The sequence below is a fragment of the Xyrauchen texanus genome, chromosome 36 (genome assembly GCF_025860055.1).
Source record: "Xyrauchen texanus isolate HMW12.3.18 chromosome 36, RBS_HiC_50CHRs, whole genome shotgun sequence".
NCBI lineage: Eukaryota > Metazoa > Chordata > Actinopteri > Cypriniformes > Catostomidae > Xyrauchen > Xyrauchen texanus.
The window spans coordinates 32855085-32927173 of record NC_068311.1 but is presented as its reverse complement, the minus strand read 5'-3'; the positions used below and the strand labels follow the sequence as shown (position 1 = coordinate 32927173).

Genomic DNA, 72089 nt, shown 5'->3' with positions numbered 1-72089 from the left:
TTCTGATATTATTGATTTTTTCAGAGAAGAAAGAAGCATACTCACTGCACTTGCTGTCTGAGAGCAATTCACTGGGAATCTGGCTTGGGGGGTTTGTCAGTCTCTCTACAGTCGCAAAAAGAGTGCGTGTGTTGTTTAAGTTGCTGTTTATAATATTCGAGAAGAAAGTCTGTCTAGCTTTGCCTAGTTCCATATTAAAAGCATGGATGCTGTCTTTCTTCCTGACTTTCACAGGAGCAATATCATCAATTACACTTTTAACTTTTGAGTTAAAAGAATCAAGGAGAAAATCAACAGAGTCAGCAGATATACTTGGTGTTAAAGATATAGCCTTCATAAATAGTACACTGGTGTTCTCATTTAAGCATCTCTTCTTGACAGACACAGATCTAGCTTCAATGGCAGGAGAGATCAATATATCAAAGAAAACACAGAAATGATCAGATAGTGCTACATCCTTAATAACAATCGATGAAATGTTTAGACCCTTACTGATAAGTAAATCTAGAGTGTGTCCATGATTGTGTGTGGGTCCATGTACATGCTGAGTCAGATCAAAAGTTTTTAAAACAGTTTTGATTTCTTTTGTCATATTGTTTTCTGCATTATCTATGTGAATGTTAAAGTCTCCAGCAATGGCAAAACAGTCAAACTCTGAGGTAATTGTTGATAACAGTTCTGTAAAGTCCTCAGCGAAGGCTGGAGAGTATTTTGGAGGCCTGTAAATAATGCTAAGTAAAATGCGTGGAGCACCTTTTAACACACTACCCAGATATTCGAAAGACGGGTAATTCCCAAATGATGTTTGCTTACATTGATAGACATCTTTAAAAAGAGCAGCTAAACCCCCACCTCGTCTACCTTCTCTGCAGACACTCAAATAAGTAAAGTTAGGAGGGATGTTTCATTAAGGACTGTTGCACTACAGCTGTCTTCTAGCCAAGTTTCATTTAGAAACATAAAATCCAGGTTGTATGTGCTTATTAAGTCGTTGACTAGAAGTGATTTATTTTTAAGTGAGCGGATGTTTAAAAGTGCTAACTTAACAGTTTTTGTCCCCACAGCAATCTTAGTTTGGCGTGTAATAGGCACCAGATTAGATGGGTTTGCTGAACGGCTTTTGAAGGCCTTAGACTTTCTATGATGTAATCGAACAGCAATAGAGAAAGATACAGGCACACTGGGTTCCCGCTTGTTTTGTAAACATTTGAGAAAGTTAGTGTTATCATAGCGGGGACCCAACACATATCACTGAGAGCTGGTATCAGTTGTTTTTGGTTCACCTCGAGCAGATGGAGGAGGGTGTGAGCCCTGGCGTTGTGGCAGAGGTCGAAGAGCTCTCACAGGAGGAGGGGGAGGGCGAGCTGGGCCCGCAGGTGGTTGAGGGTCCTGAGGTTATTTGCTTGATATCTGGGGGCTTGCAGCAAAAGAGTGGGATAGTTTGGATCCAGCATACACCAGTTCTTCCATTTTCTCTGAGAAGCACAGATGTGGAGATGCTGGAGAGAGGGATAACGTGTCTGGTGAGAGGGGCTGTTGCTCTGGTGTTATCAGAGGCTGTAATATGCTGTCCTGGTTTCCCTGGATGTTTTCCAGTAAGTCGTCCTTGGGTGCTGAATCTTGGAGCAGTTAAAGGAACAGCATGTACTTACACATTGTAATTATGTTTGTGTAATAGACAATAATATTAAATATGTGTAACAGGCCAGTCTTGTTAGTATTTGTGTAAGAGGAAGATTGTGTCACACACAATACTGGTCAAATCTGTTGATCTGAAGGCGTGTGATTAAATGTTTAAAATGAGTGTGTAGACAAAAATATAATTGTGCCATCATATTAATTTCATTTTAAAACTAAAACTTAAAAAAAGGTTTTGAAATGGATGACTTGGACAGAATAATAAAAGCAGTCAATAAGTGCCCAACACAGATGGACCTCCTTCAATACTGTTTAAAAGCATCTCAGAGTGATTCCTCAAGAAACTGCTGGAGAAAATGTTCATGTCTGTAATTCTAGACAAAGTGTGACTACTGTGAAGATGATCAAATATCTCACAGTTTTGATTTATTTTTGATTTTATTTAGTCACAACACAATTCCCATAATTCCATTTAGGGGCATTTAGGTTTTATTTTCAAAATAAATCTACCCCCTAAAAGGTCAGAAGTTCCTCTTTTATTTTTTTATTATGTGGCTGGACCTGTCTTCCATAGGAATAAATGAATGATTAAAGAAATATAAAATATATGTATGAATAAAATCTTTCATATTAAGCAAAATAAATATCATATAATTTAATGACTGTCAAACATTTCAAAAATTGGTCCAGTTAGCCAGAACCAAAGAATCAAAGCACATAATAATAATAATAATAATAATAATAATAATAATAATAATAATAATAATAATTCAAATATGATTTACCTTGAAGATTTCAGAAGCTTGTCCCACTATTTCCTTTAAGATACAATGTTGAACATTGATTTAGTTCTTGTATCTTTTAAGCCCAGAAATATTTGTGTTCTCGTTCTAATGCATGATGCACAATGTTCTGAAGTTTGTGACTGCTGGAATATTCTGCTGAAGTATTGATCTGCAAATGTTCATACTTTTCTATCTTTATAAAAACTAATCATAATTATAAATGATTTTATCATCTTTACTTTCCTGGTCATTTATTAAAAACAAACAATATTATTAAAAACAAACAATATTATTAAAAAATATCATTGTTTTATTATTATTCAGCTCTATTGATAACATTGCATTAATCTCTCACAGCAGCCCAATAATCTCAGTGAGAGTTCAATTACAGGCTTCATTATAGACACACAGAATCTAGTAAACAGAAATATGACATTGACCTCAATATGTTTCTTCAAATTAGAGGCAGGATTAATGCTGATATCTGGCTTGAGCAAGTTAAACTCACATGACACAATCGAGAAATTGGCCTTTTTCACTGTGAAAATCCCGTCCAGGTGCTGCTGTGATGTTCAGGTGTTGAACTGTGCTTGAGGATTCCTCCACAGCTGATGTCAGATCTGCAGCTGCCGTTCAAGTTTTTACGTGTGATTTGATTTGATGAGTCACGAGACTCTCTCTAGCCAATCATGTTGATAGATCTAAATAAATTATAAACAAATTAGACAAATGTAGAAAAGTCGACGAAAAATCGATTTCACTGTGAGAGTGTGTTGAATAGACAGATACCACATCATCCTGGTGCACTTATCTTGTAGCTCCACTGGATACAGCACTGTAAGTCACTTTGGAACAAAATATCTGCAAAATGCATAAATGAAAATTTTTCATTATATTTCATAACTACAAAAATATAACATTTCAATTAGCATATATTGAATGAAATTGCAGATTTATTGAGGAACTCAGTAATGACAGTATTCAATATGTCTTTTAAGTGTTAATAAGATTCACAGTATTAACAAGGAATTTAAAATAAATTTACAAATAAAATGCACATATAATATTCAATATTTTATTGAAAAATCACTTCAAGTGTGCATTTTACAATTTTATATTTCACAGATATTACACTGATTTTTTATATATGTATTTATATATATTATAATATCCAGTTAAAAAAGGGACAATTATACTATTGTTACGTTCGTAGGTGAGGCAGATGAGGAGTAGGGATCTACATGCAGGTTCTTTATTGTACAAAATGAAAATAAACAAGACAGGAACAAAGGAAACAACCACGAGGGGAAAAATGAAACCAAAACATGAGAACATCAAGGGAACATGAACAGGGAGAACAGGGCAAAGCATCTACATCAGACATTACAAACAACGACCGACAGAGACTGAACAAACAACCAGGGTTTAAATACAGAAAGGAAAAAAACTAAAACAAAAGACAACAGTGGACATAACAGAATCCTCCCTCAAAGGATCGGATTCCAGACGATCCTAAATAAACAAAAATAAATGACAAAAAAACACAAAAAACAAAATGAGGGCACCAGGGGCAAACAGACAGTCCAAGGGGGCACAAGGGGCAAGAAGGCAGTCCAAGGGGCCACAGGGGGCAGACAGAAAGTCCAAGGGGGCACAGAGGGCAAGAAGGCAGTCCAAGGGGGCACACAGGGCAAACAGGAAGTCAACAGGGGCACAGAAGGCAAACAGGAAGTCCAAGGGGCCACAGGAGGCAGACAGAAAGTCCAAGGGGGCACAGAGGGCAAGAAGGCAGTCCAAGGGGGCACACGGGGCAAACAGGAAGTCCAAGGGGGCACAGGGAGCAGACGGGCAGTCCACGGGGAGCCCAAGATGGGGACTGGGTCAGGTGGCCTGGGAGCTGGCCACAGGGCAATGACAGGTTCAAGAGGCCCGGGAGGCGGCAACAGGACAGCCATGGGGAACTGCGAGGGCGGAGCCGAGGCAGGCGGAGCCATGGAAGTCCCTGGTAGCGGAGCCATGGAGGGCGGAGCCATGGAAGACCCAGGTGGCAGAGCCATGGGAGGCTCAGGAGGCAGAGCTGAGGGAGGCTCTGGAGACGGAGCTGAGGAAGGCTCTGGAGGCTCAGGAGGCGGAGCTGAAGGAGGCTCTGGAGACTCAGGAGGTGGAGCTGAGGGAGGCTCTGGAGGCGGAGCCGAGGGAGGCTCAGGAGACGGAGCTGAGGGAGGCTCGGGAGGCTCAGGAGTCGGAGCTGTGGGAGGCTCGGGAGGCGGAGCCGAGGAAGGCTCTGGAGGCGGAGCCGAGGAAGGCTCGGGAGGCTCAGGAGGCGGAGCCGAGGGAGGCAGAACCATGGAAAGCTCTGGAGGTTCAGGGGGCAGAGCCGTGGGAGGCTCAGGAGGTGGAGCTGAGGGAGGCTCAGGAGGAGGAGCCGAGGAAGTCTCGGGAGGCTCAGGAGGCAGAACCATGGAACTCGAGAGATGGAGTCCTGGGAGGCTTGAGAGGCAGAGCCCTGGGAGGCTCGAGAGGCGGAGCCCTGGGAGGCTCGGGAGGCGGAGCCCTGGAAGGCACGGGTGGCTTGAGAGGCGGAGCCCTGGGAGGCTCGGGAGGCTCGAGAGGCGGAGCCCTGGAAGGCTCGGGAGACGGAGTCCTGGGAGGCTCAAGAGGCGGAGCCCTGGGAGGCTCGAGAGGCGGAGCCCTGGGAGGCTCGGGAGGCGGAGCCCTGGAAGGCACGGGTGCCTTGAGAGGCGGAGCCCTGGGAGGCTCGAGAGACGGAGCCCTGGGAGGCTCGAGAGGCGGAGCCCTGGAAGGCTCGGGAGACGGAGCCCCGGGAGGCTCGAGAGGCGGAGCCGCAGGAGGCTCAGGAGGCGGAGCCCTGGGAGACTCGTGTGGTTCGAGAGGCGGAGCCCTGGAATGCTCGAGAGACGGAGCCCTGGGAGGCTCGAGAGGCAGAGCCCTGGGAGGCTCGAGAGGCGGAGCCCTGGAAGGCTCGGGAGACGGAGCCCCGGGAGGCTCGAGAGGCGGAGCCGCAGGAGGCTCGGGAGGCGGAGCCCTGGGAGACTCGGGTGGTTCGAGAGGCGGAGCCCTGGAATGCTCGAGAGACGGAGCCCTGGGAGGCTCGAGAGACGGAGCCCTGGGAGGCTCGAGAGGCGGAGCCCTGGAAGGCTCGAGAGGCGGAGCCCTGGGAGGCTCGAAAGGTGGAGCCCTGGGAGGCTCGAGAGAAGGAGTCCTGGGAGGCTCAAGAGGCGGGGCCCTGGGAGGCTCGGGAGGCGGAGCCCTGGGAGGCTCGGGTGGCTCGAGAGGCGGAACCCTGGGAGGCTTGAGAGACAGAGTCCTGGGAGGCTCGAGAGGCGGAGCCCTGGGAGGCTCTGGAGGCAGAGCCCTGGAAGGCTCGGGAGGCGGAGCCCTGGGAGACTCGAGAGGTGGAGCCCTGGGAGGCTCGGGAGGCGGAGCCCTGGGAGGCTTTTGTGGCTCGAGAAGCGCTGGCTCTGGGACGGTCGAGGCTACAGGCGCTGGCTCTGGGATGGAAAGAAACTACAAAGGACTACAAAAACCAAACAGGAAACAGGAACTAAACTAAACTTCAACATAAAAGCACAAAAACAAAAGACAACAGTGGACGTAACAACTATATATAATAATACTGTTAGATAATTTTGTCATCCAATGTATTTAATTTATTTGTTGATCTGCAATCCCCGTCTCGATACGGCTCAGCCGAGGGAAGAGAGAACTGACAGACACGAATGGTATCAAATCCTTTCTTCAAAGTTTATTGTCTCAGCTTTCTGTTATATGGTCCAGAAAACCACATTCCACTGGACCCTCACCAATGAAATAGTTATTTACCTTATATGGGGGTGACATACATTCGAGGTACGTGGGAAACGTGAGAGAGAAAAAACACATTCCACAAAACACAGAACAGGGAGCAGCTGTAGCTACCCAACAAATAAGTTTGAAAGAGGCCTTCATTATTCCACATTACATCACCAGAGAAGTTTGTTGAGAAGCATTAATTATTCCACAATGCCCACTTTGATCCTGAAAGGATCACGTAGCCTTCTCAACCAACTTCAGTATTAGGTACACACATAATGGAGCATGGCGATATTATGCCTGTTTATCATTACATTCATCTTTTGCATTAGTAGCAAACATGGGCCAAATAATAACATAAGTAGAATGCATATGGCAATCGATATAATGGAAGATATCCAGGGTGCGAACCACCCAAACACATTGAAAAATGTCCCCATATTCCCTGATGTTATCATCAGCTAATTATTTATTCAACTTATCCATTTCCTTTCATACCTTCATGAATTCACCATCATCATCATCAATGTGACCCAGGATGTATGTATAGCATTTGTCACCAAACATTTTACATATTATTCCTCCATCTTTAGCCAAGAGTTAATCCAAACATTTAATACCTCTTGGCTGTCCAACACTGTCTAGATATACTTCAGGGTCACTTGAGGCATCGCATTCTATGTACCTTCGTTTCCGGGTGTTTACCCGTACCTTCATAACAGGAACATCTTCCTGTAACATTACCATAAAACATAAACCATCATACATTATTTCTAGGAATTGGAATTACACTTGTGACTCCTTGCTGTTGTGTTGATACTGAACGGGCATAGGCAAGCACGAACACCTGCCATATGCAGAGTGTCAGAAGGAATGTCTTCATGTTGACTGTTCCGGGTCCCTCCTCAGGTCCTTCTAATTCACAGATTCCCGGTTGGGCACTGGCGCTGCGTGTTCAGCTCCTCCAGTGCTTTCACCGTTCACCTTGAATCAGTAAGGCCCTCCTCTGGAGCAAGCTTCACGCGGCTTGCGTGGATCCACTGTGGTTGAAGGTCAGTTAGCACCCCTGTTCTGGTCACCGGCAGTACAGTAGTTGGGCCCACTTTGGTTCACCTAACTTCATTGGTTTCAGACACTTCACCAGAACCTGCTGATTCAGAACAAATGAGTAGGGCTTTCTGCAGGCAGAGGGAGAGAGATATCATCATTTATGTCATTTAATATTTTAATGAGGGAATCCACATATTCTGCAATCATCACCTCCTTGTCACCTGTGGAGAGAAAGCTTTGACCCCAAGGGGTCGGGAAAGGCTTACCCATTAGTATTTTAAATAGAAAGATTAACAACAGAGGATGGTGACATTCTGAGCTCAGTCAGCCGAATCTCTGTATTATTTATTTTGCCAAATTTTCACCATTTTATAATTTTACCTCACACACAGGAAAGCTTCTGTCCGTTTAGAATGGCAGTTCCGAGTGTGGTAATGAGTCTTGCTTCGTAGGCTTGTGTCTGTTGTTCTGTTAAGACACAAGACACACATTTTACTGCATTTTGTACCCCATTTATGCAATAAGTTTGATTTCACTTAATTTGAGGCCCAATGTTGTCAGATTCAGATGGATTTACCTATAACAATTTAATGTCATTGTCTTTTACCACAGTGTTGATTGTATCATGGAAAAAGTATCTTCAGCTCGATTCAGATCTGGGCTTACCATAACTTCCCTTGCAGCCCACTTTGCTACCTCATCAGCATACTTCGAGTCTGTGTATATATTGATTGATTTAACTTTAGCCAAATGGCATGCTCTGATCAACGCAAACAACTCAGTAGCTTGTGCAGATTTATATGGGTGAATAAACTTCAATAATTCGATTCAGAAGTTCTGTTACAGCATAACCAAAACCAGTATACGGAATCATGTGGCTTGGAACAGAAATCATTTGGCTTGGAACAGGACCCATCAACGTACCAATGGTCCCCCTCCTCCAGGGCGGTGTCACAGTCTCACTCACCTGCACCGTGTTTCATGTCGTCTGCACCGTGTTTCGTGTCGTCTGCCCCGTGTTTTCCGTTTCACCCGTCACTAGTCACGTCCATGTCACGTTCCCTTGTTGTCCGCTCCGTGTTTTCTGTTTTACCGCTCACGCTTCCTGTCATGTCTTCCTTGTTGTCCGCCCGTGTTTCACTGTCTTCGTGAAAACTACACTTCCCTTCTTCCCATCGTTTCCGGCCCTGTCAGTGTGTTATTGTCCGCACCTGTCCGTCATTTTGTCATTACCGTGTCTCTTTATTTAAACCCTGCTGTTCTCCCTTCCCTTTGTCGTGCGTTGACGTTCCATGTTGTTCTCACGTTTGTGTATGCTCTGTTTGCTCCTTGTTCCTGTTCCCAGTCGTTCGTGTTTCCCTGTTGTGTCGCCCGTTCGAGGACTACTCCCCCCTACGTGGATGTTCACTGCCTTCACCCCCCTCCTGTGTTTAACCCAGTACCTTAGCCTATGTTTTCCCATCGTGGACTTGGGACATGGGACTGAGCGAGGATCACTTCCGCTGTGCCTGCCGCCTCATGCACGTACAGATGAAAAGGTTCATCATGATTTGGTAGTAATGTTCATTTCAGCAGTCCATTTGATAGGTTCCTCAGCCCTTGAGAGTGTTGCTTCTCTCAGGATGTTGTCATATAACGAGCAGTTTGGCACCCATGCTCGACAAAATTTCACTAAACCCAATAAGCTTTGCATTTGAGTCTTTGTTTTAGGGTGTTGGAGGGTATTAATCATCTTCACTCTGTCTGTGGAGAGACATACTGTTAGTTTCTGTAGTTCATGACCCAGATTGATAGTTCAGTTTCACCCATTGCATCTTTTCTTCTGATGTCTTGAAGCCAGCTTTCTTTAATACATTGCACACTGTAGTTGAAGCGGCTGTGCATGACTTGATGTCCGTGCCGGAAAGCAGAATGTCGTCAGTATATTGCAATAGACAGGTGGCAGCTTGGTGTCCTTCAAAGTAGCGTGCACTACAGCAGAGAACACAGCAGGCAAGTCTCTAAATTCTGTTACTATTGGCCTCCATATGTGAATGTGAACAGCGGCTGTGTAATTGGCATAACTGACACTGAATTAACACAAATTAATAATAATAAAATGAGTGTGATCTGCTGGAATTTAGTTAATAGTAGTGCACACATCCGGCACCACAGGTTACAATGTCATTAATTTGTTCTCAACTCTTGCATTAATTGCTATGTATTATTAGCTTTCTTCATAGGATTAATTGATGATTTATATGATGAGTGAATAGGTTTCAAAATACCTTGTTTCAGACACTGTATGAATACCTTTTAATACCTTTGTTTTCCTGACAGAGGATACTGGTTAAAGAGAGTTTGGCAACATGGTCTTACGTCAATAAGGCCCGCCTCATCTTTGTGGGCGGCCCATAGCGCTGGGTCGACGTTGAGCATTTCCTGTTTCGCAGCAGAAGTGTTGTCAGACGTTGAGCTGCAAACTTCTCCATAATGTCCTGTATACACAGACTGAAAATATACTGAGGGAAACAGTAATTGTACTGAGTTAGAATCAAAAGTTTTTTCCTTCCAATTTTATGCATCGGATTACAGACGAGTCAGGCAAAATCATGCATTTTAAACATGTTTGTGTTATCTGGAGATGTTACGGTTCATTTTGGTGTCATATTACACTTCACAGGAATGCCATTAATTCTCACAGAGTTCAGAGTGCATCCCGTAATAGACTCCTCATAGCAATGCGCTGTTAATGAACTTTTAAATGCGCCAGTTTCGATGATAAAGGTATGCGGTTTATATATGGTAATTTTTTGCATTTTAGTCAGCGTCTCTGACAATGTTATTGAAGCGATTTTATATCTGTTTGGGCACTTGATTAAAGTAAATGCAGATGCTGTATCTTTGCTCGTATTTTTCTTTGAATCTGAATCGAATACATCTGCGGCTGCAGCGAATGAGTTACCCTTTAAATTGTGTTAAATCGGGATACAACAGTGCGCATGGTGTCTTTGGTAAGCTAGGGGTTAAAGCTTTGTTCATGACAATATCATATTTAGGCGGCTTGTTTTGAAACAGAGACCACTGCATGCATTTGATTAGTCTCTTTTTGTTCAGGACCTATGTCCCAGAATAGTTTTATTTTCTTCCACACATCGTATGACACTTTTATGTATTTATAATCTCACTGAGGGTCAGTTCACCCTTTTTAACCATAGATTTAAATTTACTCATGAATTGATCTAACTACGTTTTTTCCTTTGTTTTTCTTCCTTTTTTCTTTCTCCTTTCTCTGACCACGTATCCACATTGTTGAAATATGGCTCAGTATTATAATCTTATTTATTGCAAAACATCGTTAGTTACACATGTAACTGTGGTTCTGTGAATTCCGGATGACCGCCAGAGGCAGTATTAAACACTACTGGATTATCGCAGCGCCAGTCAGATAGGTCGAGAGAATATACCAACAAAGTCACATAGTGACGTATGCTGAGCCCTGGGGGTTTTAAACCGCAGCCGCTCAGCACTCTGCCTCGGTACGCCTTTCTCGCGCATTCCGAGTGACCAAGAACTCTGGCGGTCATCCGGAATTCACAGAACCACAGTTACATGTGTAACTAACGTTCCGTTTCATTCCTACTGACCGCCAGAGGCAGTATTAAACACTACTGGATGACCCATACCAACATAGTCATGAGGAATGCCACTGACCTGTTGAAAAATTAAGGCCACTCCTGAAGAACTGCAGAACTCACAGCATGATGAGCAGCAACGTTGACCTTATAAAACCTGGCAAACGTGCATGGGGAAGCCCAGGTAGCGGCAGTGCAGATGTCCGCTAACGAAACTCCTCTAAAAACAGCCCATGAAGATGAGATGGCCCTAGTGGAATGGCAAGTTAGCCCCCGGGGCAATGGTTGCCTTGCTGCCTAGTAAGCCAGTATAATAGTGTCCACTATCCAGTTTGACAACCTCTGCTTCGACACTGGAGCACCTTTCTTCACACCACCATAGCAGACAAATAACTGGTCTGACTGTCTAAATTGAGCAGTAGTGTCTACATAACGCTTCAAGGTGCGAACAGGACACAAAAGTTGAGCACTTGAATCAGACCCTGAAGAAGTCTGAAAAGAGGCCAGTTCAATGTGCTGGTTAATGAACTGAGGAAGAAGGACTTTTGGAAGAAAAGAAGGATTGGGTCGTAGGACCACCCCGGAGTCATCCGGCAACCAACGCAAGCACAATTCGCAAACAGACAGTGTGTGCAACTCACTGACTCGTTTCGCAGAAGCAATAGCCAACAAAAAGGCAGTCTTCAAGGTTAAACATTTCACGTCAATGCTTTGCAAGGGCTCAAACTGGGATGAGCAAAGGAATGCAAGCACAAGTGGCAAATCCCACACGGGAAAGTGAGGATTCCGAGCAGGCTTAAGACGGCGTGCACCCTTCAGAAAACTGCAGACAAGACTGTGAGATCCAAGAGAAGATCCACCAATTGGAACATGATATGCAGAAATAGCAGCGACATACACTTTCAACGTGGAAGCCGCTTTGCCCTCCTCCAGTAAATGTTGAAGAAAACTTAAGATGCTCGGAATGTCACACGTTGCAGGATCGAGCCCTTGCTTCTCACACCATGCAGAAAAAAGCCTCCAACGGCCAGCATAGAACTGTCGTGTGGAAAAAGACCTAGCATTGGAGATTGTGTGAATAACCGCAGGATTACAATCTTCCAGAGAAGGATTTAACCCAATGGCCAGACCCAAAGCTGCAGGCGAGCTGGATCTGGGTGCCAGACGCTGGCCTCCAGTTGGGAGAGGAGGTCCTTCCTGGGGGGAAGCTTCCATGGATTGCCTGACAGAAGTCTTAGCAACAAAGGAAACCATGGTCTGGCTGGCCATCGTGGTGCCACGAATAGTACTCAGTGCTTGCACAGGGAGATCCTGTGTAACGCCTCCCATAACAGAGGGATAGGTGGGAACGCATATAGTAGGCAGTTAGGCCATTCGTGAGCCAGTGCATCCTGGCCCAAGGGGCTGGACACTTCTGTCCTTGCGAACCATAGACGACAGTGAGTGGTCATCTCCGAAGCAAAAAGATCTACCTCTGCTCTTCCAAATCGAAGCCAGATCTCCTGCACAACATCTGGATGAAGTCTCCATTCTCCTGGATGTACCAGATCCCTGGAAAGAGCATCCGCTGTCTGGTTGCATGCTCCTGAAATATGAGCTGCCCTCAGTGAAGCGAGTCACGGCTGGCACATGTCAGGATCTCGTGCGTAAGCTGTAGAGACCTGCGGGATTTTGTGACGCCCTGGTGGTTTAGATGGAACACTGTTGAGGTATTGTCGGACCGAACGAGAACATGGCGGCCTGCCAGGACTGGCATGAAATACTTTAATGCCATGAACACTGCACGTAGTTCCAGAAGGTTGATATGTTCTGTTGTCTGGGTCGGTGTCAGCGCCCGCAAATACCCCTCTGGTTCCATGTTGCCCCCCACCCTGTGAGGGAAGCATCGGTCGTGACCAACTCCCGTCGAGAGGGAACCACACCCAGGGGCACTCCTGTCTTCAACAACTCCACCTGCCTCCACCACCTCAATGCCCGTAAGCAACGGTGAGAAATTACAATCAGTCGATGGCGATGTTTGGTGGGATCTAGTTGCAAACTGTTGTTCCACAACTGAAGTGGTCTGAGGTGGAGTAAACCTAGGGGAATCACCACTGTAGCAGCAGTTAACATCCCTATTAGTCGTAGGACTACCTGGTACTGTAAAGAGACACCCGGGCGAAAGCGAGCCAAGAGTTGTAGAATGTTCTCACACGTTCTTGAGACAGGGAGGCAGACATTAGGCGGGAATTCAGGGTTATTCCTATGAACGTAGTGGTCTGTGTTGGATTCAGACAGCTCTTTTTCTCGTTCACAGAAAACCCCAACTTCTGCACATGTCTCAAAAGCAGTCTGGAGTCTTGCACAGTCTGCTGTTTTGTGGGGGCACAAAGAAGCCAGTCGTCCAGATAAGGCATAATACGCATACCTCTCATCCAAAGAGGAGACAGAGCTGCGCTCACACACCTTGTGAAGACACGAGGAGCAAGGGAAAGACCGAAAGGTAGAATCTTGAACTGGTAGGCTTGATTCAGGAAACTGAAACGCAGAAACTTTCTGTGATGAACAGCAATTGGGATGTGAAAGTATGCATCTTTCAGGTCGACACTTACAAACCAATCGTCTGCTGCCACAGACCGAAGAACGTCGGCTGTGCGCAGCATTCGAAAAGGAAGGACCTTCAGGAACAAATTCAGATGCCTCAAATCGAGAATTGGGCGGAAACCACCGTCCTTCTTCGGAACAAGAAAATATGTTGAATAAAACCCCTCTTCCTGAACTAGGGGATGAACTTTTTCTATGGCTCCCTTCTGTAACAGTGAACGAATTTCCAGAGAGAGGGTCATTGAACAAACTGCATTTTTGACAACCGTAGGAACGATTCTTGAAAATCTGGGAGGCCGGCGTCGGAACTGTAGAGTATATCCCCTGCTCAGAGTCGTCAAAACCCAAGGGTCTGCAGTGTTGGTCCTCCAGTACTCTATCTGTTCTACTGAAAAACGATCGACCGCCGGCCTGTGTGTCTCAGGCTTTATGTGTGCGACTTTTAGTGGTCGCGGGGGGGGGCGCTGACGGGGTCCTCCTGGCAAATGCCGATGAGGTGGCCGAAAAACTCTAGCATTCTCAGTAGCCTGAGGTCTTTGAGGGGGCTGTGACTGAGGCATAGCGTGCTGGCGGAAATATGGCTCCGGTGTGGCATAGCGATGTCGGGTCTGACCTGCTGGCATCCTAAAGGTAGGGTTGCGCTGTACCTGCATCAGTTGACGAGTGGCCTCAGACAGCTTTACCCTCTTTTCCAAAAGTTCCGGAACATTAGGACCAAAAAGATGCCCGGGAACGAATGGAAGATCTCTCAAGGTTTTCTTGCAGTCCTCAGGTAGCCGTGCTTGGGCAAGCCACACTTGGCGGCGGGCTGCCAGAAGCGTGGCTGCAAGACTACCCAGCTCGCGGGTTACGTGGCCCGTTGCCAAAAGAGCCGTTTGCAGAAACTGTGAAATTGAGGGATCAAAATTTGCTGGTTCTAGCGTACTGGTAGCAGCAAGTAGTAACTGACAGATTGTGTTTTCTGCACGAGTTATGTAAGCAACAGACTCGTATGCCTTTTTCAGTAATGAATCTGTGCAACCACATTGCGCACTGGGACATCGCACATTCCCTCGTAGAGCCTCGTCAGGAGACACCACCAAAGCTGCAACAGGCTGCTCTATTTCTGGAGCACGACTCACTCCGATGGAATCTGCTTCAGCCATAGATGCTAACGTCCGAGCAATCTTTGAGCGCCGTTTAGGCAGACCAGAACCAGTGAGGGCATTTGAAAACTCGGCCACAAAATCTTTACATGGTGGCATGGCAAAAGAAGTCGCAGCTGTGACCTGCCTGAAAAAGACATTGGTTTGGGCAGATTGGACAGGTGACTCATCAAGTCCTAGACGAGCAAGAGCCATTCGAAGCACAGCCAAAGTATCATCAGAAGAGGGCTGGGCCTGTCCAGATGACTGGACTGACCCCCCACTGGACCCCTCCGTTGCTGGAAAACCAGCGAAAACATCCTGAGGTGATGGTTGCGCCGCAACATTCACAGCATTCCCATGATCATGAAAAAAAGAGTCAGAAGCAATCGTAGAAAGCATATCCAAGTCAGAATGATGTGAAAAACGAGGGGAATCAAGCGACTCTTCCCCGGTTCCACGATTCAGAACATTCTCATCCTCCTGTGTCATCTTCACAGGTGTAGCAGATGTTACAGGCTGAAGCGAGTGAAGCAGGCGTTTCAGCTCCGCCATCTCTGAAGAAAGTACAGAAACCGTCTTAGAGAGTGAATTTTCCTCGACATGCGAATGTTCATCACTTCGCGATGTGGCCCTCCTCTTAGATGGGAGGGGAGCGCCGGCTGCCGCAGACGCCCTGCGCTTCTGAGTGCGAGAAGGGGCTACATCCAACTGCCCGAGTTTCACCGTTGAATTGGGGTCTAACTCAGCAAGACGGAGCCGCCGTTCCGACATAGGTAAAAGACTGCAGTGCAGAAACGGGTCCGTGAGAGCCTCTCTCAGATGTTGAACACCCAAACACGACGGGCAGATGTCATGACCGTCGTCCGGGAGGAGATTATTAGGGCACAGCTTACAAGTCAGTGGGAAACCAGTGGCAATCGAGCTGTGAGCCACAGTTACTCGCTAATAACACCTTCGGATAGAACCGTAAGGTTTAATTCAAGCAGAATGATCGTAATGCAGAATACAGGAAAAAAATAATTATATAATTCCAGCGGGTGAACAAACAGGTAATGTCCAGAATATCTCACGAAAAAATAAATAAATGTCTAAAATGGCCGATGGATTGAACCAAGGGGCGCAGAGTATCACATAGGTTCGAGGAAAAAAGTTCAGAACAACTGTGAATAATGAAAATGTCAACGGGAGACCTTTAACTTATAGCGCGGAAAACACCAGCCACCAGGTAGCACCGAGAGGCACAGAGGGTTACCGACGAAAAAGAATGAAAACTCACCAAAATGCGGCTAAAAACACTTCAAATCCGTTGAAGTGGCGTAGATGCGCGCTGACACAGCTTGTGAGGACGATATCTCGCTGCTCTTGTAAGCTGCACTTGACAGCGCAATCTATCACTTATGTAAAAACAACCTATCTCAACCAGGCGAGAAAGCGAAAGAGGCAGAGTGCTGAGCGGCTGCGGTTTATAACCCCCAGGGCTCAGCATACGTCACTATGTGACTTTGTTGGTATATTCTCTCAACCTATCTGGCTGGCGCTGCGATAATCCAGTAGTGTTTAATACTGCCTCTGGCGGTCAGTAGGAATGAAACAGAACCATTATTTTGGATTTGCCTTCGATAGAGGACGGCTTATTTCCTGTCCCATAATGTCACCCTTTTAATAATAATAATAATAATACAAACAATTTCCCGATCGACACAGTTCCTGCAGATCAATAATGCAGATCAAATTTGTTCCGTCTTTTCCTTAGGACAATTCCAGTCCTCTTCTTATTCATACCAGAATAAGGATATCCTTAAACTGCTGCTGTGGTTGTGGGGTTTTCCCTATATTATAATAGAGCAAAACCCTCCTTCCTATTTCATAATAGGGCAATATCGTCTCTTAGAAGAGGCCCCCGAGCAGAGTTATTAACGGAGTTAATATCAAGCCAAATTAAACTAAGTTTTGTTCAATCTCTTATCAGACAGGAATACCTGATACTTAAATCAGTCTTACCTGTCTGGAGAAATCCCGACGAGCCCCCAAACTGTTAGATAATTTTGTCATCCAATGTATTTAATTTATTTGTTGATCTGCAATCCCCGTCTCGATACGGCTCAGCTGAGGGAAGAACTGACAGACACAAATGGTATCAAATCCTTTCTTCGACGTTTATTGTCTCAGCATTCTGCTATATGGTCCAGAAAACCACATTCCACTGGACCCTCACCAATGAAATAGTTATTTACCTTATATGGGGGTGACATACATTCGAGGTACATGGGAAACATGAGAGAGAAAAAACACATTCCACAAAACACAGAACAGGGAGCAGCTGTAGCTACCCAACAAAGAAGTTTGAAAGAGGCCTTCATTATTCCACATTACATCACCAGAAAAGTTGTTGAGAAGCATTAATTATTCCACAAATACTACTAATTTAAACATTAACATCAAAATTATTGAAAACATAAAACTATATATACACATACACACATATACAGTCAGGAGTACACTGGCCATAAAACAGGACTGAACGCGCCACGTTAAGCTGAATCGGGCCACCGCATTATGCAGAATGGTTTGCAATATGTAGAAATGGACAGCGAAATCCATCCAGAAAGATGTTTTGGCAGTGGCTATTGTACATTTTTGTAGGAAAGTAAAATATATTTAGTTATACACTGAAAAGGTATAGTCAAAAATAAGTAATGATTTGATATTTACAATATATTACATATGTAAATGTCTTTGCGACAGGGCGGAGGGCGGGGCCGGGTCGTGATTATACACACCCAGTCCCTTATCAGGCTAATTAAGCATCCAAGAGGGATAAAGGCCGACTGCGGAAGGTGGTGCGACGAGAGAGAGATTTTTTACAGTCAGCTGACCGTCATGTGTGTGTTTGTTTAAGTTACTCATTAAAGTATTATTTGTATTGCCAAGCCGGTTCTCACCTCCTCCTTGCCTGTTTATATCCCATTACAGTCTTTTTATTTGTTCATTATATTTCATTAATATTAACATGTCTTTAAAAAAAAAGAAAATATATTGGACCACTGCTACTCTAAGGAAATCAGAGTGGCTAAAAGAAGCTACTCTGAAAAGCTGAAAAAACTGTTTTCAGTCAACGATCCTGCATCTGTGTGGAAAGGTCTACAATGCAACCACAAGTACAAGACACCTCCCCCTCGCTCTGTAGAGAGTCAGCTAATGGCTGATGAACTAAATGTGTTTTACTGCAGGTTTGAAAAGCCCAGTCTCACACCCTTCCACCGCTCTGATCTTCACTTCACACACACACACCAACACCTCCTGGAACCCCCCTCACGTTACTCAATCTGCACTTATGATCTGTGAGAAGGATGTGTGCCTGGTCTTTCAGAGACTAAAGACTAGGAAAGCTTCAGGCCAGATGGTCTTTCACCTGCCTGTCTGAAAGTCTGTGCTGACAAACAGGCCCCCCATCTTCACACACATCTTCAATAAATCACTGGAGCAGTGTGAAGACCCCTGCTGCTTCAAACGCTCCACCATCATTCCGGTCCCTAAAAAAACTAAATCACAGGACATAATGACTACAAACCTGTCACTCTCACGTCTGTTGTCATGAAGTTGTTTGAGAGACTGGTTTTGCTTACCTGAAGGACATCACTGGACCACTGCCGGACCCCTTTCAGTTTGCTTACTGAGCAAACAGGTCTGTGGAGGAGCTGGTGCTGGTACTCTGTTTCGATCTAAACTGCCAGTGTGAAAGCACCCTTGGTCACATCACCTACTCTTACCGGTTCTCATTGCAGAAAGCTCTGATGATTGAGGCGATGGTTGATCTTCTGAGGTTTGGATTCATCATTGTAGCTGCATCAGTTCATGCCATGATTTACGACATGGTCTACAAATATTGCTTGGATTTTATTGGACACTCTTTGTTGTTGATGCCGCTGTATTGGTCCGTGGCCTTGTCCTCTACCACGTTCCCTCACACCTCTCAAAGAGGCCCATGGCCACCACTATAGCAATTACAAGGGCATGCATACATTCAGTAATGTCAAATCTGAAAACATGGTTTGGAAAAGTGGTACATGGGACCATAGAAACAGTGTCTGATAAAGAATGATGATGAAATATTACATCCATAGTGTGGGGATGTGGCGTGGTCATGTGTCTGTTTGCGGTAGAGAGTGAGTGGTGTTGCTCGTCAAGCTGGTTGGCGTAATGTCTAACAGCTGTTTCTTGTTACAGTGATAGTGGAGAGAGACCTTAAAAAGCAGCCAAACACGCCAGTGAAGAGGTAGAGAATGACAAAGCAGTGCAGCGTTGGTGTGTTTTCTGAGTGTTTTGTGTTTCTGATTGTTGAAATTTTAAGTTATCCAGAAGTTTACATTTATCGAGAGTTTTGTGGACTGAACTGAGAGAACTAAGAAAAGTACAGAGAAGAGTGCGTACAGTGTGCTGAAGACAGAAAAAATAAAAGCCTTACAAGCTGGAGGCGCCAGTTCAAGGAGAGAGAGCCATATGCGGCTGCTGTGTGTGTGTGTGTTTGTGTTTAAGTTGATTTATGTTCATTTATGTCATTAAAGTTACGTTGACTGCTCAACTGCTTCCCACCTCCTCCTTGTCCACCTTTCCCCATTACACATACAGTAGGTAATGCATTAGTCTAACTGGTTCATGCTCCACTGTAATTGGTATCAATAGATCTCGTTATCCTGAAACTTTCATGATCTAAACATGGAATAGTGTTTGTCAGTTTCCATAAAACTATGCATTAAGAGTAATGCCACAGTTTCTTATCATTTTGAGCAGTTGTATCAATTAATAGTTAGATCGTTGTAATGAAATTAATAGACATCTCAGAGGTAATGTGTGAATTGCATTTTGAAATGGTAAAACTTTGATGTTGTGTCATTTTGAATAGGTGATTTTAGTTCAATTAACAATGATCTTAGGTTTATGTGTATTGTATCCAAGCAACAGAGTTTTGGAAAATGTGCATTTTGATCAACGGTTGTGAGTGTGAACAATGACATCAAGGTTCTGATATTAGTGCCAAAGTGATTGTAATTTTGTTTTTAAATAATAGTGATGTTTATGTTGAAATTATCAGTATAATTGTATTTTTTACCTGGATATTATAATTATTTTAAGAAATAAATTTGAGTAATATTTCAGTATAAAAATGCACATTTACTATCTCTCGAGGTGATTTATCAATAATTATACGTATGTACATTTTAATTGTGAATTGATTTGAAATTCCTTGTTAAAACAGTTGATCTTATTACATTACACAAGTCACATTGTCAAAACTCTTCACACAGTCAGCGAAACAGAAGTGTATGTGGACCAAACTGTGAATCATTTTTCATTACTTTCACACAAAATGCATTTAATGCCACATTCTCCAAAATCCATGAACTCTTTTCTCATTCATATTCCACCACCTGCAAAACTATATATTTTCAGCACATATTTTCAAATGCTAACACACTGTTTCCACAATTGTTACTGTAAAAACACATTGATGGCAAATGTTGAGCATTTCTGCAGTAACCAGATTTAAAGATTTTCTGACTTGTAAAACAGTAAACCCCGTTCTCTGAAGCAAACGCTCCGTGGCCTAAACTCATTTGTCGAATCTTTCTAAGACTCTGAACACATTCTCACTCACTAGAACACATTACACACTGTGATGCATAAACTTGTGCAACTACAACACAGTTGTCATCATTTACACACAGAGATATATTCAATATTAATAACTGTAAGATGTGATTAATTGACTTTTTATGACAGTAATTGCAGAATGTGCTTACTATAAACAATCAACATTGTTTTCTGTAAGTACAGTCCTGGACGCTGTGTTCTCCATTATCTGATGAATGATCTGTAGTGTTTATATGTGTGTATCATCTGAAAGTATTCTTTGGTTTGGAGCACACACTGTAACAAATGTCTGTAGTTTTCACAGCATTATTACTGTATAATGAACAAATGCTTACAGTAGAACCTGTATACAGCATGTTGCTGTAGATCTGCAAATTATCATGGTAAATTTCTTTGGTGGGTAAATTCTACACTAAATATTTTTTTCCTGTGAATCACAATACAGTAATTTTGAGCTAGATTTATTTTGAAGGAGTTAATTAACAGAGGTTCGGGAGGAGGATGTTAATTTTAATCTGACAAATCACAGCCCACGAGCAGGAGTATATAAGATGCTGCTTACCTGCTTCCTGTGACTCTCCTGACATTCCATCTCCGGCCAGTGCAGCGCTGACCACACCAACAGAGAGACACACCATCTCCGGCCAGTGCAGCGCTGACCACACCAACAGAGAGACACACACCATCTCCGGCCAGTGCAGCGCTGACCACACCAACAGAGAGACACACACCATCTCCGGCCAGTGCAGCGCTGACCACACCAACAGAGAGACACACACCATCTCCGGCCAGTGCAGCGCTGACCACACCAACAGAGAGACACACACCATCTCCGGCCAGTGCAGCGCTGACCACACCAGCAGCGAGAGACACACCATCTCCGGCCAGTGCAGCGCTGACCACACCAACAGAGAGAGACACACCATCTCCGGCCAGTGCAGCGCTGACCACACCAGCAGCGAGAGACACACCATCTCCGGCCAGTGCAGCGCTGACCACACCAGAAGAGAGAGACACACCATCTCCGGCCAGTGCAGCGCTGACCACACCAACAGAGAGAGACACACCATCTCCGGCCAGTGCAGCGCTGACCACACCAACAGAGAGAGACACACCATCTCCGGCCAGTGCAGCGCTGACCACACCAACAGAGAGAGACACACCATCTCCGGCCAGTGCAGTGCTGAAAACACCAACAGAGAGAGACACACCATCTCCGGCCAGTGCAGCGCTGACCACACCAGCAGCGAGAGACACACCATCTCCGGCCAGTGCAGCGCTGACCACACCAGCAGCGAGAGACACACCATCTCCGGCCAGTGAAGTGCTGAAAACACCAGAAATCTCCTCAGAAAGGGTTTGTGTGCTGCCTGTGATCAAAAAAAGATGCCCAGTTTGTAATATCCTCATAAATAAAATTTAAAATAAAAAAAAAAACTAATTGACCGCAAACACACAGAACAGCCAATAAAGGACATCAATGCCACATTCCATCTTACATCGACAGGACAAATGGCTTATTTATTGTCCTTAAAGTTACCAAGGGTCACAGTGTTCCTCTTCATATTCAGCTCAAGACATGGGGAGAACACCATAAGGTCATCTGTGAAACACATTAAGGTCAGGTCAACATGGAAGATGCACAGAGGAGTGGCTTGATAGCTCCTCCTTCTCATTTGCATTTAAAGGGGACGTAACAAATTTGCCAAAAGGAGCCAATTTCAGCCTCAAATGTAGGCTTGCCATTTTCTTCTGGAACATTTAAAGAAATAATTGCATTTCCAAACTATTTTCTCAAAGAAATTAAAATATTGCCAATTACTAGAGTTGTTTATTCTGCATGCTAAGCAAATCCATTTATTGATTATCATTCAAATCTCAGCACATTTTTTGTTTTACTGAGGAAATGAAAAGCAATTGTTTGAATATATTAATTCCAAACATTGTTCCTGGAATACAATATAAATAATATTTTCTCTAATAAACAAGCCTATTAAACAAAATGCTTGTACTATTGAGCTGTTCAGCTGTGACCTCAATTTGTAGGCGAACACGGAAGTCTAATTCTCCCCGGGTTCCCTTTGGATTTCCCTATTGGGTTTTTATAATTTTGATCTTATGAGTAAAATAAGGTCTGTGGTAAACATTACGATACGTGGACGTTTTGTTCTAGAACATAAATTACACACAGTCATACCACAAATGTGAATTTTGAAGCTGTATTGAATTAAAACGTTTTTTAAAAAAACACAAACCAACTTCAAAATTAACGTTTGTGGTCTGACTTTGTGTAATTTATGTTCAAAGAGGAGAATTTTCATTTCGACTCATCGTTCGACCAATCAACCCGCGTTTGAAATATCGCTCGTGCCTTTTGTCCTTCTCTTGCCAAAGTGGATATTTGGGAAAGCAGACTGGGATCAATTCAAGAGGATGAGTGAAGAAATAATGACTAGGATTGAAACAGCAGGAAGTATAGAGGAGATAAGTAACCAAGTTACGTCAGCAATCATAATGGCAGCGGTAGAAGCTATTCCTAAGGGGAAAAACAGAGGTAATCGGAAATTGGTGCCTTGGTAGAATGAAGAGTGTCAAAAGGCAGTGAGGAAAAGAAATAAAGCGTTTAAACTAGTAAAGAGGGATCACAATATGCAGTCATTAATTCAGTATAAAAAGCGCAGGCAGAAGTGAGAAGAACTATTCGGCAGGCAAAGAGGGTAAGTTGGAGTAAATTTTGTGATGAAATTGGAAGGGCAACACCGATTGGGTAAGGTATGGTCTATGATAAAGAGGATGGGTGGAGATAGGAGACAGTGGGAGTACCCAGTATTGACATTAGAGGAGGAGATAGGTGTCACCAATCTGGAAAAGGCAGAAATAATGGCAAAGTCGTTTACAAAGATACACAGTTCAGAAAATTTATAAGAAGAAGAGAGAAGGAGAAGGTCAGTAACTTTAAATCAAAATATGCATGCGTTAAATAGGAAGGAAGAGACTGGTAGTGTCATTGATGAGCCTTTTTCTCTGGTGGAATTGGTTAGAGCGATTAAAAGAGCAAAGCCTACTTCTCCAGGAAAGGATCAGGTGTGTTATGTAATGTTAAAACATCTTGGTGAAAGATCACTATTTAAGTTACTGGAACTTTTTAACAAGATATGGAAGGAGGAAAACTGCCAGTTGCATGGAAAGAAGCAGTAGTGATTCCAATTAGGAAACCTGGCAAAGATCCAAGTAAACCCATAAGTTATAGACCAATTGCCTTAACATCTAACTTGTGTAAGATAATGGAGAGGATGATAACAGAGAGATTGTCGTATGAAATGGAGAAAAGAGGATTACTGGTAAGTTATCAGAGTGGTTTTAGGAAGGGAAGGAACACAATGGATTCAGTAGTGAGATTAGAGACTGAAATAAGAAGGGCACAAGCAATTAAAGAGACTGTAGTTGCAGTATTCTTTGATATTGAAAAGGCTTATGATATGTTGTGGAAGGAGGGGCTATTAATCAAGTTAGATAAAATAGGTATAGGTGGGAATTTGTTTAACTGGATAAAAGATTTTCTGTTTGGTAGGAAAATTCAAGTGAGAATAGGGGCAGAAGTGTCAAGTCAATATGAGGTTGGGAATGGGACTCCTCAAGGAAGTGTGATAAGTCCTTTGTTATTTATTATAATGATAAATGATGTCTTTGCAAATGTTTCAGAAGACATTGGAACATCATTGTTTGCAGATGATGGGGCTATGTGGAAAAGAGGAAGGAATATAGAGTACACAATTAGGAAGGTACAGAAAGCAATTGATAAAGTGGTAGAATGGGCTTATGACTGGGGATTTAGGTTCTCAATAGAAAAGACTCAGACAGTCTTTTTTACCAGGAAAAGAATTCAGGAAGAAGTTAAGCTAATGATGTATGGGAGAGAGTTGGAGAGGGTAAGTTCCATTAAGTTTTTGGGAGTGATTTTAGATGCAAGGTTGACGTTTGCAGAACATATAAAGAAAATGGAAGACAAGTGCAAAAAAGTAATTAATGTGATGAGATGTTTGACAGGAAGAGAGTGGGGAGCCAGTCGGTCATCGCTTAAGAGTATATATGTGGCTCTGATAAGATCAGTGTTGGATTACGGTAGTATAGTGGTTGGGTCTGCAGCTAAGTCTCTTTTAATGAGGCTGGAGGTTATTCAGAATCAGGCTTTAAGAATTTGCTGTGGTGCTTTTAAAACGTCTTCAGTACCTGCCATACAAGTGGAAATGGGAGAACTGCCACTGGAATTAAGAAGGAATCAATTGATGGCAAATTACTGGGCTGGATTGCAGGGCCATAATGACTCGCATCCCACGAAAGCAGTATTGCAGGATTGCTGGGAAAATGGAAGAAAGTTAAAGGAAAACTTTGGTCGGATTGGAAATAATGTAGCAAAAGAGTTAGAAGTATTTAATCTTAGAATAAGCCCTATGGTAGTTTTTCCAGAGATTGCCCCTTGGAAGATGACATGGCCTGAAGTAGACTGGTATGTGCTTGAGGAAAAAAGGAAGGGAAAGGAAGAAGTTAATCTGAAAAGTATATTTAATATCAGAGTAGGTGGAAACTATAATGAATTTATGCAGATTTATCACGGATGGTGCAAAAAAACCAGAGACGGAAGAAACAGGGTTTGGGGTGGCAATTCCAGGGAAAGAAGTAGAAATGAGTATAAAAACATCTAATAATTTAGGGGTATATTCTGTAGAGATGTTGGCAATTTTAAGTGCTTTGCAATGGGTGGAAAAGGTAAGACAGGAAAAGGTTTTAATATGCTCTGATTCTTTATCAGTCTTGGCAAGTTTAAGGTCATTCCATTCAAAAGCTCGGCAAGATATCCTGTATGAAGTACTTCAATTAAACACAAGATTAAGTCATATGGGATGTCAGGTTAAATTTATGTGGGTTCCAGCACATGTTGGTATTACAGGTAATGAGATGGCAGATAGGCTGGCTAAAAGGGCGCTAACAAAAGGGAATGTAGAAATGCAGGTTAATATTAGTAAAGCAGAGGTTAAAAGCATAATTTGGGAAAAAATAAATAAAAGGTGGCAAGAGAGGTGGGATAGAGAGAAGAAAGGGAGGCACTTATACCAAATTCAGAGAAATGTAAAAGAGGATAGGGTGGGAAGTGGGAATAGGAGAGAAGAGGCTGTGATGACGAGGTTAAGGTTGGGACACTGTTCGCTGAACAAAACACTAAAGATGATAGGGAAGCACCAGACAGGGTTGTGTGAGGGATGTCAAGAAGAGGAGACAGTGGAGCACATAATTATGAGGTGTAGGAGATATGAAATGCAGAGGCAGGTGATGAAGAATAAGTTGAGGCAGATTGGGGTGCAAGAGATTACATTAAAAGGGTTATTAAGAGCAGTAAATGGGACACAGAATAGAATATTGATGACTTTTTTAAGGGAGGCGGGAGTTTTCAATAGGATTTAATTGATAAATAAAGTTTGTTGTTTGTGTGAGTGTTTATTTGAAGGGAATTAAGGTTATGTAAGTGTAGGAAAGAGAATGGACAATGATGTTTTGTAGTTATAGTATCTGATCCACACTCCGGAGCAGAGGGGGCGGTAATGCACCAAAAAGCTGGATGCCAACCGCCGTTAAATTGGAAAGAAGAAGAAGTCCTTCGCTTGTCTCTGTAGTACAGGAAGCTGTTTCACAAGCAGCAGTCAGTGTGACATTCAGCTCGCGTGTGTGTAACATCAGAGGAAACTCACACACACATTGTCATGATGCGACTCATGAGATCAGCTTTATCTCTACATCTGCACAAACCAGCAAACATCACGTTAAAACAGGTGTGAGTGAGTGAGTGTAGTCTCCTGTCTCTCCGATATATTTCTGTTGTCTTTAATGTATAACGTCTCTTTGATGGCTCTCTGATTTCTCTGTGCCTCACTAATTCATCTCTGTGTATCTCGGTGATATCTGTCTGTGTGCCTCAATGTTTATTCTGTTATGTGTCTCCATGTGGTACCTATGGTGTCTCAATGATGTCTCTCTGGTGTACATGTGTGTCTCTCTTATGTCTCTGGTGTCTCAGGTGTTGATCAACAGCTGTCGGTCGTGTTCAAATGGAGTCACACCGAATGAGCAGATCCGGAACATCGGCATCTCCGCACACATTGACTCTGGGAAGACCACACTAACAGAGAGAGTGCTCTACTACACCGGACGAATCGCAGAGATGCATGAAGTGAGTTATCACTGGAGCGCTCTCAAAACGTAGTACGCTTCCTCCATAGACAGCATTCCCCGGCATCATAGGCGAGTTCAAACAGTCATTTAATTAGTTGAATAGATGTTTTTCCAAATAGTCAGTGTTAAAACGGACAACATTGTTTTTTGAATAATCAGATAGTTGTTGTTTGAGCAGTCAAGCTGCTTTAGGGGCACCATAGGTGTATTCCGAGTCAACAGATTTTTTTTGGACATCATATTCATGCCAACTAGGCAGCTCACTAGAGTTTGAGACACAGGGCCCTATTTTAATAGCACTACATCTTAAGTGCTGTGTGACATGCCATAAGTATATGTATGAAAATAGGGCTTTTTAGAGGTGCTTGTGTTTGTTGATCATGTATTGTTTTCCGGTCAGGTGAAAGGTAAGGATGGAGTGGGAGCGATCATGGACTCTATGGAGTTGGAAAGACAGCGAGGAATCACTATACAATCTGCTGCTACATACACCATTTGGAAACAACACAACATAAACATCATCGACACGCCAGGTAACACAACAATTCAAACATCGCCTCTTTCTTGATCGTGCCGCCATGACATTTTTAACACACAAATAGATGAAACATACAAAATGGCCATATTTATTCCGAAACGATAACCTGACAACTCTCACTGAAGTAAACATGTAATGTGAAGAGGTCATGTACAACACAGTTGTTGATCAACAGTCGGCAGTATGCAGTACACTAGTAACCAGTATGAATAAGTATCTTCAGAGAACACCTGTACTCATGTGCAGTATCTCATCAGGTCATGTGGACTTCACCATCGAGGTAGAGCGAGCTCTCCGTGTGCTGGACGGGGCGGTGCTCGTTCTGTGTGCAGTCGGAGGGGTTCAGTGTCAGACGATGACTGTGAATCGACAGATGAAGCGCTATGGTGTGCCCTTCCTCACCTTCATCAACAAACTGGACCGCATGGGTGCCAACCCCTACAGAGGCCTTCAGCAGCTCAGGCAAACTCAGAGAATAGAAACAACATTTCCAATTAAGCTTTAATGAGAGTTTAAATCCGTTTGTTTGAATAAAAATCAACGGCAGGGGCACGAAAGTGCCCAAAGTTGAAGAAAATCAATAGATATACATGTATTCAATATAAAAACATAGTCAGAAATGTTGCGATAAATGGCGTTTCATGCTTTATACATGTCATTTGAATTATTTGCATGTATTTACATCAAATGAAATCAAACTCCCTTTCACCACGTTTATTTTAGCTCAGTAACTCGTTGCTAAATGTATTTTTCCACTTCCTGTGAATTGATGTACTTTATGTACATGCACACTATGCCCTTTATGTTGAGCATATACACAACCAACGATGAGCAGTCTTAACAGATGCTTGGTCAGTGTAGAGTTGAGACTGAGAAGAGTGTTGTTATGAGCACATTTGACTTCATCTTTTGCATTCTCAATTTCTTGCAGGACTAAACTCAATCAAAACGCAGCGTTTGTGAATATCCCCATCGGACTGGAGGGAAACCTGCGAGGGATCGTTGATCTGATCGAGGAGCGCAGCATCTTATTTGAAGGACCTTTCGGGTAGAACATGTTCTTACAGTGCAATAATATGTGATTTACTCAGTAAATGTTCTTTAGAGTACTTCACAGGAACATTTCAAGGCTCGAGTTGTGCTCCTGATATTCTTTCTCGTGTTCCTGTGCAGTCAGAATATTTGTTTTGATGAGATCCCAGCGGAGATGCGTGCCGAGGCTGCAGACCGCAGACAGGAACTGGTGGAGTGTGTCGCTAACGCCGATGAAAGGCTTGGAGAGATGTTTCTAGAAGAGAAAGTACCAACTGTTGATGACCTCAAGGTTTTAATCAGAAGTCTTTTTACCTTATAAATGTTATGCAGTACACTGAAGCTCTACTAGAAAAACTAGTGAGCTGCCTCGCACGTGCCGTACCTGGCATTTCTATATTAGCTTAAAATACAATTAGGCCATCTGATTTTTAAAAATGACTAAAAGTAAACCTTTGAAGACAGACCTACCGTGAGCTCTGAGGTTGTTCATCGATGGCATATGCTTCTGTTGAAGCCATCAATCTACTTATTTCAACTTCCTTTTTTAAACAAATCTTCCCATTAAAAGATCTCTGCAGCTCAACCCACTCCCATGATGCACTGTGAATGATGCGGTCGAGTCTACGCTCTCAAACTGCTTATGGATTTGTATATATCTGAATATTTAGCTGTAAAATTGAAATATATTGTTTTAAATCAGCTGCTTTATACAGTATATTTCCATAGTTTTGATTACATCATTCGTAATTAGTCAGATCAAAGTTCTTGATGTTGTGATTCACATCAGAGTTGGTTGGTTCGGTTCATGGCTTACAACTCTTTTATGAAGGATTTGATGAAGTCCCTATTGAAGAAACAAGTAGGAGAACTACTCTGGGTTGTGTTCAATGGTCATAAGTGGCTGATTTTAAGAGCTTTACATTCTGTAGGCAGCAACTGCACACATCTCACAAATAGTGCGTGAGAGACTCGACTGATAACTGACTCCAATAGAGTTGTGTGTAGGTAGGCAGCTCACTATGTTTTGGGTCAGATTTAGAGACTCCCTTCACATGTGTGACAGTTGATGTGTTAGATTGAGGGTCTGTGGTTATGGTTAATTGTTCCGTGTGTGTGTGTGTTCAGGCTGCAGTGCGCAGGGCGACTATCCAGCGCTTGTTCTCTCCTGTACTGGTGGGCAGCGCTCTGAAGAATAAAGGCGTTCAGCCGCTGTTAGACGCTGTGCTTGACTACTTGCCAAACCCCACTGAAGTCAACAACTACGCCATACTGAACCAAGAGTGAGTACACAAGACGACAGGCCTTCTGAATGCTGTTGGAAAGTTGAGAATATCATTATGTCTTCCTAACGTTGACGTGATGGGTATTTTATGGGCCCTTGAGCAAAAAATTAATTGTCAAAATATGAATAACTACAGTCTTGACCAACACAAAATAGGTATAGTTTGAAAGCATGCTGGCATTGACCAAACTGAACAAGTCCTGTAAAACATTTTACACTGTACATGCAGTGTTATTGCAATCAGTTAAAACATCAAACTGATCAAATAATCATGTGTCATATGTTGCTGGAAAGCTCTCAAAGAGTAAAATACAACCAGCCTATTTGTTTGACTCAGACAAAAGTATAGCAAGTAACAGCTAAGTATAATTATGTTGGTGTTGCTTATATGCTGCGTTTTGGCTTATAACTTCACAAAAATGTAACGGAATAATTTATAATCACATAATTTCTTAGAGGAGGTGATTGTGTTTAAAACGAGCCTGCACACAATGTTATTTGGTGCTTAGATCATTAGATAGAAGCACATTGTTACATATGACCACCAGGAGATGGCGCCAAGTACATTACACAGACTCAATGATGACTCAAATGACACAGAATGAAACTCATTACTAAAATTATGTCTGCATGCAAGCCTTTGTTGTGTTTGCATGTGTAATTAGTTTGTATGTGCAATTCTTTTGTTTGGAGATGTTTTTGGACACTATGATAAATTATATTTGTAATGTTGTAACTTTTAATTGATTTGTCGTATCAACACAAACTTTTCTCAGATACAGATGACATGATTGGGAAGAAAACAAAAGCAGTTTTTCTGAGCCAACTTATTTACACCAGAGATATATAATGTCAAATAGGAAAATAAGAAATAAGTACATTTTTTGCTTAATTATTTTGTGGTTTTTCAGCAGTTTTTAGGTTGAGAGTCTCAGAATATATCATAATATATCATTAAAACATTTAAAACGTTTTCTTTACAATGAAACCAAACACTTGACCCTCCTTGTTTTTTGTTTGTCGAGTTATAAGCCTTTCATTTTGGGAATGCCACTGAAACAGGAAATCTTTAAAAACACCTTCAGAGCTTAAAGGGTTAAAATTATTTTAAAAACATGTTTTTAGACCCTTATGTTCTTTCTGTCTATCTGTTTTTAAACATGGTTACGTGTCCTGTGTGAACGCCCCCAATCCTCTTCAAACAGTGTTAAACGCTGCGGTTCTAGATTGAAAGTCAACGTATACAGATAGTCTCAACTCTATGAGAACTGAAGGGTAAATGTGTGTAACTGTCATGTCTGTAATGTCGCAGTGTAAAAAATGGTAATGTTGCTAAAAATAGGCTTAATTTCTATATGCAATATACTGTATCATTTCTTATTTTTTTCTTTTGATTTTGGAGTAAAATAGGACCATGACATTTGACAGGTTTTACAGCATAATATAAAGAATCAAGAAATGTTTGCATAAAGAAACTGACTCAAAAAGTATTTTTTATTGTGACAGTTGTTATTAAATCACACATTTTCATATTTCTCAAAGTACCTCCCAATATGCCATCATGATGTTTTGAAGAGTTTTCATGATCAATCGTTGCTGTCATCCATCCCCAGTCTGTAAAGCATTGGTCATTTTTAAACATGTGGGTAAATAAATGTGCTATTCAGGGAGAGCAGTGACGGCACGAAAATTCTCATGGATCCAACAAGAGACGCAACACAACCGTTTGTTGGTTTGGCCTTCAAACTTGAGGTGAGCTTTCAGATACGTTTATACATGCAAACACATGCATCTGAAAGAAGCGTGCCCATGTTTTTAAGAGTTGCGTAACTGTGTTTAATTTGTGTCTGCAGGCAGGTCGTTTTGGTCAGCTGACGTATGTGCGCGTGTATCAGGGCTGTCTGAAGAAAACGGAGTACATCTACAACACCCGCACGGGGAAGAGGGTCAGAGTTCAGAGACTCGTGCGTCTCCACGCCGACCAGATGGAGGTGAGAAGAATGAAAGAACCGTTTGCTTTATTTCAGGAGTGTAGAATTGAGCGCAGACTGTTCAAAGTTGAATAGGAAGGTTTTATCTTTATTAAATAACAATTTTCTATCAATGACGAGTCATTTGTTGTGTGTTTGAATGTGAATGTTGTTTGTGGGTTGCATCATGTTTTCGGTGTTCTTCAGGATGTAGAGGAGGTGTACCCAGGTGACATCTGTGCTCTGTTTGGCATTGACTGTGCCAGTGGAGATACATTCACTTCCCGCGCTAATGCCAACCTCTCTATGGTACGTGATGTTTCATCATATGTAAGAGTGAATGTGAGGGAATCTCATGAAACCGGTTATATTTAATCAATACAAATCAAATGTAAAATTATATTTTTCATATTTAAAAAATAAAATGAACCTACGTTTAGGACTATAAAGAGGATTATATTATATTATTATCTATATATTATATTATTACTATAAGGAGGCGATTATCTTTAAAATGAGCCCACGCACAACGTAATCGGTTGATGTTTGGCTAAAAACACATTAGATTTCATGGATCAGATGACATCATCAAATGATGTAGTATGTTGTCCAGCATCATGAAACAGTAAACCAATCATATTAGCATTCAGATCGCTGCAACCAGAGGTGGAAGTCATCCAAATATGGGTGTAGGGTTGCAGCGGTATACCGGTTTCACGGTATCCCACAGTTTGAAAATAGACGGTTATCATACCATGTACATTTGCTTATCTACGGTATTGAGAAAAAAATGCAACCGGACGGAGAATCTCACATACGCATACGCATGCGCATCTCCTTTATTCCTTGTCTGCCTGTCATACTCATCAACTTGCCCCACACACAAATGCAGCGGTGAAAATGTCAGAGAGAGGCGAGGGGGTCTGACATGAGTGTGTGTGTGTAGGGTGCACTGGTGGTTTAGATCAGTTTTACTATCAGATATAACTAATAATTAATGTTTATTAATTATGAATTCATAATTAAATAATATAATTTAACTAGTTAAATTCTATCCTCAGGGCACCACTCTTTGACAAGAGGAAAATGATAGTAAGTGACTGATCAAGTCTCATAAAATTCTACCCTGATTGATAATCAAAATAATCAAAAAGGGAAGAAGCTAGTGGAATTATTGCCATACGAATACTAACAACAACAATTTAAATCTAAACTAAATCTGCCCAGATATAAATTCTTACTTGGGAAATCCTGTGTGATTTCAGCAGTGTTGTCCGTTTGAATTCCTGTTGCGTTGAGCGTTCAGGAGAAAACTAGCTGGATTCGGTAAAAGACACGTAATGTTATACTTATTTTGTGCAATCTGGCAACCGTCTCACTTTCCCCTTTGAACAAACTTTGCGATCTGTAGTGCAATATTCTGCTCAAGGTAAAGTGTTATACGGCTACTCTGTGTCCATTCTTGAGGCTGCTTGTGATGTTTGGTGCTACATTGCAGGTAAACCTTCTCAGTGATTAAATTAAATACAAAAGTAGATCTCTGCATCATTGACATGCGAGTAAAAGGAAGCCAGAGACGAATATGTGTATGTATTTATTATTTGTGGAATTTATAAATGTTGAAGTCCCTTAGCACCTGTATATTAATCTAACTCTTGCAGTAATAATTTATTATATTCATGCAGCCGGTGTTATTCAGTTGTGTGCTGAAAGTCAAACCATCGAGGAGACCCGCATCATGACACTTTTAGCATGTAAACGAGTAAAGTTTTAGAAAAAAACATGTAAACTCGCACGCTTTGTGACAAACATTAAAAGTTCTATAAATGTTTTATTTTATATTTATTCAAACAGACCCGTGATGTAGAGATAGTTAAATTGACCTAATAAATTATCAGGAAGTAGAGATGGTAAAATAAATGTATAAGCTCAGCCTTTATTCAGTTTTTTAATACCTGATAGAAAAGTATCTACCTTTTGTAGCGCAATACTTATAGCCCGATGTGGCCCCTTAACCAAAATAGTTACAAATATTAATAATTACACACATCACCTTTACAAATTTGTTTTATGATTTTACATGAGTAAAGTAACTTATATTTTGACAAATTGTTTCAGTTTCATATGAAATAATCTACAGATAGAATCTATTAGAGCTCATTTTATATCAACAGTGGCAGTTTTAGTTAAAGTTTCAAGATGTGTTTCAGCTAGCATTTATTTTTCATAAATACATTAATTTATTATTATTAGTACTATTATTTAAGACTAGCACACTGACCTAACCATGGTAATGTTTCCTTCTGTGTAATATGTGTATAAATATGCAATATTAGATAACATAATAATGGGCTCATATAAGTAAATATGCTCTTCAATTTTTTTCAATTTTTAGATTTTGACATCAACAACACAAATAATTAGAGATGCACCGATCGACCGGCCAGGGATCGGAATTAGCCGATTTTCCGCATGCTCTTCCCGGACCGGCGACCGGCCGGTCAGATTCGCTTCTTTCCGATTCCAAGCCGGTCCGTGTTGTTGCCAGCAGCGCAGACAATAACGTCACAGCCGCATGTAAACATGTCATTGGCGTTGAAGTTCTTCACTGTGTGTGAAGAATACATAAAGTTCGAAATGTGTAATAAATGTAAGGCTAAAGTAAACCGCGGGGGAACCACCACAATAACTTTCGAATCAACAAACCTAATTAGACATTTATAACACCATCGCCCAGCTGAAAATGCCCATTTTAAAAAAGAAGCTAAAAAGTGAAAGCGGCTAAAGCTAGCCAGAGCTCAGAGCCAGCCACAAGTCAGCAGCCTCTCCTGTCATTCCTTGGAATGAGCAACGAAAATACCAAAGCAATTACGAGGAAAATTATGGAATTCATGGCCCTGGATGACCAGCTGTTCTCCATAGTTGAGGACAGAGGCTTCAGAAATCTGATACATTTCCTCGATACAGAGTAGGAGGTACTTTCTGACGTCACGTTGCCCGAGTTGTTTAATCTCGTGTCATGTCACACACGTGGCCTGTTATCTGTCAACATTTGGGTACACAAGATGGCGGCGCGGTAGCACGCAGCGGCCACTCCGGATCCACAATGGTGCTATTTTTGTTAAAAAAGCCAGACTTTTGCAACACATGGACATCGGAGCAACCAGTGTTCGTGTCTACCATCGCCAGACACTACTCAAATATAAGACTCATGCAAAAACCAAGCTGCATGATGACCTGCAGGAGGCGCTACGCGTACTCGGCTTGCTGCGGAGACCAGGCCTCCAGCCCTCGGCGTCGCCTGATGCCGGTGGCCGGGGAGAGGACGTCGTAGCGGTGTGCGAAAGCGAAGCGCGGAAAGAGGGCGGGGTCCATGCTAGGCTAAAAACAAACCCTAGCCGGCCGGCTCTCCCGTCTATCCTGCTCTCAAATGTTTGCTCCCTGGACAATAAACTGGACTATATCCGACTCCAGCAGGCTACGCAGCGTGAGTTTAGAGACTGCTGCGTCTTTGTTTTCACAGAGACGTGGCTCAGCGACAGAGTTCCGGATGCCGCCATTCAGCTAGACGGGCTCGCCTCGTTTCGTGCCGACAGAAATACAGCTCTCTCGCGGTAAGACTCGCGGTGGTGGCTTGTGTGTTTACATCAACACGGAATGGTGCAAGAACTCTATGCTAGTCTCTAGTTACTGTTCATCGCTGTTGGAGCTTGTGACTGTTAGATGCAGACCTTTTTATCTACCACGGAATTCACCACTGTTTGCATAACCGAGTTTACATTCCCCAGCGCTAACGCTAAGGAAGCGCTCTGTGAACTGTATGGGGCTATGAGCTGAACTGCAGAACGCTCACCCCGACGGACTGTTTATTGTCGCCGGAGATTTCAACCATGCAAATCTCAAGACAGTGCTCCCTAAATTCCATCAGTATGTGGACTTTGCAACGAGAGGGCTAACGCGCTTGATCTTGTTTACACAAACATCCCAGGCGCTGCCGGGCGGAGCCCCGCCCCATCTCGGCTACTCAGACCACATCTCTGTTATGTTAATTCCAGCATACAGACCGGCTCGTCAGACGCACAAAACCGCTTCAGAAGCAGGTGAAAACCTGGCCAGCAGGAGCCATCTCTGCTCTTCAGGACTGTTTTGAGTGTACTGACTGGCACATGTTCAGGGAGGCTGCAACATATGGCGATTCTACCAACTTGGAGGAATACACAGCATCAGTGACCAGCTACATCAGCAAGTGCATTGATGATGTCACTTTCTCCAAGACCATCACCACACGCTCCAACCAGAAGCCGTGGATGACTGCGGAGGTGCGCACGCTGCTGAGGTCCCGAGACTCCGCCTTCAGAGCAGGCGATAAGGCAGCCCTAAGAACAGCTAGGGCCAAACTGTCACGGGCAATCAGAGAGGCAAAGCGCGACACGCCCAGAGAATCCACAGTCACTTCCAGGACAGCGGTGACACGCGCGCATGTGGCAGGGCATCCAGGCCATCACCAACTACAGGACAACATCAGTTGCCTGTGACAAAGATGCCTCCCTTCCAGATGCGCTGAACGACTTCTACGCTCGGTTTGAAGTGCAGAACGACGTGATGGCGAGGAAGTCCACCCCTCCTCCCAACGACCAGGTGCTCTGTCTTACCACGGCAGATGTGAGGAAAACTCTACGTAGAGTCAACCCACGGAAGGCTGCTGGACCAGACAACATTCCTGGCAGAGTGCTCAGAGGATGTGCAGACCAGCTAGCAGATGTTCTTACCGACATCTTCAACATCTCTCTGAGCAGCGCCGTTGTTCCAACGTGCTTCAAGGCCACCACCATCATCCCCATGCCAAAGAAGTCTTCAGTGTCCTGCCTCAACGACTACTGTCCCGTCGCGACTTACACCCATCATCATGAAGTGCTTCGAGAGGCTCGTCATGAGGCAGATTAAGACCCAGCTGCCCCCTCACTAGACCCACTGCAGTTTGCGTGATCGTTCAAACCGTTCAACGGACGATGCCATCACCACAACCCTCCATCTGGCCCTCACCCACCTAGACAATAAGGACTCATACGTTCGAATGCTGTTCATAGATTTCAGCTCAGCATTCAACACAATCATTCCCCAGCACCTGATTGGAAAGCTGAACCTGCTGGGCCTGGACACCTCCCTCTGCAACTGGATCCTGGACTTCCTGACTGGGAGACCTCAGTCAGTCCGGATCGGGAACAGCATCTCCACCACCACCACACTGAGCACTGGGGCCCCCAGGGCTGTGTGCTCAGTCCACTGCTGTTCACTCTGCTGACTCCACGACTGTGCAGCAATGCACAGCTCGAATCACATCATCAAGTTCGCCGATGACACGACCGTGGTGGGTCTCATCAGCAAGAACAACGAGTCAGCATACAGAGAGGAGGTGCAGCGGCTGATCGAACTGGTGTAGAGCCAACAACCTGTCCCTGAATGTCGACAAAACAAAAGAGATGGTTGTTGACTTTAGGAGAGCACAAGGTGAACACACTCCGCTGAACATCGACGGCTCCTCTGTGGAGATCGTCAAGAGCACCAAATTCCTTGGTGTTCACCTGGCGGAGAACCTCACCTGGTCCCTCAACACCAGCTCTATCACCAAGAAAGCCCAGCAGCGTCTCTACTTTCTTCGAAGGCTGAGGAAAGCACATCTCCCAACCCCCATCCTCACTACATTCTATAGAGGGACTATTGAGAGCATCCTGAGCAGCTGCATCACTGCCTGGTTTGGGACTTGCACCGCTTCGGACCGCAAAGCCCTGCAGAGGATAGTGAGGACAGCTGAGAAGATCATTGGGGTCTCTCTTCCCTCCATCAAAGACATTTACAAAAACACTGTATCCGCAAAGCAACCAGCATTGTGGACGACCCCACACACCCCTCACACAAACTCTTTACCCTCCTCCCGTCTGGCAAGAGGTACCGAAGCATGCGGGCCCTCACGGCCAGACTGTGTAACAGCTTCTTCCCCCAAGCCATCAGACTTCTCAATACTCAGAGACTGGTTTGACACACACGTGTCCTGAGTTGCACTTTAATAACTGTCACTTTATAACTGTCTGCTACCTCAATAACTGCAATAATGTGCATAGAACATTATCTCATAGTATGTTATGTTTACATTTTTAGAAACTGTCATCTTTTTGCACTACTGAGTACTGGTCGGCGCTGCACTGTCTATTGTCCTGTCCATTGTCAGTAATTTGTTGTACTGTCCTGTACTTTTTGCACATGTTTGCACGTGCACTTTATATAGGTATATATAGGTAGTTTATATAGGTATTTTATTTCGTTGTGTAGTCTCATGTGGTCCTGTGTTGGTCCTTTGTTGTTTTTATGTAGCACCATGGTCCTGGAGGAACGTTGTCTCATTTTGCTGTGTACTGTACTAACTGTATATGGTTGAAACGACAATAAAAACCACTTGACACTTGACTTGACTTGACACAAATCCGGGAGAGGGGAAGGGGGGTGCTGGATGGCAGAGGCAGGCTAAATACATACAAATTGTGCCGTTGTGATTTAATGTGCTGAGTAACGTAATTTTTCGCACCGTGTCCAATATTAAAATCAGTGCGACACACATTGCAAAAGGCGTGGGCATTGTCGATATGGCTTCGGGATATGAAATTCAATTCTTCCATCCAGCTGTTGTTAAATGTACATGTATATTTTGTTTTTTCACCGGAGCACCAGCTGATTCTTCTCCTCCCCTCTACCAGTGATGCTTGATTTAACATCCCGCGTCTACTGCCTGCGCAGATATCAACAGCGCAAATGGGTTTTGGTTGCCAGATTGAGGTCATAAATGATTTGTAATGTGTATGATGTGTCGATTGTGTGAGTAGGATGCGTTTCATTCAAGATCTGGCAACTGGACCACCTTGGAATAATATATTGATGTGATTATTCATATAACGTGGTTTGGGCCATGCAAATTCCGGGAGTTTTTTTTGGGAGAAATAACAAAACGGGAGACTCCCGGGAAAAACGGGAGTGTTGACTGGTATGGTTACAAGCCGTTCCCGAAGCAGTGCTCAGTTTTACAACTGATATTTGGACATCTAACGTAAGTTGAGCGTATTGGACACTTCAGTTTTTCAGATCTTTGGAATTGTTTTGTTAGACGAGTAATAAAGAGAAAAAGGTCAGTTTATAAAAATAGTGGGAAATGACATCTGTTATATAAAGCAACTCATTTGCAGTTCATTGTTATTTCTACCTCTTTCTAGTCACAGAGCACTTTATTTTGAGAGTTGTTTAAGTGAGAGAAGATCCTGTAACTTAGTGCAGTTTGGGGGAAATTGTAATGTTTAATAATTTATTTTAATATGAAAATAAAATGTAGCATTGAAGAGAGGTAGATTTTGTTTGTATATGTGGTCAATAATAGTTGTTAGAAAGAAAATCGGAATCGGAAAAAATCGGTATCGGCAGGTCACACTTGAAAAAAATCGGAAATTGAAATCGGTGCATCTCTACAAATAATGTCACTTGATGCATGTTCATGTACTGGAAAACCATGAACAAAACTATGCAACATAAAAGGAAATGCAACCCAGGATACATTAAATACAGGTTATGTTTAATCTATGGCAGGACGACACTTGAATTCCAGTGTAAAATCTGTCCTGAAGCAAAACCAGTTGAGAAGCACTGAGTTAAAGATCAGCAGTATTTGATCATCATTAATAATCAGAGGACATTACTATAAAAGCTCACACAGCTGATGTTATTTTTTATTTAGTAGTTCATTTAATATGTAAACTAACATGCTTTAGTTATATAACATGTTATAGTTACATGCTGTTTATAATTCTGTTTATTATAATTCTGTTAGCTTTCTTAGAAAAAAATATTTATTTATTTTCAAAAGGGAGACTTTTTTTTACACATACTTCAATAAAATAATTGGTTTCAAGTTTCAATTATAATAAAGTTTTTGCTCAAAATAAATAAATAAAATAACCCTTTTGTTTTCACTGATAATAGTAATTGTGTAATACCGTATACAATAATATTTTCTGAGACTGTTATCATACTGTGAAAATCTCATACCGTTGCATCCCTCCCTATGTGGGTACAGAGGATCGCTCTGTAATTACATATGGCCACCAGGAGATGGCGCCAGGTACAAATGACACAGAATGAGATCTCGTTACTCATGCGTGCATGCTTTGGAGAGAGAATATACCCTTAGTCATTGTTGTGTAAGTAGATCTTATGTATGATAATTGTGTTTTATTTGTTTGGAGAAACTATATTTGAAATATAACATCTAAAATAACACAGAATTTAGCTCCGTTACAGGTCACTTGATTGGGAACAAAACAAAAGCATACATATTTTAAAGACTGTGTTGTAATTGTGTTGATTATAATGTGTATTTCCAGGAATCGATTCATATTCCTGATCCAGTGATCTCGATGTCCATGCGACCCTCCAACAAGGTAGAAAAATCAGTCCAGTGCTCATTCATTTACAAACATAATCCGTAATAATACAGTAATCCGTCATCTTCTGTCCATTAGAATGACACGGATAAATTCTCGAAGGGAATCAATCGTTTCACCCGAGAAGACCCCACATTCAGAGTTCATTACGACACCGAGAGTAAAGAGACCATCATCTCTGGCATGGGTGAACTTCACTTGGAGATCTACTCGCAGGTACTGCCCATGTACTGCCCATTTACTGCTAGATACTATTATTTAATATACAAATAATATTTCTTATGTGTTTGTGATTAATATGTAATATCTGCTGTATGTTGGTGTTGTAGAGGATGGAGAGAGAATATAATTGTCCATGTGTGATGGGGAAACCAAAAGTGGCGTTCAGAGAGTCTGTGACCAGCGCTGTGCCGTAAGTCTGATAGCACACATGAGTTTCACACTCATCTCACTGCCAAAGAGCTGTTATTAACATCCTGCAGTATATCAGCACAGACTGCAGCGCCACCTAGTGCTTATAGATTTACAGCCTCATTCATAAACCGCTCTTATGATCACAATTGATCAGGTCTGTCGTTTAAATCACCAGAAGTGTTTAGAGCAGAAATATATTACAATTAACTGATATAATATAACTGTTCTGATGTTAAATGATTAACTGAAAAGTCTAGAGTCGACCAGAAAAAGAGACATATATGTTTTTGGAATTTATTCTAATATTTAATAATAATATTTCACAAGTCATTCTATCCCTGTGCAATATTTTTACTTGTTATGGTTTATAAAATACACCAAGTAAGACAATTAATCTTTGAACACATTTCCTAATTGCAACAGCCCTAGATTTTCAGGGTTCAATAGTCATGGAAAACCTGGAAATACTAAGGAATTTTAATTAAATGTAATTATTAGTTTTAAACTTGTATAGGCTTTTAATCACCATTTCTGTTGTATTTTCAACTTGGTATTGGTCATGGAAATAGCCAAGGAACGCTGGTATGGCGTTAAATCACAAACAAAATAGCTTTGTTTATTTATTGAACATGATTGACTGGAAAAGTCATGACATTTGATCCTCGTTAAAAGCCACAAATAAATCAGGATTTTAAAAAAGGCCGAAGCGGACATGTAAAATGTTCTTCTACATACACAATGCAGAAGAATATTCTGATATGAATTATGTAAACGCCTCAGAATATTCCTTTATATCTGCACACGCCCACAATAATTAATTCTGGAATCTATGAGATGACACACAGTTGCAAGATGCCAAAAACATATTTACTGTAAGTGAAGATTCAAGGGCCGTTAGCTTCTTATTAGGGCTGTCGATTTAACATGTGCAATTAATAATACAATAAAAAGTATGCGTTAAAAAAAATGTACGCAATTAATTATGTGCCCGGACCGTAATGAGGACTATTATTTCCGTCTGAGCAATTGAATTCTGGAGTATCACCTGTTTTCTCCAGTAAGTGAAACTGTATAGGCAATGAGCAGCTAACACAGAGAACAAACACACTCACTAACAGCAGACATCACAATATGAGAACACGTTCTTGCGTTCAGCGGGATGGAGCGCAAATATGACCGCAGGGATCTCGAGACGTGTTTTTCTACTCGTGAGTAAACTCGACACAACGAACCGTACGTTTATGATGCAACACACCCGAGACGCTCAAAGTGTCCGTCTGACGCAGGTGTAGATTGACGCGTCCATAAACAAGTTTAATACATTTCAGACTGATTGACAAATTCAACTGCCAAATGGATCGCTGTGAACTACAGATGATTGGATTATGATCAATAATATGAAATAAACAATATATTACATTCTAAACACACTATTTGAATTGACTTTTTTTAATGCGTCACAATAATGTAATGCATTTTAATTATCTGTAATATAATACATTTATAATTATTTAATCATATATTGAATTATTGTTACTTGAGGGGCAAATGTTGATGAATGTAATTAATTTGATTAAAAATGTTACTCTAGTGACAGCCCTACTTATATTTTAAACTTTAAAAATTATTTCCTGTAGGTCAGGGTGATATAGCTGCAAAAATTATATCTCAATATATTTCTCAAGATTATGTATTTGTTCTTAAATGCCATTACAAGTTTATTTATTTAGATGCAGCAATATTTACCCTAAATGTTTGTGTGTGTGAATGAACAGTGTGCAAAATCTACCTGAAGTTCCCTACTTTTTGCAGCGCGGTTAAATTGTATTATAATCCAATATAATACTACGGTATTTGTTTTGTATAATAGTAATATATTTATTTTGCCGGAAAGCAGAGTGTGCAGTCGTATTAACAGACCAGCTGTTCCTTGCATTACATCACAGCCTTTTGCGGTTTAAAAATCACATACAGTATGACAATACTGAGATTTTTATGAATTGTGCAGCCGTGAATGACTGTGTCTAGTGATGTGCTCTTTAATGCATTTTTTGATTTGGCCAATGTGCTTCCTGAAGTCATCGTAATATTAGCGATATTGCTTAATTCTATTACTGCAGCAAAATTGTGATGATATGAATATTCAACATATCGTCTAGCCTTTATTTCCAATTAATGAATTGCACACAATCGACATGGAGTTACATCTCTTTATTCAGCTCGATCAGAATCAGTGGATCATTGGAACACAGAGATTGTACATGTATAGTTATAGATATATAAGGGTTAGTTTGCAGTGGATTGTGTTGTTGGTACAAAGCTGTTGGGCGGGTTGGCATTGTGGGGGCATTTAGGCAGCCATTCAGTCTCCAACACTCTGACGCCCCCATCTGGAGACCAGGATGCCAACAGCTTCCAATGAATGATCTCCTACAAACACATAAAACATGAATACACAAGACTAGAGGAATTCCTTTGAGCACATAAGAGTGTTTAATACAGTGTTTGGTCTTGTTGTCACCTGGGACGGCAGATCATGAAGCAGAACATGATACTTCAACATCAGCTGGTTGTCTTTGCTCTCCTGAAACGGATAATGTTGTAAAGTTCAGCTAATGCAATTCTCACAATCACATTCTGGTAACAAAAACAATCCAAATTTTAGTAGAGTAATAAAGTTAGGGTTGAAGTTCACGTGTACACTGAAAACCCTGATACGTTGATTTGACTCCATTGAATGAGGAACATCATTCCCTCAGTTGAAGTGATTTTGGCATCTCCAAAACTTGTGCAATTAATTTCACTTAACTTGATCACATAGATTAAACTCAAATTTGCCATCTTAAATATTGTTGTTTCTACTGTTGTCTTAGATCATACAATAACAGCTCAAAGATTATAACTTATTCTAGGTACATTTTAAAATAAACTTAATTCACCACAGAAATGCATATGCCTGAACTTCGGTTGTACATGCACATGGAGAACTGAGATACACTGGCAAGAAAAAGTATGTGAACCCTTTGGAATCAACTGATTTTCTGCATGAATTGGTCATAAAATGTGATCGCATCTTCATCAAAGTCAAGACAAACACAATGTGCTTATAACACACACACACACACACACACACACACACACACACACACACACACACACACACACTTAGAATATTTCATGTCTTTATTGAACACATCCCATTAAACATTCACAGTGCTGTGGTAAAAGTAAGTGTACCCTTGGATTTTGGCAGCAATAACCTCAATCAAGTGTTTCTGGTATCTGCGGATATCACCTGCACAACATTCAGGATTTTGGCCCATTCTAACTTACAGAACTGCTTCAGATCAGACATATTCTTAGGATGTCTGGTGTCTCTCTTGAGGTCATTCCACAGCATCTCTATTGGGTTAATGTCTGGGCTCTGACTGGGACACTACAAAAGTCATTCTGTAGTGAATTTACTTCAATGTTTTGGGTCATTGTCCTGTTGCATCAACCAACTTCTACTGAGCTTCAGCTAGAACCAGCCAACCTGACATTATCCTGTAGGATATCTGGATAAACTTGGGAATTCATTTTTCCTTTGATGGCAGGTTTGCAAACTTCTGACTCAGGTTTTTCCTTGTCTTAGCCTAGGGGTTCAATTACTTTTCCCACTGCACTGTGAATGTTTAATGGGATGTGTTCAATAAAGATATGAAAGGTTATACTGGTTTGTGTGTGTCTATACTTGTGAATGTAATGAAGATGAGATTATGTTTTATGAAAAATGAATGCAGAAAAACTGCTAATTCCAAAGGGTTCACATACTTTTTCTTACCATTGTAGAGTTAACTTGGTCCAACTTGACCAAAAGGGACACACGTCACTCAAACGATGACATCACACAACACAACTATTTGCAACAAAACAACTTAAATAATACTATAAAAGAGTTAGCTTGTAAACGTTGTGCTAAAGTTCAAGAAGTGTGGATATTTGAAACGTGAGCCCAACACTTGACATTTCAAGTAATGTTTAAATGAGACAACTTGATTTTTCCAGTTATGACAACATTTGCAGTCTATGCTGGACACTTTACCTTCAACATCCTCTCCAAACTCATCCATTTAAAATAACTTTATTGTTTTATTGAAATTCATGCGTTGGCTTTTTCTTCTGCACCACTAATTGTATGCATTAAAGCAGAAGCCTTCCGTTCGAAAGGTTTTACAATCTGACAATCATGCTCAGTCAAGTGCGCTCAATCTTTTGCTGATTAATTGATTGAATGAAGCAGCTCTGATCAGTTTTGATCACTTCTTGAGCTTCTATAACAGGAAGTAATGTTGTGGATGTACTCACCTGTTGTGTAACGCTGGCCACCTGTGCCATATTATACTCTGTGTTCTCATTGGATTCTTGTAGCATGATGAAAGACGCGGCCACACCAGCCACATGCCAGAACGGCTTCATCTCTTGACTCATGTTACCATAGCGGTCTACATATTTCACAAAACATGGTTATGAAGTACATTGATACATTATGTAGATGTATTATGGCAAGTTGAATTGGCTTTTAATGCATCCAGCATTACTCGTTGTAATTGTATTAGTAATATTTGAATTAGAGAGCTCTACAATATATTTTTTACAAGAATGCAATTACAGAGCTCTACAATTGGACTACAGAGCACTGCAATAGGATTTTACTAGTTAGTGTCTGCATGTCATTGCATTACATGAAAAAATATGAAGGGAAATGGCAATTTTTCCATGGAAGAATGAACGAGCACACTTTAAGCAAAACATTTAATTAGTAGTTTGTTAGGTTTGAAATGATAAAACAATAGATGTAGAGTTGAAAATGAAGACGTGCAGTATCGTGACCCTTTAGCTCTGATTTATTAAGCGTGTGTATCCATAAAAACACTCTTGATGTCAGAGTTGATCTACCAAAATAATCTTCTAAAGATTGTCTTTCAGATGCGCAAAGTGGTGTTTCCCAGCCATGTTTTTTAGGGTTTGCCTTAAATTGCATATTTATGGAGGCGTTCCTCCATCATGCAGGAAATAAAGGGTGTCAGTGCAAATAGATTGTCTTTTCAGAAACTGAAATTAATACGACTGAATTGACAGCTGTGCCTCATGTGGTCATTGAGACTTTGAGAATTCATTGATGACGTGCATTAATGTGATATCAAACTATTTTTCATGAAAAAGGTAGTTCATTTTAAAACAGTCATAGCTGAAAACATAACTGATGATCTTACACTCGTATCACTCTAGAAAAAAAATGGCCTACTTGAATATAATATAAATAGTTGGGATTTATGATTCATATAGTTGCATAAATATATGCCAGTTATGAATGGGATAATAAATGCCTTATCCTAGATTATATTGAATACAAATTCAAAAAGGTATTTTTCCATAAGTGAGTGGTATGGAAACATTTGAATGCAAAAGCCTCCTTTTTGAGGGTGTGTTCAACATGTTTGCACATGTAGTTATTTGCACAATCATTCTTAGTAAATCACCCGCAGTACGCCCAGAAATTGCACACGCAATTTGATGGATTAGTTCTCGTTATTTGGGATCTGTGTGTTTGTCAACCGTAATTGGTTGATATTCCACCTGTGGTTCCTTTGCTAGGACACCTGTGTGAACATGAGGAGAACTAAATTCATACAGCCACTAAAAAGCACCAGAACACCAGTTCATATAAAGTCATTGAACACAACAAGAAGTTAGTTCTGCAGCATTTGTGTGATATTATTTAATGCAATGACATTCAGACAGTTTTAAGTGTGCCTTGTTGCATGTTTATAGATTGTGGTGTTGAATTACACTGGTGTAGTTGGGAATATTAGTGTTGGCGAGTGTGGTTGTCTTCATGGTACCTGGTATAGCCTGAGCAGAGACGTGGCTTTCAGGCGTGTTGTGTTTGTGGTAGAAATCTTCCTCTTCAGACGAGGTCGAGAGCTGTTGTAGCCCCTCACAGTCACACTGAACCACAGGTGAACAGTGTTGCTCGCTCCGGGAGAACAACACCTGTCCTGAACACTTCAACACTGACCCCTGACAAACAACAACACCATCACGAGTCAGGAGAGACACTAGTAGACTTACAAACCCAAAGACATTTAGCATGTTCGAGTCACATGGGTTCCCTGTAGGATTTCAAATGTGCTTTTAAAATGTTTTGAATAGGAGTAATATAAGGTCTGTAACAAGTTACTGCATAAATGTGCACACTTATGGTAGTTGTAGTCTTTATGTAGCAACTTGTGTTTTTGTAGCGCACAATGGTTTCAATTGACATTTGAGGGGTGACAAATGTAATTTAATGTTGTAGAATAAAACGTGAAAGTCAAGTAATCCTAACCACAGAAAATAATGAGATTCCTAAAGGGGAACTCGTGGCGATTGGTATTCAGAGTCGGCCTACAAATAGATGTCATGATTGAACGGCGCAATAATCCCACGCTTCAGTACTGAGAGAGAATGAGTTTCACATGTTGATGGCACAATCTAGTGGTTATTTGTGAAACAATGGTTTTAATGTTTTATCTCAACAGTTATAAAATGCTGAAAAGAGTCTCTGTTGAGAAATAAAAAAAAAATGACATAATTACTGACATATTTGGATGGTAAATGTTTGCTTTATAATACTAGCCTATGTTTAAGTTAATAAATTACCATGTTGAAATTATGTGGATCAAATTTAATACTTTAGGATTTATGGGTAAAATATGCCATTAACACTCTTATGTATCTGACGGAAACTTTGCAGAGTTTATATTTATAATATTATTGTTCTTTCCTCGTGAAAGACTAAATAGTCAACTTTGTAATCATGATAAAATGTATAAGAAAATGATTATATTTGTTTTAGAGGGCAAAAATGTTTCTCAGATGTCTTTTATGAGTAATAGACAAATAAATTATATAAATAATAAATATGAATGTATATGATATGCATGCCTCTAATCTATGTAGAAAAAGAAACCGGATAGTCAAAATATTATGAGGAAGATTACTGAAATAAAACTTGCAGTAAATAACCTTTAAAGCCTTATGGATCAAATATGAAACAAAATCATGCACTTTTTTTTACAATTTATTTTTATTGTTTGTCAAATGGCACCAAAACAATTTAATTGCAACATTTGTCACAATAGCACAGTTATTGTTACTGCTGTAATTCAGTTTTAGGGATGATGTGAATTTGAAAAACCTTTATTTTGGAGCATGTCAAAGATCCAGCAGAGTGGATCCCTCGTGTGAGTGGTTCTGTTCACTCACACAAACACCAGGCCTCAGTCATGCATAGCATGTATAAAGCACGGAACGGAGATTCATTTGGAAATGGTGGTGGCTCAACATTTCACATTCAAATGTTTAATGCAGGAAAAACCCTACTATAACTTGAGTACCTGCCGACGGTTTCATTTTATCTCATTGTGAAAGTGATTGTATCGGTCTGACAATTAACATTAAGTTACAGTGGCCGCCTCATATTGCATACGCGCTGTAGCAACAGATGCGGAGTACACAAATCTGACTCAATGCAAATGATACACGTGATGGTATTGTGCCGTTCTCATCGGCCCTGTTACCCGTGTTTGTGATCCGATCACATGTGGTCAGGTGAGACACATCACTGTTTACTCCTGGTCATTCAAAAGTGTCTCCTGTGAGCACTTGTGATCAGATTTGAAGGGGAGGGTCTCTGTTTCATGACATACATCAGTCCCTCTGTCAGAGTGTTACTGCCTGATATTAAAGCGCAACAAACTCAGAAAATAAATACAAAATGGCGTGCTTTTTCTCCCAGGTTTAAAAGCTTAGTGGATTACCTGTATTAAAGGTGCTTCAGGTGTTCGTGGTTCTCATCTGTTTTGATATCAGGCACATTAAAGATCCGTTAAGCTCTCGTGATTGTGTATGTATCTGCGTTTTAATAGTATCCGATCAGATGGTTATTTCCTTTTAAAGCCGCTCGTAAACGGCAAAGTTTCAACTCTTGTTTTAACACAGCGGTTGAGTGACAGGTGAGGAGTGGCGCTTCAATGCTGCCGGGACGCATACAGGACGGAATAGTGTTTACACCTCAAATGTGAACATTTGTATATGGTTTTAGTGATACGATCACAAAACGGTTTAGACCCTGTTAAGACCTGTATTTGGGGCTGACCACGTGATTGGATCACCCGAAACGCATCGGGCCATCACCACTCAAGTAGTCACCTCAGGAAGTGAACAGCATCTCTGATAGTCAGTGTGGGGTTACTGGTGATACCTCAATTAAACATTTCTGATAGAACTGAACAGAATCATACCCCACCGGCCCAGTCCGTCACAGAGAAGTCCAGGTCGTACTTCCTCCCTCCTGATGCTACATCCTGTCAACGGTCAAGAGTTAGTTGTTTTATCAATGTGATTTACAGTACACACTTATTACAGGTTCAGTCCTGCTGGAATCACCCGAGATTCTGTGTCTTGATCAAACACAGCCAGCGATGGGAAATTAGGAATAGTTCCTTAGTGGTTTCAATGACTGTTTTAGTTCTTTTGAGAGAGAATTTGACAACAAACATTCTTCAGTTCCTATTGAATTTACAGCCTGTGGCTGAATGATGAAATCATTTCAAATGTCCAATAATTGATCTGAACCATATATTAAATAACATCTGAGAGTCATTCGTTCTGGAATGATGTGCTGCCGTTAGTACAGTGTTTCATCCACATCTGTGGGGAAATTGCATGATCGGGAATCATTAATGAACCAAACATTATGAAATGTATACGTTTGTAGAATAAAAAGAAAAGAACTGGTTCTCTTTTCAACCCTAAAGCCACAACCTTTTCACTACCAGCCCAGAGAACAGAACATTTGAATTCAGTCATCATTTTCTCATCCTCATGTCGTTCCAAACTCAGTCGACTTTTGAACACAAAAGGAGATGTTTAGCAGAACGTTAGCCTCAGTCACCATTCACTCATATTGTATGGAAAAAAGATGCGATAAAAGTGAATGGAGACTAAAATTCTGCCGAGCATCTCCAGAAAGTCATAAGAGTTTGAATCAACATGAGGACAAGTAAATGTTGACCAGAATGTTCATGTTTGGGTGAACTGTCCCTTTAAGCAGTGTTCCCGCAGTCATGGAATACCTGGAAATATCAGGGAATGAGACACTTGTCCTGAATAAGTTATGGAAATGAATGAAATCTCAGTCCCTCCCCAATAATGATCTGAAGTAAATGAAGTGTAGCGTGCGACTCACCTCTGCTCGCGCCCTGTGCACTTCCTTCAGTCCGAACACTCTGAAGGGCGAGCCGTGGCGTGTGTTGATGTAGTGTAGGGCGACTTGAGCTGCCCGGCGTGCTGGGTAATGTGTGGGCACCAGATCTCCTGTAGACATGTCCACTGCTCTGCTCTCAGTCTGTCACAGAGTCGAGACAAATATTCAAGAGTTACAGGCTGTGTCGTGTACTCTGCAGTGGACTCTCACCCTTTATCAGTCTGTGTTAGGAAAAGGTCATGTGATCAGTGTTAAACAAACACCCTGTGCGAGAACAGTTTCTGCTGCGTGCATTACAGACGTATGAGTGTTGCACTTCCTGTTGGATAGTTAGTGTGCTGTGGTCCCACCCACTTTTAGAGAGAGGTTCACTTTTTTTTTTCTATCAGCAACTAACAACAATTTCCTGATTGCAAAACAGTGTAAAAGTAGCAGTTTAATAGGCAGATTTATGCGTTTTGATCAGAGGAACCATCATTCAAACATCAGTCAATGTAGCCAATTATATTCAAAATGTTTAATGCAAAAAGAAAGAGTAGAAGTCTAGTTCAAATAATGAACGTAATTAAGAATGATATTTAAGCATTTTCATTTACATGCACCAATATTAACAGTACAAGTAAAAACATTTGAAAGCATGTAAAATGCCATGCGGTGACTTCCATTAATAATTTTGAGTGATGACACAAATTAATATTTCATTTTTTGAAGTGAAGTAAAGTAATAATCTAGTTATAAATAACAGGTTTTCACACAGTTCTTTACTACATGAATACCATGCAGAGTTATGTTTAATCATATATTTATATGCACCAATATTACAAAATACTAATTAAACTTTAATTTTGTTTAAAAATATTTTATAAATTTTATTCAAATTTAATAAACATTAATATTTAGGTAAATATCTCCATACCAAAACATTTGAAAGCATGTAAGATTTGAGTGACAAATGAATCTTGTTGTGAACGGATACACCGTAATAATCTATAGATGTATATCATCATCTTAAATATTCAATATGTTTTCATCCCTAAAATGATTGTATTTTGACTGTTGCAGGTTTGACTTCACTCATAAGAAGCAGTCGGGAGGTTCGGGACAGTACGGTAAAGTGGTGGGCATTCTGGAGCCACTCGACTCCGAGAATTACACAAAACTGGAGTTTAGAGACCAGACCATCGGCACCAATGTACCCAGACAGTTTGTGCCCGCTGTGGAGAGGGTGAGACACACTCACTTCATACATGACTGCCTTAGAAAATAGAGTGCCAAAGACTTCCTGATGATGGTGTGCCAATTCCTGTGGACTTTGGAAGTGTGCATATTTATGCATGGGTTTTTTTGTTAATATTACCCACAACACAATTGAAGAAATAATTTATCCATCCATCTTCAACCGCTTATCCTTTTGGGGTCGAAGTGGGGTCACGGGGGCAGCAGTTCCAGTCACGATCCACATTAACTAGTTCTGACCGGGGGACCCAGAGGCATTCCCTTGCCAACGTGAAGATGTAATCACTCTGGGTCTTCCCCGGGGCGTCTTTCCAGCTGGACGTGCCTGAAACACCTCCCTAGGGAGGTGCCCAGGGGGCATGCTTACCAGATGCCCAAACCACCTCAACTGGCTCCTTTCGATGCAAAAGATCAGCGGCTCTACTCCGAGCTCCTCACGGATGACTGAGCTCCTCACCCTATCTCTAAGGGAGAAGCCCGCCATCCTTCTGAGGAAACCTCTTTCGGCCGCTTGTACTCATGACCTAGTTCTTTCGGTCATAACCCAGCCTTTTTGACCATAGGTTAGGGTAGGAATGAAAATTGGCTGGTATATCAAGAGCTTTGCCTTCCGGCTCAGCTCTCTTTTCGTGACAATGGTGCGATGGAGCGAGTGCAATGCTGCCCTGATTCTCCAGCCAACCTCCTGCTCCATTGTTCCTTCACTCGTGAACAAGACCCCGAGGTACTTGCATTCCTTCACTTGGCAATACTTCCTTCCCTACCCGGAGTACAGACTCCATCGTTTTCCTGCCGAGAACCATGGCCTCAGATTTAGAGGTGCTAATCCTCATCCCAGCCGCTTCACGCTCGACTGCCAAGCGATCCAGTGAGAGCTGAAGGTCACGGACCGATGATGACATGAAGACAACATCATCTGCAAAAAGCAGCAACGAGATCCCCAGCCCACCGAACCGCACCCCTTCCCCACCCCGACTACACCTTGATATACTGTCCATGAATATCACAATCAGGATTGGTGACAAAGCGCAGCCCTGGTGGAGACCAACCCCCACATGGAACGAACTCGACTTCGTGCCGAGGACCCGAACACAGCTCTCGCTTTGGACATACAGGGATTGAATCGCCCTAAGAAGGGACCCCCCCCACCCCGTACTCCCGCAGCACCTCCCACATACACCTTCTCCAGATCCACAAAACACATGTAGGACCGGATGGGCATACTCCCAGACCCCCTCCAGGATCCTTGCGAGAGTAAAGATCTGGTCCGTCCTGGCTGTGGAAGAAATAATTCATTTGAAGATAATTCATTTAAATCCTATTGTTTGCTAGCAAACACAGTATGCAAAAAAAAAAGGTTTGTCATCCAGACACAATTTTGATGTCGTCGTTTCTCACTACTGACATACTTTCTACATACTTTTAGTGTGTAGTAGCGTGCAAGAGTGCATATTTAGACCATCTCATCTCTCTCTTCTTCACATGGCATGGTTTTCCTTTACAAAATGGATCGTTCCATCTCAACATTGGACGAGACGTGTTTGATGTTGTTGTAAAATGCAGATAAACACACAACTTGCTTTAATATTCTGCCATGTCTGTTTGGTTTTCTCAGGGTTTCAGGGAAGCGTGCGAGAAAGGTCCTCTGACGGGACACAAGATATCTGGAGTGCGCTTTGTGTTGGATGACGGAGCGAACCACATGGTGGACTCTAATGAAATCTCCTTCATTCGGGCAGGAGAGGGTGCTCTCAAACAGGGTATGAACACTGTCAGTCACTCCACGGCTTGATCTGATCGGAGTTTGATGTTTCTCATTCATCATAATTCTCTCTCGTCAGCGATGGAGAAAGCTAATGTTGTGGTTCTGGAGCCGGTCATGTCAGTGGAGATTGTGGCTCCAAATGAGTTCCAGGGGACAGTTATCGCCGGGGTCAATCGTCGCCATGGGGTCATCACAGGACAGGACGGAGCTGAGGGGTATTTCACACTATACGCTGATGTGAGTCGCAGCATTGATCAGTGTTTACATGTGATTCGATCCACATAATCTCATGAATCATATTCGATACACAAGTTTGATGTTCAAGCTCAAATCAACAGTGTTTGCGGTATAATGTTGATTACAACAAAAAATTATTTAGACTCTAAAAAAGAACAAATGTGTGTTCCAGTGAGACACTTACAATGGAAGTCAATGGGGTTTAATCTGTAAACATTAAAACTAATACTAAAATGAATAGAAAAAAAAAAAAAAGGGAAATGCAGCATCTTATTTATACTATATAACGATTCCCGGATGTAATGTCCATCAACCGCACCGGCACACATTAAGTATCAGCGCGCTGTCAGATGTTCAATGTAGTCAGCAACATAATTTCCACAAATATAAGATTTGTACGCATGATGTTTCCCAGGATTGTTGCATGTAAATAAATGAATGCAGCTGCAGCTTCTGTCTAAAGACAGAGTTAATACGAATGGCTTTTGAGAAGCTTTTAGTGAGTCACATCCACATGAGAAACTTACAGAATGAAGGACTGTTGAGAAATAGCAGTTATTATATAACATTTCTCACTTTAAACAATTTTTTAAATATAATGTTTATAAGTATTCACAGTCTTTGCCATGACACTCAAAATTGAGATCAGGTGCTTCCTGTTTCCACTGATCATCCTTGAGATGTTTCTACAACTTGATTGGAGTCCACCTGTGGTAAATTCAGTTGATTGGACATGATTTGGAAAGGCACACACCTGTCTATATAATGTCCCACAGTTAACAGTGCATGTCAGAGCACAAACCAAGCCATGGAGTGAAAGGAATTGTCTGTAGACCTCCGAGACAGGACTGTATCGAGGCACAGATCTAGGGAAGGGCACAGAAACATTTCTGCAGCATTGAAGGTCCCAATGAGCACAGTGGCCTCAATCATCCATAAATGGAAGTTTGGAACCACCAGGACTCTTCCTAGAGCTGCCCGGCCAAACTGAGCAATCGGGGGAGAAGGGCCTTAGTCAGGGATGTGACCAAGAACCCAGTGGTCACTCTGACAGAGCTCCAGCGTTTCTCTGTGGAGAGAGGAGAACCTTCCAGAAGAACAACCCTCTCTGCAGCACTCCACCAATCAGGTCTGTATGGTAGAGAGGCCAGACGGAAGCCACTCCTCAGTAAAAGGCACATGACAGCCCGCCTGGAGTTTGCCAAAAGGCACCTGAAGGACTCTCATACCATGAGAAACTAAATTCTCTGGTCTGATGAAACAAAGATTGAACTCTTTGGCCTGAATGGCAAGCGTCATGTGTGGAGGAAACCAGGCACCACTGATCACCTGGCCAATACCATCCCTAAAGTGAAGCATGGTGGTGGCAGCATCATGCTGTGGGGATGTTTTTCAGCAGCAGGAACTGGGAGACTAGTCAGGATCGAGGGAAAGATGAATGCAGCAATGTACAGAGACATCCTTGATGAAAACCTGCTCCAGAGCCCTCTGGACCTCAGACTGGGGTGAAGGTTCATCTTCCAACAGGACAATGACCCTAAGCACACAGCCAAGATAACAAAGGGGTGGCTACAGGACAACGCTGTGAATGTCCTTGAGTGGCCCAGTCAGAGCCCAGACTTGAACCTGATTGAACATCTCTGGAGAGATCCGAAAATGGCTGTGCACCGACGCTCCCCATCCAACCTGATGGAGCTTGAGAGGTTCTGCAAAGAAGAATGGGAGAAACTGCCCAAAAATAGGTGTGCCAAGCTTCTAAGCATCATACACAAAAAGACTCGAGGCTGTAATTGGTGCCAAAGATGCTTCAACACAGTATTGAGCAAAGGGTGTGAATAATTATGTACATGTGATTATTTTAGTTTTAATAAATTTGCAAAGATTTCAAACAAACTTCTTTCACGTTGTCATTATGGGGTATTGTTTGTAGAATTTAATCAGTTTTGGAATAAGGCTGTAACATAACAAAATGTGGAAAAAGTGAAGCGCTGTGAATACTTTCCAGATGCACTGTATAATTAATTATTATTTGAGGGGCTTTCTCCGCAAATATATATGTGTGCGATTAATTAGATTATACCATGTAATTAATTAGATTAAAAAAGTGTCAAGTGACCACTCTAATTATTTTATAATAATTATCTCAAAAAATGCATAATTTAATTTATTATTATTTATTTGACTGTCTTTAACAAAATGATAGTATTGAAGTAATGAGAATCTAATAATAAATTATAGAGAAAATGCCATAATCGTAATCACAATTTGGAAAATGAATTCCGGTTTGTTCTCTGTCCTCATATTTCCTGTAGATTCCATTGAATGACATGTTTGGGTACTCAACAGAACTGCGCTCCTGCACCGAGGTAAAACACCAACACACTCAAACTGTTATTGTTATAACTACTAATGGAAATACAGAAGTCAACATGAAATCAAAATTGAAGCTTTACACATTCCTGGTTTTATGAGTGCAGGTCGTTTAAAATAAAAAATAAAAGAATGAGGCTCTAAATGGGCAGTCGGTCATTGCAGTATGGTGTTGTTTTCAGGGTAAAGGCGAGTACACTATGGAGTACAGCAGATATCAACCCTGTCTGCCATCCGCACAGGAAGAACTCATCAACAAATACCTGGAGGCAACAGGACAACTGCCGGCCAAGAAAGGGAAATGGAAGAACTGAACCGATCACATGTGATTTTATATACATCAGAACAAGTCAAGCAAATCTGTCAGTGACTTCCTCATAAGATGCTTAAAAGAAAGTTTATGACAAGATATACAGTTCCTCTCCTTACAAGAAGGTCACATGTCATTTTTAAAGATAAAGGCACATTGCTTTTACGAAAGCAGAAATGACAAAAAATGGCTTTGTTTGCGCATTGTAAATTACTTTGTACAGCAAGTGTCGTAATTATGATAAAATTAAGTTTTAGCGTTGTCTGTGTCTAATGTGTGTTCAATGTTGGGAGTAATCGGATTCAGTTCATGCAATTCACTCTACCTCACTTTGAAGTCTCATTTTATTCCACTAACTGGCAGAAATTACTTCATCACAATATACAGATGTGAACTGTAGGGGGCGCTCTAACACATTATACCCCTCACAGATGTGCTCGTCCATTGACATTCAGTCTAATGTTCAGTTCAAGCATCACCCTCATTATTTCATTGAATATCTCGGCCTCTGAGTGGACTACAAGCTCAATCTAGACATTAGAAAGCTGAGCTACAATCAATAGTCCAATACATATTTTCTGATGATTTGTTTAGCATGCTTGTCCCTCTGGATGGCATATTTTGTTGTAGATATCTAAGATATAACATAGAATTATTCAACAGAGTAATCAATGAACACTTCCAAAGGTAAAAGCAGATCGAGTTTTGGGCTATTTGGGACTTAGAGCAACAGTTATCGACACATAATAGAGATGTCTGTATTTGATAACTTACAGAAATCATATTTCACTTGTTAAATCTTTTAAACTGTGGTATTAGTGCAGCATAATGAACTGTACTGTCATGTTCCTGAGTGTGAGCACTTACATCATACTCTATGTGAAGGACTTCTACACCATTACATCTAGGGGGTGCTAATTTTCAACAAATGTTTTGAGGCCTTTTGTTATTTTAAGTAACATAAAAGCAGAAGTTTCTGAGGAAAGTTCAGATTGTAATGTTTCAAATGACACTGCAGATGCCTGACTGATGTATATGGAGACTTTAAAGTTTTAAGTTTCCGTGATGTAGTGCCCCACCGTAGAGTTTAAGGGTTTAGAAGTGTGGTCATTAATAAAGTGAATACTCTGTCCACGAAGTAATCAGATTACCATTTTTGAATACATCACTGAACACTTGTCACAAATATACAAAATGTAATTTAAAAGCAGACGGGAAAAAAACGCTTTAGCATTTAGGAAGAGATATTTATAATAATTGTATGAATAATCATAATTTGAAGAAACCCCTAACCTACACATGACAGATTGTTGTACCTCAGACTCCTGAATGGCATGAAGATGATCCACTGGAGGTTCCTGAGAGACTAGAAGAGCTGGACTAGGCAGGACCAGAGCAATAAGAACCAGTGAAATCCAGCAAAACATGATCCTGGTCCACAGCGAGACTCCCAACAGCTCTGGAGCACACGGAGACATCTGAAGAACGCTGCCGTTTATAAAGCGTCTCGATGAGCAGAGAGCTGAGGCATTCCAGATGACCAATTATTTAATGAGTTTTCCCAGCAGTTGATATTATTTTCAGACTGTGATGGGGTGATATCAAGAAACAAACAATAATGGTTCTTAATAATGGATTAAACTAGCTTAACTCTTTAATCAGTGGTTGTCAATCCTGATACACTGCACACATTGTATTTACATTGGACATTTTACCCGGTCTGGGTGCTGAATGAAATGTCCAACGTAAATAATCTGCTCCACACAAAGCTTAACCCGAAACCTGCTTTTCAGCATAGCATTCAATGTGCACTTGATCACTGCTGCATGCACCTCTTCTTCCCCCCCTGCAGTCTGCATTGCCCTTTTTATCCCTCTCCACTCTCACTGCAAACACAAAACAGCTGTTAGAGGTGATTTACCACAGGTGTCAATCCTTACTGTTCTGTCTCTCCAAGCCTCTGCAAACATTGCTTGGCCACATCCCCATCACCAGACAGTGATAAAATATTTTGGTAATTTTGCCCTACTCCAAGTCATTCATTCAAGAGAGATACTTTCAATTCCTATTTGAATTGCTCTACACACAGGTACATTTTACAATTTCTCACTGCACGCCCACACCCAACATTTGTTTTTTTCAACCACAAGATGTCACTGTGGCCTCCCAGCTTCACTATGAGCTCGACTGTTTTGCCTGAAGTAGAAAGCACGCCCCACTCATTACCATACAGACACAGAAATGTACAAATAAATGAGGAAATAAGAACATGTTGAAATAAATGCACAAATACTCATTATGGCAGTAAAGAGTTAATAATTTACTCATAATTGATTTATATGTACATAGTAAATAAGGTGGATCTAAACAACTGTATTTGTTTTGTTCCCAATCAAGAAAAATAATTTCTCATAGTGTCCAGAAACCTCTCCAAGCACAATAACTGAACAAAAGAACTACTTACATGCAATCACAACAATGACTAAAGGTTTATATAGCGTGCAGACATGATTTTATTAATGAGATTTCACAGAATGAGCATATTGTTCTTCAAGAGAAGTAGTATGAAAGTTTAGAACCGCTCATGATCATGTGAGGTGTGTGTGTCTTTGTTTTTGTTCGAGTGCGTGTGTGTGTTTGAGTGTGTGTGTTTGTATGTGTAATAGGTAGTATAATGTCTCTCTCTGTGTCTCAGGATAAGAATCTGAACACAGCGTCGTTCATGCAGCTGTACACGTGGTACTCGTGGCCCAATTTTGTTCTGTGTTTTCTGGGCGGCTTCTGTTGGACCGGGTGTTTGGTATCGGGTTGGTCCATTTTATACTCCATCTGAAGTATTATTGAAGGAATTCTTCACCTGTTCATGTAGCTCTTTTCCACACAGTGACAGTTCATAGTGACCACAACTGTCAATCTACTGTACTAAAAGCACAAAGTTATCTAAATGGGTTCATAAGGCCTCATTAATGATGCTTTTATGGTATTGTTTGTTATTATGGGAGTTTGACAACCCCTGGTCTCTTATGGGCTTTGCATTAATTGTTTATTGTGATCAAGATTTTGTTTCTGTCAATTAATGTGTAATCTGGGGGAGGTGTTCTGCAGTATTTTAAACACCAGACTTTTAGACTTCCTTATGAAGCACAATGCCTTGAGTAAATGTCATATTGGATTCATGCCAAAATGTCGCACATCTGACCACATTTTCACCCTACAGACACTCATTGATAAATATGTACATCAAAATAAAAGACACATTTTCGCTTGTTTTGTAGATTTTAAGAAAGCATTTGATTCAATCTGGCATGAAGGATTATATCTCAAACTTATTGACAGCGGTGTAGGGGGGAAATTCTATGATGTCATCAAATCAATGTACACATCCAGTCAATGCGCTTTTTTTTCTCCAGAGGCCAGGAGTGAGACAGGGCTGCAGTTTAAGCCCCACCCTCTTCAACGTTTACATCAACCAATTGGCTAATATACTAGAACATTCTCCCATTCAAGGTCTTACTCTACATGACACAGAAATAAAGTGTCTCCTCTACGCAGATGACCTGGTTCTCCTGTCGCCCACTAAAGAGGGGCTTCAGGACAGCCTGAATCTGCTGGCGGGTTACAGTCAGTCCTGGGCCCTGACAGTCAACCACCAAAAAACGAAAGTCATGATTTTCTGGAAATGTTCCAGATCTCAGGGACTAACACACACATTCACACTCTCACACAGAACCATTGAAACCACACAAACATACACTTACCTCGGCCTGACACTCACTCCAGCGGGTAACTTTACTTTGGCTGTGAATGAACTCAAAAAGAAAGCTCAAAGGGCTTCTATGCCATTAAAAGATAAATTCAAATTGATATTCCAATTCAAATCAAATCAAATCACTTTATTGTCACACTACCATGTACACTAGTGCAACAGTAGGTGAAATTCTTGTGTGCAGTTCCGAGCAACATAGCAGTCATGACAGTGACGAGACATATACCAATTACAATAAGCAACATACTTACACAACACAATTTACATATCAGATGTACACATACTTACACAACACAATAATAATATACAACGTACAGTAGACAATACACACAATATAGAATACACAATATACAATACAATAAGTAAAGAGTATATGAAAATATATATATACAGTAGTTGTATTGAGGAGAATATGTTGACAGTCCAGTGTGAGATTATAGCTGAATAAAGTGCAGTGCTAATTATTGATCCTGATAGATCAAGTGTTCAACAGTCTGACTGCTTGGGGAAAGAAGCTGTCATGTAGTCAGCTGGTGCGGGTCCTGATGCTGCGATACCGCCTGCCTGATGGTAGCAGTGAGAACAGCCCATGACTCGGGTGACTGGAGTCTCTGATGATCCTCCGAGCTTTTTTCACACACCACCTGTTATAGATATCCTGGAGGGAGGGAAGCTCACCTCCGATGATGTTCCTGGCAGTTCGCACCACCCTTTGCACGTCTTTGCAGATGTGGGCGGTGCTATTGCCGTATGTTCTCCGTCTTTCCTCCTGAAGTCCACTACAAGCTCCTTGGTTTTACTGACGTTGAGGGAGAGGTTATGCTCTTGACACCAGCGTGTCAGAGTGTGCACCTCCCCTCTGTAGGCTCTTTCATCATTGTCAGTGATCAGACCTTCCACCGTCGTATCGTCAGCAAACTTAATGATGACATTGGAGCTATGTGTTACCACACAGTCATGCGTGTACAGGGAATACAGGAGTGGGCTGAGAACACAGCCCTGCGGGGCTCCAGTGTTGAGGGTCAGTGATGATGAGGTGTTGCTGCCCATTCTAACCACCTGACAGGAAATCCAGGATCCAGCTGCACAGCGAGCCGTTTAAGCCCAGACTCCGGAGTTTCTCATCAAGCTTGGAGGGCACTATGGTGTTGAATGCTGAGCTGTAGTCTACAAACAGCATTCTCACATATGTGTTCCTTTTTTCCAGGTGGGAGAGAGCAGTGTGTATTGTAGATGCAATGGCATCATCACGGCAATTCAAATCTGCCTCAAACTTTTCAAATCAATAATTGAACCAGTTGCATTATATGGCAGTGATTTATATGGCAGTAAATTGTGAAAAACTTCCCATTGAAACTCTACATTCAGAATTTTGCAAAAGAATACTCAAAGTTCAAAGAAAAACACCAAACAATGGATGCAGGGCAGAATTAGGCCAATACCCTCTCCTTTTAAACATCCAAAAAAGAGCCATCATATTCTGGAAACACCTAAAGACAAGTGACCCCAACACATACCATTATAAAGCCCTAAAACACCAAGAGCTGAGCGGGGCGAGGACAAACTCACAATCATTCGGACCAACCAAATTATAAACACAGAAAAAGACAAATACGTCATCAACTGGACAAACACCATTAAAAATCAGCACAAGTTGGAATGTTATTCGGCACTAAACCGAGAGTACACCGTGGCAAACTACCTGAGCACAGTGACGGATGTGAATTTAAGAAAAGCATTGAGGATGTACAGACTCAGCGAGCACAGTCTGGCCGTAGAGATGGGGTGGCGCAGACAGACGTGGGTATCCCGTGAGGAGAGACTCTGCTCCCACTGCAATCTGGGAATGATGGAGACAGAGCTGCACTTCCTCACATAATGCCCAAAATATAAACACATCAGAGACCACTATTACCCCAAAATTATCAAAATATTTAATAAATGTATTATTATTTATTATTATTAGTGAATGAGTGTGTGTGTAAGTGTGTTTGAGAGAGAGAGAGAGAGAGAGAGAGAGAGAGAGAGAGAGTGATTGGGCTTTACCATTAAACATGGAGAAGTCCAAAGTCATCATTTTCCAAAAAAAAAAATCACATTATGAGCAATAAATATATATTCACAATCGGGGGAACAATCCTTCATCATGCCAAGCACTATAATTATTTGGGTCTTACAATCTCTGCTTCAGGACAGTTTGATTTCGCAATAAAAGATCTGACTGACAAAGCCCGTAGGACATATTATAGTATAAGAAAATCATTATTTAAATTCAACCCCCCTATTAAACTGTGGCTGAAAGTCTTCCACAGCATCATCAAACCTATACTTCTATATATCCGTGAAATATGGGTCCCCAAATATAAATTAAATTATGAATCTTGGGACAAAAGCCCTGTTGAAATTCTCCACCTAGAATTCTGCAAAAACATCCTGGGAATTCACAGAAGTGCTCCGAGTCCTGAACTGAGCCGGTTCCCTCTCCTCACTGAAATCCAGAAGAGAGCAGCTAAATTCTGGTTCCATTTGTCTGACACAGCTCCAGATAATTACCATCAGTGTGCCTTTACTCACAGACAGGACACACAGAGAGTGACCCTATGCACTATTTAGTAGAAAAATATCAACTAAATTCATCCATCCAGTTCAGATTGGCAAATTGAAACAGACAGAAAGAATAACGCAGGAAGAATACATTCATGATTGGCAGCACAAAGTCACACAAGTACATAAATTAAACTACTTCCACAGAATCAAGACTGATCAAGCAACATATTTGATCCATATTAAAGATTATGGACAAAGAAAGCTACTGTCAAAGTATCGTCTGAGTGAGCACAGTCTGTCTGTAGAGACGAGTCGACACAGACAGAACCAGAGACCCAGAGAGGACAGACCGTGTTCACACTGCACTGAAATAGTCTGTAGAGACGGGTCGACACAGACAGAACCGGAGACCCAGAGAGGACAGACCGTGTTCACACTGCACTGAAGGAGTCTGTAGAGACGGGTCCACACAGACAGAACTGGAGACCCAGAGAGGACAGACTGTGTTCACACTGCACTGAAGGAGTCTGTAGAGACGGGTCGACACAGACAGAACTGGAGACCCAGAGAGGACAGACCATGTTCAAACTGCATTGAAGGAGTCTGTAGAGACGGGTCGACACAGACAGAACTGGAGACCCAGAGAGGACAGACCGTGTTCACACTGCACTGAAGGAGTCTGTAGAGACGGGTCCACACAGACAGAACTGGAGAGCCAGAGAGGACAGACTGTGTTCACACTGCACTGAAGGAGTCTGTAGAGACGGGTCGACAGAGACAGAAGACCCAGAGAGGACAGACCATGTTCGCAATGCACTGAAGGAGTCTGTAGAGACGGGTCGACACAGACAGAACCGGAGACCCAGAGAGGACAGACCATGTTCACACTGCACTGAAGGAGTCTGTAGAGATGGGTCCACACAGACAGAACCGGAGACCCAGAGAGGACAGACCGCATTCACGCTGCACTGAAGGAGTCTGTAGAGACGGGTCGACACAGACAGAACTGGAGACCCAGAGAGGACAGACTGTGTTCACACTGCACTGAAGGAGTCTGTAGAGACGGGTCCACACAGACAGAACTGGAGATCCAGAGAGGACAGACTGTGTTCACACTGCACTGAAGGAGTCTGTAGAAACGGGTCGACAGAGACAGAAGACCCAGAGAGGACAGACCGTGTTCACACTGCACTGAAGGAGTCTGTAGAGACAGGTCGACACAGACAGAACCGGAGACCCAGAGAGGACAGACCATGTTCACACTGCACTGAAGGAGTCTGTAGAGACGGGTAGACACAGACAGAACTGGAGACCCAGAGAGGACAGACTGTGTTCACACTGCACTGAAGGAGTCTGTAGAGACGGGTCGATACAGACAGAACCGGAGACCCAGAGAGGACAGACCGTGTTCACACTGCACTGAAGGAGTCTGTAGAGACGGGTCCACACAGACAGAACCAGAGACCCAGAGAGGACAGACCGTGTTCACGCTGCACTGAAGGAGTCTGTAGAGACGGGTCGACACAGACAGAACCGGAGACCCAGAGAGGACAGACCGTGTTCACACTGCACTGAAGGAGTCTGTAGAGACGGGTCCACACAGACAGAACCGGAGATCCAGAGAGGACAGACTGTGTTCACACTGCACTGAAGGAGTCTGTAGAGACGGGTCGACAGAGACAGAAGACCCAGAGAGGACAGACTGTGTTCACACTGCACTGAAGGAGTCTGTAGAGACGGGTCGACACAGACAGAACCGGAGACCCAAAGAGGACAGACCATGTTCACACTGCACTGAAGGAGTCTGTAGAGACGGGTAGACACAGACAGAACTGGAGACCCAGAGAGGACAGACTGTGTTCACACTGCACTGAAGGAGTCTGTAGAGACGGGTTGACACAGACAGAACTGGAGACCCAGAGAGGACAGACTGTGTTCACACTGCACTGAAGGAGTCTGTAGAGACGGGTCGACACAGACAGAACTGGAGACCCAACTGTGTTCACACTGCACTGAAGGAGTCTGTAGAGATGGGTCGACACAGACAGAACCGGAGACCCAGAGGGAAGTAGACGTTGAATCCTTAGAGGGATTACAAAATACAGTGACATATTAGAGACCGGAGGCACACAGTCACTGTAATACATGGTAAAATTATTTACACTTTGCAGTAGGAGAAGCAATATCCTACCTGTTGGTTTCTCTAAAAATCCGAACAATTGATGCCACCGTGTCCTCTGAGATTTGGCTGTACTCGTTCACCAGCCTCTCTGAATGATAGCCCGTGGTTTATGACATGGTCTATTATAGTAGCTCTTATTTCATTAGTTACCCTAGCTCTGGCCCTTCTTTGAGCGCCACCATGGATTCTAACTCCTCTCCCTCGCCCCACTCCTCTCCCTTGCCCTTGTCCCACTCCTCTCCCTTGCCCTTGCCCCACTCCTCTCCCTTGCCCTTGTCCCACTCCTCTCCCTTGCCCTTGTCCTTGTCCCACTCCTCTCCCTTGCCCTTGTTCTTGTCCCACTCCTCTCCCTTGCCCTTGTGCCACTCCTCTCCCTTGCCCTTGTCCTTGTCCCACTCCTCTCCCTTGCCCTTGTGCCACTCCTCTCCCTTGCCCTTGTCCTTGTCCCACTCCTCTCCCTTGCCCTTGTCCCACTCCTCTCCCTTGCCCTTGTGCCACTCCTCTCCCTTGCCCTTGCCCTTGTCCCACTCCTCTCCCTTGCCCTTGTCCCACTCCTCTCCCTTGTCCTGGTATAAGTCTTCCTCTACCTAGTGCAGACATTTTTCTTTCTTTCTTTTGTTGCTCTATATTGTTCCCATTCCACAAAAGATCAGCCCAAAAGGTCCTCTTTTACATTATACCATATGGTCATGCGATTGAAAGAACCTCAACACCTGAGTGTGTTTCCTAGATGGGAATCAGCTGTGATTTATATATTTGCATAATTCAATCAGCTGTTTCTCAGTAACAATAGAATAAAATACAGGGGATATATTTGTGTTTCAGTTCACAATATAAACAGCTGTTTACCTTGACTTTAGCCTGTAAGGTTAGGTTTAGAACATGGTGTTATCTGTTCTGACATACAGTGTTAAAGCATTGGTAAATTTGGCAGTAAAAATCCATTGTTTTGGTCTTGTCTGAGCTTGTGTGTAAAAGAAGTTCAAGCATTTTAAATTTGTGTTAATTGTTTGCATTTTGTGTTAAAGCAACAAGAAATGTGTTAATAGTATAGCTTACACAGATGGATGTAGTGCTAACTGTGTTAAGAGTTTTGGAAAATTGTTAAAAGTATTGAAAAATCTGTCATAGCAATCGTAAAAAACTGTAATCCACATTGAGAAAAGAGCCATTACATTTTGGAAACATCTAAAACTGAGTGACCCCAACTCTTATCATTTTAAAGCCCTTAAAAACCATGAAATGAACGCTGAGAAGAGTCCCCTCATTCAGCTGGTCCTGAGGCTCCACAAACAGACTAACACGACTAACAATAATCAGCCTCAGGACACGGACACCCTCATCCACACAATCCGGCACAAACAAATCATTCATGCACAAAAAGAGAAGTACCGAACTTATTGGAATGAAAAAACACAAGAACAAACTACAATGTTATTTGACCCTAAAAAGAGATTACACGACAGCAGAATACCTGAGTACAGTCAGAGACCACAAACTGAGGAAACACATGACGAGGTAAAGGCTGAGCGACCACAGACAGACTATAGAGAAGAGCAGATACAGACAGACAGACAGACAGAGAGAAAGACAGTCTGACTATAGAGAAGGGCAGATACAGACAGACAGACAGAGAGACAGACAGTCTGACTATAGAGAAGGGCAGATACAGACAGACAGACAGTCGGACTATAGAGAAGGGAAGATACAGACAGACAGACAGAGAGACAGACAGTCTGACTATAGAGAAGGGCAGATACAGACAGACAGACAGAGAGACAGACAGTCTGACTATAGAGAAGGGCAGATACAGACAGACAGACAGAGAGACAGACAGTCTGACTATAGAGAAGGGCAGATGAAGACAGACAGACAGAGAGACAGACAGTCTGACTATAGAGAAGGGCAGATACAGACAGACAGACAGAGAGACATAGAGAAGGGCAGATACAGACAGACAGAGAGACAAACAGTCTGACTATAGAGAAGGGCAGATACAGACAGACAGACAGAGAGACAAACAGTCTGACTATAGAGAAGGGCAGATACAGACAGACAGACAGAGAGACAGACAGTCTGACTATAGAGAAGGACAGATACAGAGAGACAGACAGACAGACAGAGAGACAGACAGTCTGACTATAGAGAAGGGCAGATACAGACAGACAGACAGAGAGACAGACAGTCTGACTATAGAGAAGGGCAGATACAGACAGACAGACAGTCTGAATATAGAGAAGGGCAGATACAGACAGACAGACAGACAGAGAGACAGACAGTCTGACTATAGAGAAGGGCAGATGAAGACAGACAGACAGTCTGATTATAGAGAAGGGCAGATACAGACAGACAGACAGACAGACAGTACTGACTATAGAAAAGGGAAAATACAGACAAACAGAAAGAAAGACAGACAGCCTGACTATAGAAAAGGGCAGATACAGACAGACAGACAGTCTGACTATAGAAAAGGGCATATACAGACAGACAGACTGACAGACAGACAGTCTGACTATAGAAAAGGACAGACACAGACAGACAGAAAGACAGACAGACAGCCTGACTATAGAAAAGGGCAGATACAGACAGACAGACAGACAGACAGTCTGACTATAGAAAAGGGCATATACAGACAGACAGACAGGCAGTCTGACTATAGAGAAGGGCAGATACAGACAGACAGACAGAGAGACAGACAGTCTGACTATAGAGAAGGGCAGAGACAGACAGACAGAGAGACAGACAGTCTGACTATAGAGAAGGGCAGATACAGACAGACAGACAGAGAGACAGACAGTCTGACTATAGAGAAGGGCAGATACAGACAGACAGACAGAGAGACAGACAGTCTGACTATAGAGAAGGGCAGATACAGACAGACAGACAGAGAGACAGACAGTCTGACTATAGAGAAGGGCAGATACAGACAGACAGAGAGACAGACAGTCTGACTATAGAGAATGGCAGATACAGACAGACAGACAGACAGACAGTCTGACTATAGAGAAGGGCAGATACAGACAGACAGACTGACAGACAGACAGTCTGACTATAGAGAAGGGCAGATACAGACAGACAGACAGAGAGACAGACAGTCTGACTATAGAGAAGGGCAGATGAAGACAGACAGACAGTCTGATTATAGAGAAGGGCAGATACAGACAGAGAGACAGACAGCACTGACTATAGAAAAGGGCAAATACAGACAAACAGAAAGAAAGACAGACAGCCTGACTATAGAAAAGGGCACATACAGACAGACAGACAGTCTGACTATAGAAAAGGGCATATACAGACAGACAGACTGACAGACAGACAGTCTGACTATAGAAAAGGACAAATACAGACAGACAGAAAGACAGACAGGCAGCCTGACTATAGAAAAGGGCAGATACAGACAGACAGACAGTCTGACTATAGAAAAGGGCATATACAGACAGACAGATTGACAGACAGACAGACAGACAGGCAGTCTGACTATAGAGAAGGGCAGATACAAACAGACAGACAGAGAGACAGACAGTCTGACTATAGAGAAGGGCAGATACAGACAGACAGAGAGACAGACAGTCTGAATATAGAGAAGGGCAGATACAGACAGACAGAGAGACAGACAGTCTGACTATAGAGAAGGGCAGATACAGACAGAGAGACAGACAGTCTGACTATAGAGAAGGGCAGATACAGATAGACAGACAGAGAGACAGACAGTCTGACTATAGAGAAGGGCAGATACAGACAGACAGACAGAGAGACAGACAGTCTGACTATGGAGAAGGGCAGATACAGACAGACAGACAGAGAGACAGACAGTCTGACTATAGAGAAGGGCAGATACAGACAGACAGACAGAGAGACATATAGTCTGACTATAGAGAAGGGCAGATACAGACAGACAGAGAGACAGACAGTCTGAATATAGAGAAGGGCAGATACAGACAGACAGAGAGACAGACAGTCTGACTATAGAGAAGGGCAGATACAGACAGAGAGACAGACAGTCTGACTATAGAGAAGGGCAGATACAGATAGACAGACAGAGAGACAGACAGTCTGACTATAGAGAAGGGCAGATACAGACAGACAGACAGAGAGACAGACAGTCTGACTATAGAGAAGGGCAGATACAGACAGACAGACAGAGAGACAGACAGTCTGACTATAGAGAAGGACAGATACAGAGAGACAGACAGACAGACAGAGAGACAGACAGTCTGACTATAGAGAAGGGCAGATACAGACAGACAGACAGAGAGACAGACAGTCTGACTATAGAGAAGGGCAGATACAGACAGACAGACAGTCTGAATATAGAGAAGGGCAGATACAGACAGACAGACAGACAGAGAGACAGACAGACAGTCTGACTATAGAGAAGGGCAGATGAAGACAGACAGACAGTCTGATTATAGAGAAGGGCAGATACAGACAGACAGACAGACAGACAGTACTGACTATAGAAAAGGGCAAATACAGACAAACAGAAAGAAAGACAGACAGCCTGACTATAGAAAAGGGCAGATACAGACAGACAGACAGTCTGACTATAGAAAAGGGCATATACAGACAGACAGACTGACAGACAGACAGTCTGACTATAGAAAAGGACAGACACAGACAGACAGAAAGACAGACAGACAGCCTGACTATAGAAAAGGGCAGATACAGACAGACAGACAGTCTGACTATAGAAAAGGGAATATACAGACAGACAGACAGGCAGTCTGACTATAGAGAAGGGCAGATACAGACAGACAGACAGAGAGACAGACAGTCTGACTATAGAGAAGTGCAGAGACAGACAGACAGAGAGACAGACAGTCTGACTATAGAGAAGGGCAGATACAGACAGACAGACAGAGAGACAGACAGTCTGACTATAGAGAAGGGCAGATACAGACAGACAGACAGACAGACAGAGAGACAGACAGTCTGACTATAGAGAAGGGCAGATACAGACAGACAGACAGAGAGACAGACAGTCTGACTATAGAGAAGGGCAGATACAGACAGACAGAGAGACAGACAGTCTGACTATAGAGAAGGGCAGATACAGACAGACAGAGAGACAGACAGTCTGACTATAGAGAAGGGCAGATACAGACAGACAGACTGACAGACAGACAGTCTGACTATAGAGAAGGGCAGATACAGACAGACAGACAGAGAGACAGACAGTCTGACTATAGAGAAGGGCAGATGAAGACAGACAGACAGTCTGATTATAGAGAAGGGCAGATACAGACAGACAGACAGACAGCACTGACTATAGAAAAGGGCAAATACAGACAAACAGAAAGAAAGACAGACAGCCTGACTATAGAAAAGGGCAGATACAGACAGACAGACAGTCTGACTATAGAAAAGGGCATATACAGACAGACTGACAGACAGACAGTCTGACTATAGAAAAGGACAGATACAGACAGACAGAAAGACAGACAGGCAGCCTGACTATAGAAAAGGGCAGATACAGACAGACAGACAGTCTGACTATAGAAAAGGGCATATACAGACAGACAGACTGACAGACAGACAGACAGACAGGCAGTCTGACTATAGAGAAGGGCAGATACAAACAGACAGACAGAGAGACAGACAGTCTGACTATAGAGAAGGGCAGAGACAGACAGACAGAGAGACATACAGTCTGACTATAGAGAAGGGCAGATACAGACAGACAGACAGAGAGACAGACAGTCTGACTATAGAGAAGGGCAGATACAGACAGAGAGACAGACAGTCTGACTATAGAGAAGGGCAGATACAGACAGACAGACAGACAGAGAGACAGACAGTCTGACTATAGAGAAAGGCAGATACAGACAGACAGACAGACAGAGAGACAGACAGTCTGATTATAGAGAAGGGCAGATACAGACAGACAGACAGAGAGACAGACAGTCTGACTATAGAGAAGGGCAGATACAGACAGACAGACAGAGAGACAGACAGTCTGACTATAGAGAAGGGCAGATACAGACAGACAGACAGAGAGACAGACAGTCTGACTATAGAGAAGGGCAGATGAAGACAGACAGACAGTCTTTTTATAGAGAAGGGCAGATACAGACAGACAGACAGACAGCACTGACTATAGAAAATGGCAAATACAGACAAACAGAAAGACAGAGAGACAGCCTGACTATAGAAAAGGGCAGATACAGACAGACAGACAGTCTGACTATAGAAAAGGGCATATACAGACAGACAGACTGACAGACAGACAGACAGACAGACAGACAGTCTGACTATAGAAAAGGACAGATACAGACAGACAGAAAGACAGACAGACAGCCTGACTATAGAAAAGGGCATATACAGACAGACAGACTGACAGACAGACAGGCAGTCTGACTATAGAGAAGGGCAGATACAGACAGACAGACAGAGAGACAGACAGTCTGACTATAGAGAAGGGCAGATACAGACAGACAGAGAGACTGTAAGGCTTTGAGAAAAAACCTCAGAAATGTAATCGATGTACACAGCCAGCCAATGCGCTGTTAACATTGGAAACCAAAGAACCAAATTTTTCCCCCAGGGGCAGGGAGTGGCTGCAGTTTAAGCCCCACCCTCTTCAACATTTACATCAACCAATTAGCCAATACATTAGAACATGCTCCCTCTCAAGGTCTTACTCTACACGACACCGAGATGAAGTGTCTTCTCTACGCAGATACCTGGTTCTCCTGTCGCCCACTAAAGAGGGGCTTTAGGACAGCCTGGATCTGCTGGAGGATTACTGTCAGTCCTGGGCGCTGACCGTCAACATCCAGAAAACTAGAGTCATGATGTTTCAGAAACGCTCCAGATCTCAGGGACCAAAACACACATTCACACTATCACACAGAACCATTGAGAGCACAAAGACATACACTTACCTCGGCCTGAAAATAACTCCAACTGGCAACTTTACTTTGGCTGTGAATGAAATCAAAGAGAAAGCTCAAAGGGATTTCTATGCCATAAAAAGATCACTCAAAATTGACATTCCAATCCAAATTTGGCTCAAACTTTTTAAATCAATAATTGAACCAATTATATGGCAGTGAAGTGTGGGTTCCTTCTCTCAAATTTGATTTTTCAAATTGGGAAAAACATCCGATTGAAACTACATTTAGATTTCTGTAAATTAATTCTCAAAGTCCAAAGAAAAACACCAAACAACAGATGCAGGGCAGAATTAGGCCAATACCCTCTCCTTCTAAACATCCAAAAAAGAGCCATCAAATTCTGGAAACACCTAAAAACAAGCGACCCCAACACATACCATTATAAAGCCCTAAAACACCAAGAGCTGAGCGGGGCGAGGAGTCCCCTGTGCCAGCTGGTGCTGAGACTGACTGAGCTCTCTCCTGCAGAGATCAGCACACCTCAGCAAACACACACACTCACACACATTATCAACACAGAACAAGACAAGTACATCACCCATTGGACAAACACCATTCAACCCCAACACAAACTGGAATGTTATTCGGCTCTAAATCGAGAGTACACTGTTGCGAACTACCTGAGCACAGTGAGTGATGTGAAACTCAGGAAAACCCTGACGATGTACAGACTCAGCGAGCACAGTCTGGCCGTGGAGACGAGCCGGCGCAGACAGACCTGGCTCTCCCGTGAGGACAGGCTCTGCTCGCACTGCATCCTGGGAGTGACGGAGACCGAGCTGCACTTCCTCACAGAATGCCCAAAATATAAACACATCAGAGACCACTATTACCCCAAAATTAATCAAAAATTTCCCCAATTTAACACCTGTAATCCAACCCAAAAACTCTGTTTCATTCTTGGCGAAGAAGCCAAATGCTCAAATATAGCTGCAAAATTTGTTGCATCTTGCCACATCCTGAGGGACGAGCAGAGACCAGCAAACACCCAATAAACACACACTCACTCACAGCCGAACACACTGCATCAGACCTACACACATGTACATGTATATAATGTTCAATTCCAAGTTCAGTGTTCCTTTGTTTTTTTATATAGATTTCTAAATCCTTTTTATTTTATTTATTAATCTTTGTTTCTTTTATTATTATTGTTTTATGCTATCAGTATTATTATTTTGTGTACTAAATGTTCTAAATCATTTTTTATGTTGTTTTGATGCTTTGGCAATACAAAATTAATTTTTTTGTCATGCCAATAAAGCTTTCTGAATTGAATTGA

General features: G+C 42.2%; 2 protein-coding genes across 2 annotated transcripts; one reads left to right on the top strand and one right to left on the bottom strand.

The window, feature by feature from the left end:
• Positions 1–25912: 25912 nt before the first annotated feature.
• On the top strand, positions 25913–56543 carry gfm1 (G elongation factor, mitochondrial 1). The gene is made up of 18 exons (XM_052107443.1): positions 25913–26087; positions 26333–26485; positions 26888–27020; positions 27283–27487; positions 27957–28073; positions 28199–28349; positions 29186–29340; positions 31010–31094; positions 31196–31333; positions 31520–31621; positions 39733–39789; positions 39871–40008; positions 40122–40204; positions 50561–50723; positions 52350–52494; positions 52576–52736; positions 55049–55102; positions 55289–56543. Exons 1-18 carry the CDS (start codon positions 26019–26021, stop codon positions 55418–55420), a joined length of 2241 nt encoding a protein of 746 aa, XP_051963403.1. The 5' UTR covers positions 25913–26018; the 3' UTR covers positions 55421–56543.
• LOC127630044 (latexin-like) lies at positions 42387–49784 on the bottom strand. The gene is made up of 6 exons (XM_052107444.1): positions 49481–49784; positions 48534–48596; positions 46092–46269; positions 44554–44690; positions 42728–42790; positions 42387–42636 (listed from the first exon to the last, which is right to left on the bottom strand). Exons 1-6 carry the CDS (start codon positions 49616–49618, stop codon positions 42493–42495), a joined length of 723 nt encoding a protein of 240 aa, XP_051963404.1. The 5' UTR covers positions 49619–49784; the 3' UTR covers positions 42387–42492.
• Positions 56544–72089: the final 15546 nt, after the last annotated feature.

Bases quoted from the DNA above. Each gene is read 5' to 3' on its own strand.
- LOC127630044 (XM_052107444.1), bottom strand. From the start codon at position 49,618: ATGTCTACAGGAGATCTGGTGCCCACACATTACCCAGCACGCCGGGCA. The intron at 44,691-46,091 runs GTACCATGAAGA...TGAAATATGTAG, and splicing joins CTCTGCTCAGGCTATACCAG to ACCGCTATGGTAACATGAGT. The intron at 42,791-44,553 runs GTGAGTACATCC...TATCCGTTTCAG, and splicing joins TGGCCAGCGTTACACAACAG to GAGAGCAAAGACAACCAGCT.
- gfm1 (XM_052107443.1), top strand. From the start codon at position 26,019: ATGATGCGACTCATGAGATCAGCTTTATCTCTACATCTGCACAAACCA. The intron at 31,095-31,195 runs GTGAGCTTTCAG...TTGTGTCTGCAG, and splicing joins GTTTGGCCTTCAAACTTGAG to GCAGGTCGTTTTGGTCAGCT. The intron at 52,737-55,048 runs GTGAGTCGCAGC...TATTTCCTGTAG, and splicing joins ATTTCACACTATACGCTGAT to ATTCCATTGAATGACATGTT.